Genomic DNA, 72,089 nt, shown 5'->3' with positions numbered 1-72,089 from the left:
AAAAATAACCGCTTTAGCAAATAAGTAAGTACCTAAAAAACAATTCGTGTCAACTGCCAGAATCCTTGGTTTACCAACTCATAAAAAGACAGGCAAATAAATAGAAGCGTCTTTTTCGCGCAGCCAAACAAAAGAACACCACAAGCGCATGCCAGAAATACTGTACCGCGGAGAGCGACTATCTTGTCGCCATCAAAGACGGGAAACACAAGTTCTTCACTAGTGACCTGGCCAGCATACTAAACCATAATCCGTGGCGTTTCTGGCAAGTGATAAACCCTGACGAACTGCGCATAATCATACTAGCAAGTGATACTGGAGAAGTTGCTTTCGATGCTGATTGTGTGAATCTTTTTACTCCGCTTTTTCTTCTGTCTTCACTTTGGAGAGCGATGTACCTTGTTTTTCCCTAGCTGAAATCACAGCTTCTTGTATGCCCCCTCTTAATTTTTTTTATAGGCGGCATTGTGTCACTAATCCGAAACAGCAAAGCAATAACACCTTCTGGTATAGATGACATTACATGAAACCGCTAAAAAACACTATGCATATTCCTGCCATGTATCTGTGTTTAATTTTCTCTCAGTCTCTTTCTACAGGCGATATACCATACGACTAAAAGGTGGGGAAGGTCTTTCTCATCTTCAAATCAGGTAATAGGAACTCACCACACAATTATCGTGCCATCTGTCGCACTAGCATTCCATGCAAACTCATGGAACACGTCATTTATTCCGAAATTATAAATGTCTTAGATTCCAACAGCTTCTGTCACCCTTCCCAGCCTGGTTTGCGTCGAGGGTTTTCCTGCGAAACCCAACTGGCCATCTTTCTTCATAACCTCCATTCTAGCCTTGATTCTAACCTGCAAACAGCTGTCATATTTCTCGACTTCGTTAAGGCCTTTGACAAGGCTCCCCAACAACGCCTGTTATTAAAACTTTCTCAGCTAAACTTAGAAACATTCTTAACTGGATAAGAGATTTCTAAGCAACCGCTCGCAATTTGTAACAGTAAACAACCACTCTTCAACTGCGCATCCAGTAACGTCCGGCGTCCCACAAAAGTCTGTTCTAGCCCCCCTCCTGTTTCTCATATACATCAATGACCTGCCATTGCACATTTCAAGTCATATTCGTCTGTACGCTGATGACTGCGTCATATACCGCCCCGTCACTAACAACTCCGATCAGCTAGCCCTACAACAAGACCTCCTTCATATTCAAGGATGGTGCGATATGTGGCTGATGACACTCAATCCTTCCAGATTTAAAGTTTTATCGTTTACCTGCCGGCATAACCCTTTAACTTTTCCGTACAGCATTTATAACGTTCCAGTAAACCTAGTACCTTCGTTCAAATACCTCGGTGTTATTCTGTCGCATGATCTTTCATGGAAGGATCACGTAACCAACATTATCGCCTCAGCCAATACAACGCTTGGTTTTCTCAAACGTCATCTGCGCCATGCTCCTCCACATGTCAAGCAACTCGCATACAAATCTCTTGTTCTTTCCAAACTTCAATACGCATGCCCCATCTGGAACCCACACCAAATATATCTCATCAACGCCGTTGAATCTGTTCGAAACCGTGCTACCAGGTTCATCCATTCCGTATTCTCCAACGATATCAGCATTTCATTTTTAAAATCACAATCGAGACTGGAGCCTCTTTCTTTTCGACGTCGCATCGCCACCCTTTCTCCGTTTCATAGATTCTTTTACTCTTCGCTCAACTGCGGACCTTACATCACCCCACCGACGTATATATCTAATCGCACCGGTCATACACTTCTCGTTTCAGGTCACCGTAGCCTCACTGCCACCTTTGCTGCCTCCTTTTTTACCCACGCGGCTAAGGACTGGAACGGCCTTCCCCATCATATCGCCACCATCACCAGCCCGTCTTCTTTCGGTGCCGAAGTAACGGCTGACGTGTACTGTTCAATTTTTTTGTGGCTACAAATCACTATTTCCTATGCTTACATTACCCCTTATGTAATATCCCCATTTGGGGGTCTTTAAGAGAAATAAAATGAAAATGAAATGAAATGAAAGCCTGTTTTCCGAAAGAGTTTATCTCTGGCCTGAGCCACTGCAGTAACCTTGTTTGCTGACACACTGCGGCCTCCTAGTTTGATAGGAAACTTCGCTCTCACCGCACGCACCCTGCTTGTAGTTCTACCTTGGTGGTGGAGTCTGCCTTTGGACACTTGTTTGAAAGCCAGTACTCAGTCATAAATGTTCCCAATGATTAAATAAATAAAAATCATCCATGAACATTCGCCAAGCTCCTTGTTCTGCTCACACCGATCGCCGCTGCTGTGACACAGAAATCGTACACGTGTCCAGCTTAAAATCTTTACCAACTGAAGTTTTATGATAGGCTTCGTCTAGGTGGTAGCTTTTGCGCCGAACAAAAAAGTGTGAGCAATAGTCTGAGCGCAGTTGTACCACCCAATGCAAGTGCGCATGGAAGCGCCGTGTTGCGCTTAGGATTTACTCATCTACCACTTCATCTTTTTCACATAGGCACAATTATCATGATGTCATACCTTATTAGCTTCTCGGGGCCATCCAGATCATCATTCCTGGTGCTGCAGTTCAGGGCAGCCGCTGAGAACAACGCGCTGTTCCGACAGACATTTGGGGCGTCCTTCCTCTGTGTCAACGGTCCTTGACGGGTCTCTTAATACATAAATACATTGTTTGAGTAACGTTTTCATACACATCGCTACAATGATCATTCTCCCCACTCGTAGCACCCAGAAATACTGTTATATTCCGCATCGTTGTTGTTGTTGTTCGTTTTTTTTTTGTGGCGCATACCCACTTGGGAGATTGGCCAGGATCTGGAGATATATTGGGGCTAATGTGCCCGATTTAGGAGACTAAATTTTGGAGAAAAAAGAAATTGTTGATCAGAAAAATCGCGCAACAAATACACTAATTTGTAGAAGAAAAATGCACTATGCAGGAATTTGTAAGAAAAGGTTAAGAGGGAATTTGCAAAAGTCTCTTCTTTCGTCTGTGTACAAGATGAGCGGCAAACAAGGTAGGCGCCTTGTCTTTGAGACGTAGGTGTGGACGGCTGTAACCAACTTCCTTTGGGGATTCCCAAGCGAAATGGCACCAAACGACAGTAAGACCGGCATTGAAAGGGTAAGTCTAAGGCGGTTAATTTGTTCCATGAGGTATTTTCTTCTCATGGAAGAGTAACCGCGGCAATGTAAAAAAAAATGCTCTAAGATTTCGGGTTCATCACAAACAGGACAATGACGAGAGGAGGTGAGCCTAGCGCGGTGCATGTAGAAGTCGAGCTGCGGAACTCTACAACGTAAGCTAGTTAAAGTAACCTCGCATTCGCGAGATTCGCAACATCGGGAGTCCCACGTATATGCCAAATGGGCTTAATCTTTAAAGAAGGTGATGGCACCCTCCTGCCTCCTCGCCAGATGTTGATGCCGACGGATCCGTGCCCCAGCCAGTATGGTGGGAAATGGACAGACGTCGATCGGAGGGCCGTCTAGTGACGACCTCGCTAAAAAGTCTGCTTCTTCATTCAGCCGCAAACCCTTATTCCCGGGCACCCATATAAGGCGCATTTCTCTTAAATGGGAAGGAACTAAAAAATCAAATGGGTGAAGAGCACAATTTTTGGGTAATATCAAAGCGGAGGAAACAGCTAATGAATCAGTCACAATTACGACATTTTGTATGTGGGGAGGTACGTTTTTTAATGCTATGACTATTGCCATAAACTCAGCATAGAAGATTGGGGTGAAGTCCGGTAGGCGAATCGAAAGCGACCAGTTGAGTTGTGGACTGAAAATCCCCACACCCGCTCTCTCCTCAAGTTGAGAAGCATCTGTCGCTACAACCACGTATGAATCCAATCTATCCAGATAGTCGTTCAACTAACCCGTTAGGAGACGTGTAGGCGACATTTTTGCATTGTTAGGAAAAATGTTATTAAAGGTTAGGGGAACAGGGAGAGCTTCCCAGGACATCTGCATAACGGACGGAATGTTAATATTAAGGGGTGATAGTAATGCGTGGGCATACACACATTGATGGCGGAATTGGTGGGGCCACCACGAGTTGAAAAATAAAGCCGGTCGATCCACCATCAGCGACAAATCTCTGTTAATGGGCGATTCGAAAATCCTAAGCATCGTCAGAGCAGTTAAAAGCTTAAACCGCGACTCTAATGTAGGCAGCCGGGACTCTAAATGGAGGATGTTATTAGCTACGTATTTCGGAAGGCCGAGACACAATCATCTTTATTCACGCGCTATCGGCGGTAACGCTCACATGGTGTGCCTCGTGCGGCTGTCATTGTCGAAGGATCTGGTGGTATCTCCATTCCAAAAGCTGGAATAAACCGTCCATGCTGCCTCGTGCCTTTGCATTTCAAGTGGTGGAGTTGCCTCTTGGTCCCGTCCTCGGCCGCTTCCAGTTTAACACCTGGATCTGCATATATCATCTCTATTCTTCGCATGAGACTATTAAATCCTCCTGCCAGTATTTTGAAAAAGCAGTGACCGTCCTGGATACTACCATCGTTCTAGACAACGGTAAACTTAAAACTACGCTTTTTAGAATACCAACAGACAGGCAGCAGTATCTAGAATATTAAAGCCATCACGCGAGACACTGCCAAAAAGGGGTCTTTATATGACAAGCCACCAGGCTTAGAAGAGTATGCAATGATGACAGGGAATACGTTAAACATCTACATGAAATGTAAACATCCACCTTATGAACAGGAAACACCGCAAAAGCCCGCTCGATCAGGCGTACCATTGTGCATTTGATCTCAAAAGGGATGACGTGCTCAACAAACAGCGACAAAACGAAAGCGCCAGGCCGCCAGCCCTTATACCTAAGTTTTTATGCGCCCTCCTAAACGTAAGCAATATACTGCGGAAATACTACCCCATTTTAGCCAGTACCAACCGACTTAAAAGGCGTTCCCGGAAGCACCAAGGGTTACCTACCGGAGAAACAGGAATCTAAAAGATATTTTAGTGCATGCCAAAACAGGGCCTCCAAAGCAACCACTCATAGCCAGCTCCTCCCGTCCCAGATGCAAGACTTGCAGGCACCTGCAGACAGACTGCATTGTAAAAAGCACAGCCAGTAATTATGTCCACAAGAATAGTTCAATTTTTACGTGTACTTTATCTGCGTGTACTTTTACGTGTACTTTATCTACGTGTAATTTACGTGTACTTTAACATTGTGTGTATGTGGGAATGCTCAATGTGACACAAACAGTATATACGCTAAACGAGTCAACCTATGAGAATACGTCATTGCGGTAATCCGGCGGATACTCTTAGCAAATCCTCCATAGCTGTAGCGCAGCATTTCAACCCACCAGGCCACATTTTGATGACCTTAAGTTGTAAGTACTTCAGTCAAACTTTGTCTCCTAGGAACATAAAATACCGAGAATCCCTATTATTCACAAAATACAATCATAGAACCTGCTTGAATAATACGTGTAGAAACAACTTGAAATCCTTGTGATATTCCCAGGGAATAAAGCATTAGGCATTGTTTGCATATAATTTATGCAAGGACTATGACTTCCCCCTCTGCTCCTTACTTGGTCAACTAATTCCTTTTGTTTTCATCCGTAGGCTTCCAGTTTAGTATGGGCCCGCATCCCTCCAACCTATTGTGTGGAATTTCGCTTTATTTATTTTTTGCTCCCCTTTGTCTTGTGCCCGTACATCATTCTAACTTTACCTTTCGTTTTCTTAGGTTTCAGGACGGGCCTGTTCCAGAAATGTTGCTTTTGGTCACACGTGCCATTTCAATTGTGGGGTTATTTCTTTTTCTTTCGTGTGTGTATTTCTGTGGTTTCCTCCCTGTGTTTCACTTCTTTTTTTCTTTTTCTTGTATTCTTCCCCACTATTTTCTTTTTTCCAGAAACTGGTTATTTCCTTCCTTCTCTACCCTTCCTTTTGACCTGAGGGTTCCAGATAGTTTCTGAGAAAGACTCCGCTCACCGCCTGTTCAGCTTCTGGCGTTTCTGAAAATCTTTCGGAATGCAGGGCGGCGTGGCAACAAGCACCCTCTCCTCGTTTCTCTCAGATAATTTCTCGGAATATCCACCCCGGCTGACTTCCTTCTGACCTACTTCGTGCTCAAACTATACAACTTTCTTTCCCCTCAAAATTTCCCCGACATACTCCCAACCCAATCCCCTTTCTCAATTCCACTTCCTTCTCTCCTCTCAACTGGGTACCTACCCCTATATAAAGCGGGCCAGACAGGCGAGAGGTTGCCCTGACGAAGGCAAATCTCTTTGCTGAAAGTTTGCCAACAATCCTGGCCTCTACCTTGGTCGAAGTTGTCGTTTCTTTTAATATGTATATAGATTTATGCATGTATGTATATGTATAAAACGTACCTTTACTTGGTGGGTATATAAACACACGCACACACACACACATATATATATATATATATATATATACATATATATATATATATATATATATAATATATATATATATATATATATATATATATATATATATATATATATATATATATATATATATATATATATATATAGATATATATATATATATATATATATATATATATATATATATATATGTATACATATATATATATGCGCAGATCTGGGTTCAACTCCCACCTCCGGAAAAAACGGCGGATTTTTTCTCGACCAATATTTTCGCTTATTTATCACTGTATCAAATAATCATGAGAAACACACTTGATTCGGCAGTATTAAATATTTCTGAAAAAGCCGAATAGCACTGTCAATGATGACTGGAACCTTGATTTGTGTCCTTACCGAGTCCCTCGTCCCGTATATTTCTGTTCTGCTACATACATTACGAGGGCTCTGGCTCCAGCAGTTCGGTTATGCCAATTGCTGACCCCGACCTCTGACCACGTCTTACGTGGCGGCCGCTGGGAAAAAAGACGTTCTACGTGTCCCGCGGTGGTCGAGGGGCGGCGCTAGTTGACCGTCCTCAGAGTACTTCTAAATATAAACTCCCCCCAGTAAAGTCGAGTGAGGAGCCGCTGCGGGGTATCTTAATTGGTTAAAGCACCGCACGCGTTATGCGGAGATGTGGGTTCAACTTCCGCTCCAGGAAAAAACGGCGGATTTTTTCTCGACCTATATTTTCGCCTATTTATCACTGTATCAGATAATCATGACAAACACACGTCATTCAGCACTATTAAATATTTCGGAAACAGTCGAATAGCACTGGCAATGATGACTGCAACCTTGATTTGTATATATATATATTATTTATATATTATATATATATCATCAAGGAATTTTTTCATGTGGTATATTTCTAAAAATCCTTCAGATTGCCAACGTCACCACAATCTTTAAAGACGGCGATAAAAATAAATTATCTAACTACAGCCCTACATCTATAATTCCAATTTTTCCCTAATGTACTGAAAAGCTATTGCATACCAGGATGACTAGTTTCTTGAACAAACATGGTTAATAAGACCTTTCCAGTTCTGTTTCAGGAAAGGAAAGTCTACATAATCGGCACTGTAAATCAAAAAGAGGTAATTTTAAACTCCTTTGATCAACATTGTTATACACTAGGAATATTTTTAGAATATTCAAAACCGTTTGACTGCATTTATCATGAAACTTTATGCCTAAAGCTGGAGCATTACAGATTTCGGGGATGCTTCCTGAAACTTCTTAAGTCATATTTATAGCACCGGCAACAACAGTTTGTAGTTAACAGCTACCATTCCGAAACAAAGCCACAGGTGTGTCACAGAGCAGTATACGTGGCCCATTGCTGTTCAACCTTTATATAAATGATGTTTTGCCCATTGATGAAAACGCCAAATTTGTTGTGTATGCCGATGATTTAACCCTACTTTTTTAAGCCAAATATTCCATATATAACAAAAAAGCCAACAGAACTCTTGCGCGATTATATCCCTGGAGCAGCAACTCTTCCTTAAAAATTATTCATAATAAAACAAAGGCCGTATTCTTCACACCCAGAAATAAAGCCTTGTGCTCACCCCCCCCCTTTTGCTTGATGCAGAAAGAATTGAAGTTGTTCAATAGGTAAATAGCCTAAGCATAATATTGCATGAAAACATGCTATGGGATTTGCATCTTGATGAAGTAAGAGGCACACTGTCCAGGGTAACACGCATGCTATCTGGGATTCGCTTTTTCGTACCATCATCAGTTAGCATGAATATTTACAACTGTTTATTTCTGTCCAAAATTTCCTACGCTCACCTGGTGTGGGGTACCATTACAGACTCAAACGCAACAAAACTGAAGCTATTACAAAAAAAGGTAGTCCGCATAGTGGCAGATGCCCCTTACGACGCGCTCATAGCCCCAATTTTCAGGTGTTTATCAATAACGGCTGTAAATGACCTATATAGGCCGTAACTACTCCGCCGGTACAGAACATGTCTGAAAAATAAAAACACGTACCTGAACAAAGTAGCCTATTCAGGTTTATAAAGGATAAAGTACCCTACGCGTAATACTGGTATTTGGAATGTCCCCCACAGCCAGACCAATTACGGCTTCCAGATGTTGCATTACCAGCTTCCTCAATTACTGTACATGTCAGGTGTTCAGTAGCAAATTTTAATATCTATTTTAAACAGTTCCAGGTTCCTGATCGTTTTTCTTTTTTCGTCTGTTCTTTCTTAGTTTCCGCAAACCTACCCGCGGATTGAGTGTTCCTAACCGCTTATTTTTTGTGAAAATTAAAGCGATTTCTTTTTGTTTTCGGCCATTGCCATCCATGAACTCGTCCATTTCCTATCATCCCCACCACTCGCGTTTATGCAGGATTTTCTGTATGATTGTGTTCCTCCTAGGCCCCTCTTTTTGTTTGTTTGTTTGGGTTTTTTTCTGGCCTTCAGCAGAATAAGCACTGTTTGGTGTGCGTTGTCGTTTGTTTGTTTGTTTCCCATGTGGCTTGTATTTTGGTGCACCACCCCTACCCTGAGTCCGTATCATTTTTTCACAAAGGTTTGATTCCTTAAGTAGTCCTGTCTCAGGTGGAAATGTTGAATTAGGTATCCGAAGAGCGTACATTTACTTCGTGCATATTCCTGCAAAACATAAAAACTACGTTTCACTACTATATGCATATATATATATGTATATTTATATAGGTAGCAGTAAAACTTTGAAGATGGTAGAGAACACAATAAAAGAAAATTTCGAACGAGGTAGAAGCACTATTGTTGCCAACGTTTCAGAAAATTGTCAAGTCTTTTTGCCGAATCGTGGTCAACAATTGTGCTTCTACATTGTTCGAAGTTGTCTTTGTCTTTATATATATATATATTGAAGCGTGGTTTATTGGACCACTAACGAGCAGTTAGAGCTGCGGAGAAGCCGAGGTTCTTCGTGCTCAGCAAGCTATGTCCGACGCGATACTCAATCGGCCCGTGCCCAAGCGATGCTTCTGCCTCCTCGTCGTCGGGCGTGCACCAAGCCGAATATCCCCCACGGGGAATTGTCCTTGCATGGTTGCCTGTGACAATTACATCAATCGCGTCCATAATCAACGCTACAATATTCGCCCCCGGTGGAAAAGGAGCCATCCTGGCGACTCAAGGTGCCGAGGAGACCACAGGATCGTAATACTCTTTCATCCGGTTGGCGTGAACTATCTCGCGTCCACGGTGTCGACGGTCGGGTGCGGGCGCAACCGGTTCGATGAGGTAATTCACTGCTGAAGTTTGCTTGACGACTCTGTAGGGTCCATGATATTGCTACGGTACGTGCATAGCCTATGCACCACATTGGGACATGTGCCAGATACTAGCCGAAAGAAGATGACGGTAGCGCGTGCACTCGAAAAACGAGCTAGATGTCGAAGTAGAAGAGGATCTTGCGCCTGGCCTGCGGGGTGCTCTCGCGATTGCAAATACACTGTGCGGAAACCTCTTGTACCGCTTGGCTACACGTCTTCCTTCACGTCACCGTAACATCTTGGTGGAGGTGCCCAGACATCCCCTCCCTCTCGTCTCGGCTATCCGAGCCTAAAGGCGTCGTGATCCTTCATCACGCATCTCCGAAGCGGCCGTCATATTCCTCCTGCCAGCATGGCTCCGCCGAGCGAGTCGTCGCCTCCACTGGTCGTCGTTTCGCAGCCCCGACAGCCCGGTTTCTTTACTGGCACGGACGATGTTGACGTCGAAGATTGGATAAAGCGCTACGAGCGGGTCAGCGCCCACAACCGTTGGGACCCTACGTTCATGGTTGCCAATCTTCTTTTCTGCTTGAGAGGTGCGGCACAAACGTGGTATTAAACCAATGAAGCCAAGTTAACCAGTTGGGACTACTGTAAATCCGAACTCTTGAGAATATTCGGCAATCCCACCCAACGTCAGCTACGCGCAAAAGCGGAACTTGCATCCCGTGCCCAGACATCGACCGAACCGTACATTTCTTACATTCACGACGTCCTGGCTCTCTGCCTTAAGGTCGACGAGAAGATGACTGAGCAGGACAAGGTTGCGCATGTGCTTAAGGAAATAGCTCACGACGCTTTTCACTTGCTCATGTGTAAGGGCTGCACTACAGTCGATGCTATCTTAAACGAATGCCGACTGTTCGAGCAAGCGAAGAGTCGCCGCATCACGCAGCAGTTCCAACGGTTGCCCAACACCGCTGCGACTTCTTCCTGCAAGCCACCATCCCCCCAGCCGTTTTCTTCCGCGACTTCTCACCCCGACTCACTCGACCACACAGTCCAAAGAATAGTGCGCCGCGAACTGGAAGCCACTGCTCCTGCCGTTACTCTGCCCCATTCGGTCGACAGCCCTGTTCCAGCCACTTCGCTGATTCAAGCTGTCGTTCGAGACGAGATTAGCAACATGGGTATGCAGCAAGTATTGTCCCTGAGTCCTCCTGCCACCCGCCACAGTTATGTTCCACCTGGACCTCGCTATGTGTCCGGCCCTCCACGCTACCGAAATCCCGCTGACTGGAGAACCGCCGATGATAAGCCCATCTGTTTCACCTGTCGCCGTGTTGGCCATATCGCTCGGTACTGTCAGAACCATTGGCTTCGAGTTTCCAGGAACAACTTCTCGGCAGATCGTTACTGGACTGACGTGCCCCGCCGTTTTTCCCCTCGCACGTCGCCAGAATCTGTCGCTAATGCCGGTAGCTCTGCCTCCCGATTTGGACGCTCGCCCCCGCCGCCGCGCCACCATTCACGTTCGCCGCAGCGCCGACACCTTTCACCGTCGGCGCCCCTTCGACGCTTCTCACCGGAAAACTGATGGATGCAGCGCCCAGAGGTGACGCTGCATTCCGACCCGAGCCCGAAAATCCTCTTTTGACGTTGCCGACTAGAGACAATTTAATCGACGTTGAAGTACACGGCGTTCCGATCACCGTTCTTATAGACACTGGCGCACATATCTCGATAATGAGTGCTCCCCTTCGTCGTCGCCTCCGTAAAGTTTTGACGCCAACCATGTCGCATGTTCGTGTCGCTGATGGAGGGACACCGCCCGTTACCGGAATGTGCACGGCCCGTGTAACCATTGGAGGCCACACAACGACTGTCTTGTTCTCTGTTTTAGAAACGTGCACGCATGATTTAATTCTGGGCCTTGACTTTTTGTCGGAACATTCTGCACTAATAGATTGCGCGACGGGTTTACTACGCCTCGAGGTACCGCTTTCGCCCGATGCTCCAGACGCCTCAGTTTCACCGTCGTTATGGTCAGCTGAGTTCATGCGTCTGCGCCCTCAAGCCGTCACCCATGTTCCCTTGTCCTCTCGCCACCCTCTCCCCGACGGTGCGTGCCTCGTGTCCCCTGCAACCAACGTTCTCCTAACGCACAATGTGATCCTGCCGAACTCTGTAACCATCAAAAACAACCACACCATCCTTCCAATTCTGAATTTTGGATTGCATCCCCAAGTACGTCCCCAAGGAATTTCCCTCGCCTCAGTTTCTCCACTGCACGACATTGACATTTCTGCGCTAACCGTCGACACTTCTCTACCGGCTTCCTCTCGTGACCTCATATATACCCCGAACTTAGCGGAGACATTTGGCGCAATGATCAGCTCCGAACTTTCAGGACCACAAGCCCAACAACTACGCCAGCTTCTTCTATCGTATTCTGACATTTTTGACTTCCAGAACCGCCCCTTGGGTCAAACACATGCAGTGAAGCACCGGATTGACACAGGCGATGCCAGGCCAATTTACAGGCGACCTTATCGAGTGTCTCATGCGGAACGCGATGTAATCCAAAAAGAAGTAGAAAAAATGCTCGATAAAGACATCATCGAGCCTTCCTGCAGTCCGTGGGCGTCCCCAGTGGTTCTGGTAAAAAAGAAAGACGGCAGCTGGCGCTTCTGTGTCGATTACCGCCACCTCAATAAAATAACCAAGAAGGACGTATACCCACTGCCAAGAATAGACGCCGCCCTCGACTGCCTTCATGGGGCTAAGTTCTTTTCTTCAATTGACCTCCGCTCGGGCTATTGGTAGATCTCTGTCGACGAGATGGACCGGGAAAAGACCGCCTTGGTCACACCCGATGGCCTTTACCAATTCAAGGTCATGCCATTTGGGTTGTGCAATGCGCCAGCGACCTTCGAAAGAATGATGGATTCTCTACTTCGTGGATTCAAATGGTCGACGTGCTTGTGTTACTTGGATGACGTCATTGTGTTTTCCCCATCATTCGAAACTCACGTATCTCACCTTGCGGACATCCTTTCCCTTTTCCGACATGCTGGCCTGCAACTAAACTCTTCTAAATGTCGGTTTGCTCGCCGCCGCATTACGATCCTCGGCCATCTCGTCGGCGCTGAAGGAGTTCAGCCTGACCCAGACAAAGTCAACGCCGTGAAGAACTTCCCGGTTCCGTGTTCTACAGACGCCGTGCGGAGCTTTGTCGGACTTTGTTCTTATTTTCGACGTTTCATCAAAAGCTTTGCTGATATCGCCCGTCCTCTCACTGACCTTCTCAAGAAAGACGTTAAGTTCTTCTGGGGTATCGACCAAGATGAGGCTTTTCACACCCTATCATCCCTCCTTACATCATCCCCAATTTTAGCCCACTTCAACGCAGCCGCTCCTACCGAAGTGCGAACCGATGCCAGCGGTCACGGGATCGGCGCCGTACTGGCTCAACGCCAGGACGGTCACGATCGCGTTATCGCGTACGCCAATCGCCTCCTCTCGCCTGCCGAACGCAACTATTCTATCACCGAACGGGAATGCCTTGCACTTGTGTGGGCCGTTGGAAAGTTTCGCCCCTACCTGTACGGACGGCCCTTCACTGTTGTCACAGATCATCATGCGTTATGTTGGCTCTCTTCATTGAAAGATCCCACCGGACGCTTGGGTCGCTGGGCACTACGCCTTCAAGACTATTCTTTCTCCGTCGTCTACAAGTCTGGTCGCCTTCATCGGGACGCCGACTGTCTATCTCGTTATCCGGTTTACCCTCCTGAGCCTCTGCCCCAATCCTGCTTGTTGTCCATTTCGGGATTATTCCACATCGGTGATGAGCAGCGTCGCGATCCCTCTTTGAAATCCATCATCGACAGTCTCACCATCGGCTCCCCTGCACCTACCACTCATCTGTTTCGACTCCAGGATGGCATCCTTTACCGCCAGAATCTCCGTCCAGATGGCCCTGAGCTCCTGCTTGTTGTCCCTAACCCCCTTCGTTTAGACATCCTCAAACAATTTCACGACCTACCTACGGCTGGTCACCTGGGTGTTTCCCGAACGTACGACCGTGTGCGTCGTCGATTTTTTTGGCCTGGCCTTCACCGTTCTGTCTAACGTTATGTGGCCACGTGTGACCTATGCCAACGCCGCAAGAAGCCCACCGCGTCACCGCCCGGTCTCCTACAACCGTTAGACATCCCCACTGAGCCCTTTTATCGTGTTGGTGTTGATCTTCTCGGTCCGTTTCCGGTGTCTACCTCGGGCAACAAGTGGGTAGCAGTCGCCACCGATTACGCGACACGCTATGCCATTACCCGTGCTCTCCCCACCAGCTGCGCATCCGACGTGGCCGACTTCCTTCTACGCGATGTAATTCTTCATCATGGAGCACCTCGCCAGCTTCTTACTGATCGAGGCCACTATTTCTTGTCCCGAGTTGTTGAGGACCTTCTTCGTGCGTGCGCAACACAACACAAGGTCACCACTGCTTACCATCCGCAAACCAACGGCCTCACGGAGAGGCTCAACAGGACGCTTACACACATGTTGTCGATGTACGTCTCCACCGACCATCGCGACTGGCACGTGGCGTTGCCTTACGTCACGTTCGCTTACAATTCGTCCCGTCACGACACTGCAGGCTCGTCCCCATTCTACTTGCTCTACGGCCGCGAACCATCTTTGCCGCTCGAAACCCTTTTACCGCCTTCTCAGCCCACAACTGAGTATGCCGAAGCCGCCATCGCCCGTGCCGACCACGCTCGCCAAGTTGCCCGCTCTAACCTTCTCTCAGCACAAGTCTCCCAAAAGGCGCGCTACGACTCGCGACACCGAAACCTTTACTTCCCGCCGGGATCACTTGTTCTGCTGTGGTCGCCGTCGCGCCGCGTGGGACTTTCTGAAAAACTCCTCTTTCCCTATTCTGGTCCTTACCGTGTCATCCGACAAGTCACCGATGTCACGTACGAAATAACACCGGCCATGCCATCGCCAACTTCCCACCGTTCAACAACGGACGTTGTTCACGTAGCCCGCCTCAAACCGTACCACGGTCCGCGACCCACGTCGCTATAATTAGCACCGAGACGGCGCTTTCCGCAGCGGGGGTTATGCTACGGTACGTGCATAGCCTATGCACCACATTGGGACATGTGCCAGATACTAGCCGAAAGAAGATGACGGTAGCGCACGCGGACTCGAAAAACGAGGTAGATGTCGAAGTAGAAGAGGATCTTGCGCCTGGCCTGCGGGGTGCTCTCGCGATTGCAAATACACTGTGCGGAAACCTCTTGTACCACTTGGCTACACGTCTTCCTTCACGTCACCGTAACAATATTTTGCAACAAGCTTCGGTTAGAGACCGGGTGTAGGGCATGGGACCCAAAGCCAGACAAGTGAATCAGGCTTATAGGTGGTAGCCGCGGTGGAAGCGTCGAGATTATGCTTCTGGTGTTGCTGGTGTTCAGATGTGAGCGAGCGGGCGAGCTGACGGCACTCTTCGGCATGCTTGACTATTTCCGAAAGGGGTGCGAACTCGGTCTGATCTGAGCAGGAAAAAAGGTGAAAATCCCGTCGTCGTCTGCGTGGCCGTGTTGTAGTCGTACGTGACAAAGGGAAGTATCACGTCCCAGTCCGAATGGTCCGACGCCACGTACATCGAAAGCATATCACTCAAGGTGCGGTTAAATCGTTCTGTGAGACCATTCGCCTGCGGGTGGTAAGACGATGTAGTTCGGTGAACAATTCGACATTCCCGCAGGAGGGCTTCGATGACTTCCGACAGGAAGACGCGACCTCGGTCACTGAGCACCTCTCGAGGGGCACCATGGCGAAGTATGAAGCGGCGTAACAGGAAGGACGCGACGTCACGTGCCATGGCAGTTGCTAGAGCAGCGGTTTCTGCATAGCGCGTAAGGTGATCCACTGCCACAATGACCCAACGGTTGCCAGCAGCTGTGCACGGAAGGGGACGGTAAAGGTCTATCCCAATGCGATCGAACGGTCTTTCTGGGCACGGCAATGGCTGCAGCGGGCCCGCCGCGGGAGTAGGAGGGCATTTGCGCCGCTGACAGTTGATGCATGACCGGATGTACTTGCGGACGAACGTGTACATTCCCCACCAGTAATACCGTAGGCGAAGCCGCTCATACGTTTTTAACACACCGGCGTGAGCGCAGCTGGGGTCAGCGTAGAAGGATGCGCATATGCCCGTGCGCAAATGGCGAGGTATTACCAGTAACCATTTGCGACCTCCTGATTGGTAGTTGCGCCTGAACAGCATTTCGTCGCGGACTGCAAAGTGGGCAGCTTGGCGGCGCAGCGCACGCAATTCTTGAGCAGAGGGTACGCCAGAGAGAAAGTCAATAAGCGAAGCAATCCAGGGGTCCTTGCGCTGCTCTGCTGGCATGTCCGTGATGTCGAGGGACGACAGGCCGGCATCAACAGAAACTGAACACGAGTCTTCCGCCGGTAGGGGGGAGCGGGACAGAGCGTCAGCGTCTGAATGCTTCCGGCCGGAACGCTACAGCACACGGATGTCATGCTCTTGAAGTCGCAGAGCCCAGCGACCAAGGCGGCCAGACGGGTCTTTGAGCGACGACAACCAACACAATGCGTGGTGGTCCGTCACAACGTCAAAAGGACGACCGTACAAATATGGTCGAAATTTTGCAAGCGCCCATACGATGGCGAAGCACTCCTTTTCCGTGACCGAATAATTTAACTCAGATTTTGTGAGCGTACGACTGGCATAAGCGACGACATAATCGTCAAAACCAGCTTTTCGTTGGGCAAGCACTGCACCGATTCCGACGCCGCTGGCATCCGTGTGGATTTCTGTTGGCGCGGTCGGGTCAAAGTGTCGCAGAATAGGCGGGGAGGTAAGGAGTCGCCGTAACTTTGTGAAGGCTTCATCACAATCCCCCGACCAAGCGCCAATACCACTTCCTTGCCGAGAAGCGCCGTCAAGGGCGCAATTATGGCGGCAAAGTTGCGAATGAAGCGGCGGAAATACGAACATAGTCCAATAAAGCTCCGTAGAGCCTTCATGGTGGTCAGTTTAGGGAACTCGGCGACCGCGCGAAGTTTGGTGGCGTCGGGAAGAATTCCCTCCTTCGACACAACGTGGCCCAGTATGGTCAACTTTCGCGCCGCAAAGTGGCATTTCTTCATGTTGAGCTGCAATTTGGCTTTGGCAAGGCAAGTCAAAACCTGCTCAAGGCGCCTCAAATGAGTGTCGAAGTCGGGAGAAAAAACGACTATGTCATCGAGATAACATAGACACGTTTTCCACTTCAGGCCGCGCAAAATGGTGTCCATCATCCTCTCGAACGTGGCAGGAGCGTTTCACAGGCCAAACGGCATGACGTTAAATTCATACAGGCCGTCAGCGGTGATGAACGCCGTTTTCGCGCGATCGGCCTCCGCCATGGGTACCTGCCAATATCCAGACCGCAGATCAAGGGAAGAAAAAAACTCGGCGCCTTGTAAACTGTCAAGGGCATCGACAATCCGTGGTAAAGGATAGACATCCTTCCGCGTTATGCTGTTCAGACGGCGATAATCTATGGAAAAGCGGATGGAACCGTCCTTTTTCGTTATAAGCACCACGGGAGACGCCCAGGGACTGTTGGAGGGCCGAATTACTCCCCGCTTGAGCATATCGTTAACTTCTTCGTCAATAGTGCTGCGCTCCTTCGGCGACACACGGTACGGTCGTTGGCGCAGTGGTGCATGCGATCCGGTGTCGATGGAGTGAGCAACTGCAGATGTTCGGCCCAGTGGTGCCTTTGCGCTGTCAAAAGAAGAGCGGAACCGATATAGCAGAGCGAGGAGCCTCACTCTTTGGTCTGATCTAAGGGTAGGATCGATCGAAGCGCCAATGTCCGGAGGCGACAGGTCTGGTGCTGACGGGGCAGGACTCAGTCCAGCCACTGGAACCCATGACGAAAAGTCGTCTGGTACGGCGGTGACAAGCTGTGGCTCAACAACTTCGACGCAGCCAAGGACTTCACCGTGCAGGAGACGAAGGAGCTCCAAGGACTCGTTGTTGACTACTATGGCACTCGTGCCAGCATGAACTGTAAGTAGGGCGAATGGCAGGGACAGCGATTTTCGGTGGACAAATAAGGGCGACGGCGTAAAAACAACAGGTGCGTCGGGAATGGAAGAGCAGCAGAGCGGTACGAGAGCAGTCGAGCGTGGAGGAATGTCCGTGTCGTGAGCCACGGTGAGCTTTGCAGGGGCAGTGGACTGAAGGTCGGCGTAAGGTGCGTCCAACGGAGAATCAAATTCTACTTGCGCACGCGCACAGTCGATTATTGCGCGATTGCGAGATAAAAAGTCCCAGCCTAAAATGACGTCATGGGAGCAGGATGGCAGCACGAGGAACTCGACGGGGTACACGACGTCCTGGATTGTGACACGCGCCGTGCACGCTGCCAAAGGTTTTGCACGTTGCGCAGTTGCGGTACATAACGAAAATTGCGGCAGTGGCGTCCTAACTTTTCTAAGCGAGCGGCAAATATCGGCGGTAATGACGGAAACGGCTGCGCCTGTGTCGACTAGTGCGACTGTACTTACACCCTCAACAGATACGTCGATTACATTTGTAGGCCTTTTACAGTTCGAAAGTCGCGCAGCTCTTGCCTCCGGAACTGCGGCGGCTAGTTTGCCTGTTCAGTTGGGCTTGAACGACGTCGCATAGGCGATAGTGAGCGGCGACGTGGGGAGCTTGAACGGCGGCTATCGGCGTCACGACGGCTGAAATCGTTGTAACCGGAGGCAGGTAACGGCGACCTGGGTGGCACGTCGGTCATTAGCTGCGAAGACCCGTGTGGAGAGCCAAAAGTGTGGCTAACGTCATCATTCATCGCGGACACGCGGCGGCGGCAGTAACGGGCCACATGGCCTGGAAGTCGGCAGGCAAAACAGATGGGGCGATTATCAGCCGTGCGCCACGGATTCCCCGGTGGCGGATTCCTGTGTACCGCAGAGCGTGGCGGGGTTGGCGGCAGGGCCCGAAAAGACGTCCCAGCTGGCTGTACCGGTCTCCCCATGGCTTCGGCATACGTGAGGGCGCATAATACAGAATGGGTGGCAGTGCCTCAGCCACCTGTTCCTTGATCATGTGGCGAAGCGCTGGAAACGTCGGCGAGACAACGGAAGGAGTCACTTCGGTAGGCTGCGGAGGCACTCCGTATCGAGGAGATGGGCCAGACACAGACGGTGGCATCGTTGATCCGGGCTCCAGGGTAAGAAGTGACACTTGCCGAGCGACTTCTTCGCGAACAAACTGTTGAAGCTGCCGCATCAAGGATGCGTCGGCCCCCGCCTCCGTCAAGCTCGACAGCGGCTCTCCCTGGTCAGAAGAGCTCCGGGTAAGCGCCCTCTGTCTGCGGAGTTCTTCGTAGCTTCGGCACTGGGTGATAATGTCAGCAACGGTTCGCAGATCTTTCGCTAACAGCATCTGTAAAGCATCATCATCGATTCTTTTCATCAGGTGCTTAATTTTCTCTGCTTCCGCCATAGCTGAATCGACACGGTTGCTAGGTCCACAACATCCTCGATATAACTGGTGAAGGTCTCTCCAGGACGCTGTGCTCGTGTGCAGAGACGCTGCTCAGCAAGAAGCTTCCGCACTGCGGTACGGCCGAAGACCTCGACAATGCGGTTTTTGAATTCAGCCCAGGTAGCCATGGTGGCTGCGTTGTTGTGCAACCACTTCTTTTCTAGGTGGTCCAAATGAAACTCAACGTCATTAAGCTTCATGCGATCGTCCCATCTGTTGTGCGTGCTCACTCGCTCGTACTGCGACAGCCACTCCTCCACGTCGTTGTCATCCGTTCCATCGAAGTTAGGGGGGTCTCGCTGCCGAAGCACACCCGAACACATGATGGGCTGCGGTGAGGAAGGTGCCATGTCCCGGTCGGTGTTCAGCTGCATCACGGGCTGTAGCCGTCTGCTCCGTAACTCCAGGATGGGGTATCGGAGTCTTGCGATGCGAAGGTAGAGTCACGCTGGGAACGAACCCGCACACTCCACCAAACTGAAGCGTGGTTTATTGGACCACTAACGAGCAGTTAGAGCTCGTTATATATATATATATATATATATATATATATATATATATATATATATATATATATATATATATATATATATATATATATATATATATATATATATATATATATATATATATATATATATATATATATATATATATATATATATATATATATATATATATATATATATGTTATATATATATATGTAGATATATATATATATATATATATATATATATATATATAACGAATCAGAAAATGGGAAATGAGGGGATCCGTGAAATAAGATAGAAAATAAGGGGGTTGGCAGTCAAGAAAACCTCCGAAAGCAAAGGGGAATTTGTGGTGGGTCATAGCAAGAGATGAAGAATTTTTTTTAAAAGAAAGCGGTGAAAAAATGCCCGCCCGGTGGGATCCGCACCCACGACCTCCAGAATACCAGTCTGGTGCGATAACCACTACGCTACGGGCGGGGCTGTTTCCCCAGCACTTTATCGGATATTTATAAAAAGGTATTTTTGTTTCCTGCACTTGGGGGTGGTAGCCAGCACCACTCGGACTACTCGGGGTGAAGGGGACCTTCTTTTTAGCCCCCAGGCCGTGACTCGAGTGTCTACGACATGTGGAGAGTGGTCGACCAGCGTTGAACCCTCTTAATCTCCCTTTGGCACCAAGACTGCCAGAACAGCGGCCCTCGCTAAGCATGTAGCGAATCAGAAAATGGGAAATGAGGGGCTCCATGAAATAAGATAGAAAATAAGGGTTGGCAGTCAAGAAAACCTCCGAAAGCAAAGGGGAAGCTGTGGTGGGTCACAGAAAGAGATGAAGAATTTTTTTGAGTAGAAAAGAAAGTGAAGAAAAAATGCCCGCCTGGGGGATCCGAACCCACGACCTCCAGAATACCACTTTCTGTTCGAATCAAAAAAATTATTCATCTCTTTCTATGACCCACCACAACCTCCCCTTTGCCTTAGGAGGTTTTCTTGACTGCCAACCCTTATTTTGTGTTTATATATATATATATATATATATATATATATATTGTGAGGCCGCGTGTTAAGCAGGCGGGTGTGAGGCTCGCGGAGGAGGATCAACGACAAGTGATGCCGTGGGCTCAGCACAAGTAAGAAACATATATTCTGGGAAGGACACACAAACACCCGAAGAAACAACACTAGGGATCTAACGGCAACAACAGAGAACAACACGCGGGCGACGCGGCGGAATGGCTAACACCAGTCCAAACCAAAGTTCGTGCGAAACGGAAAACGAGGGGACACGCTCACGTTCCCGTCTGCTCGACGCTGGGCGGGATTATGTCGATGGCATGTGTGGAACGTCGGGGTACCGTCGCCTGTTGAATCGCAGTGGTCGTCGGTCGGAACGCCGATGCTTGCGCTCGTGCCTGGCCTCTCTAGGCCTCGCCCCGAACCTCGGCCCGGATCACGCTTCGGAACCTCGCCAGCGGGAACAGGCAGCTCTCGTCGCGGCAGAGTAGTCCCGGAACAGCCCCCGAGACGGTTCTCCGAGCCCGGTGCACGAACGCTCCTGGCCTGCCTCGAACCGCCTCCCGAGAAGTACTGGCGCTGTCTCGCCCCTGGTTACCGCCGGCACACTCCCCTCTCGTGCTCTTCCCTCCGCGTGGACCCGCTAGTCGTCGTCTTCTTTTCGACGGCCCCCGTCGTTTCCTGGCGCACTCTCGTGGCCCGGGGATGGCAATCATCACACTCACCCCCCTTCCCGAGAGGTTTGTTTAGGAGAACAAAACTCGGCACAGAATGTCACAGAATGTCACTCGGCACAGAAAGTCTGAAACAGTCGCTAACACCAGAAAATGGAATCCAACGCGAGAAAGGAAAAAAAAAAAAAAAAAAAAAAAAACTCACTCCGCTCAGATACGGCTCAAGTAGTCTGCACCTACATTTTCACTGCCTTTCACGTACTCTACTATAAAGTCGTACTCCATCATTGTGAGGCTCCAGCGAAGTACGCGGCTGTTAATGTGCCTGGCGGAGTGTATGTAAGCTAAAGGCTGGTGGTCACTCTGTAGGATGAACTGCTTCCCATATAGGTATATGTGGAACTTCTTAATCGCCCAGACTAACGCCAATGCCTCTCTCTCCACAGTGGAGTAGGATGCTTCTCGAGGTAAGAGACGACGGCTCGCGTAGGCCACTGGATGAAGAACCTCTGCATGCTGTTGCATGAGGACTGCGCCAATGCTTGTGGACGACGCATCCGTGCGGAGTACGAAAAGCTTGGAGAAGTCCGGCGCTTTCAGAATAGGTTCGGTTGACAACAGTTCCTTAAGAGTTTCAAACGCTGTTTGTTCCTTGTCACCCCAAATGAGCCTGTTGGGTGCCCGCTTGCGAGTCAGCTCCGTCAAGGGGTGACATACTTGAGCGTAGTTTGGCACGAACTGCCGGTAATAGCCCGTGAGGCCGAGGAAAGACCGCACCTGTCGCTTGGTCGTCGGTCGTGTGGCGTCGTGAACCTTTTGGAGCGTTTCTGCTTGCGGCCGTAGGAGGCCATGGCCAACGATGTGTCCCAGGAATTTTACTGAGGAGAAGCCGACTTCGCTTTTCGTAGGTCGAATCGTAAGTCCCGCCTTCTGCACCATCCTGAGGAATGTCTCGAGCGCTTCTAGGTGTTCCTCCCAAGTCTCGGTAGCGATGAGAACGTCATCGAAGTAATGGTAGATATGTGGAAGACCACCAACCACCTTACGCATAAGGCGTGTAAAAACCGCTGGGGCGGTCTTGATGCCGAATGGCATAAACCGAAACTGGTATAGCCCCGATGCAGAGGCGAAGGCAGTGAATGGCTTCGATTCCTCATCCATAGGCACTTGCCAATAGCCCTTAGTCAAGTCAAATTTTGAAAAGAACCGACTCTTTCCCAACTTTGCAAACATCACGTCAACCCTAGGTATGGGCTCATTGTCGGCGACAAGGACAAGGTTGAGTTGTCTGAAGTCAATGCAGAGCCTTATCGTTCCATCTTTTTTGTCTACTGGCAAGATGGGAAACTGGTACGGCGACTCTGAAGGCTCGATAATACCCATTCGCAGCATTTCCTGCACCTCCTTTTCCACGGGCTCTTGCATGGCAAATGGAATCGGGTACTGCCGCACTTGAACAGGTTGGTCTGTTGTAAGGCGCAGCTTGCAGTGAACCAGGTCTGTCTTCCCAGGGAGGTCTGAGAAGATTTTCTGGTAAGATGATAGAAGCGTACATGCCTGCGCGTGTTGTTCAGGAGTCATAGCCGCCGAAACGTCCACATCTTTGTAGGTCTCTTTTTGTCTTAAAGGGACACACGGTACGTCACCTCCTTCATTTTCGTCGGATCTAAGGGCGACGGAAACATGTTGTGGATCTGGCTTAGACGGTTTTCGCTCTTCGTATCTCTTCAACATGTTGATGTGGAAAAGGCTCGTCCGGGTTCCAAGATCAATCACATAATCGACTTCGTTGCGCCTTTCCAAAACATTGAATGGACCTTTCCATGTGAGGATTAACTTATTATTGTCGGACGGGAGCAGAAGCAAAACTTTGTCACCAACGGCGAGGTAACGTGTCTTCGCTTTTCGGTTGTAATACTTTTTCTGCGCCAACTTGGCCTTCCGGAGCTCTTCGTGCGCCAGTCGGCAAGTGTCTTCCAGGCGCTGGCGAAGCTCGACGACGTATGCATACGACGTTTTGACCTCAGGATTTACATTCTCTCCTGTCCAAAGTTCCTTCAGTATAGCCATCGGTCCTCGGACATGTCTGCCGTACAGGAGATCGAACGGTGCAAAACCCAAGCTAGATTGGGGCACCTCGCGGTATGCAAACAGCAGTGGTGCCAAGTAGCGGTCCCAGTTTTTAGGAGTTTCTTGGCACATCCGCCTTATCATTTGCTTTAGCGTGCCGTTAAATCGTTCAACCAGCCCGTTAGCCATTGGGTGGTACGGTGTCGTGGGCAGCTGTGCAACTGAAAGCAGACGGCTGAGCTCCTTCATAAGTCCAGATGTGAAGGACTTGCCCCGATCGCTGACGATCTCTCGAGGAAATCCCACTCGAGCAAACATTTCTAGGAGAGCTTCAGCGATCCTCTCGGTATCAATGCATGGTAACGCCACGGCATCGGGGTAGCGGGTCGCGAAGTCCACCATCGTTAGCACATACCGGTTGCCGTTCTCTGTGGTGGGGGAGAGCGGCCCCACTATGTCGATGGCCACCCGCTGGAACGGTGTCTCGATCACAGGCATGTTTCCTAGTGGCACGCGGCCTACTAGATGTTTAGGTACAGTCCGCTGACAAATGTCGCAGGATTTCACAAATCTTGTTATGTCACCCTGCATGCCAGGCCAGTAGAATTCCTCACGCACGCGGTCCAGAGTTCGTTTAACTCCCTGGTGTCCAGCCAGGATTCCCTCGTGAGCCATTGTCAAAACAATGTCTCGAAGCTCGATTGGGACAACGAGCTGCTCTATTTCCTGTCTCGAGGGTAAACGGTACCGCCGGTATAGAACGCCATTTACCATTTCAAACTGGATAGCAGCCGAGTTCACCATTATCTTTTTCCCGACCTCACCGAAAAACTTTTGCAGCGTAGGATCATGTTGTTGCATTTGTCTTAATTCAGCAACGCTGATCGTAGAAGGGCTAACAGTAACCGCCGGTAGCCGCGGCGTTTTTCTCAACGCCTCGCGTCTTGCTGCACCCACGCGTGTTTCGGGCTTTGACTCCGCGTTCGTTGGTGGGCACGGCGGTTCGTTCCGGCTACACTGGACTTCTGGAACGACTGTTGGAACGCTTCCTGTTCCGTTCGCTGGGCCAATACTCGTCGGAAGAGATTCCGACTCCTGGGACTCCACCCATCTGTTTTCCGAGTAGCGGGTCGGCATGGATGCATCACGAGCGCCCTCGATGTTCCCTATGATAACGTCATAGAGAGGGTCCTCCATACAGGTGGCTAGTACTCGACCAGAGAAAAATGGAGACACGATCTCCACTTCCGCTTCCGGTAAAACGAGGCGGGTTCGGTCCAACAGATAGACAGTGCTGGTATTCCCCGTGAGCTTGGTATCGCGAACCAAGGACCGCTTCACGATTACGGAATTACAGCCCGTGTCGCGTAACAGTGTCACAGGTTGCCCTTCAAGTAATCCTTCGGCGGTCGGCATTTGCTCCCGGTTAACTCTCGGTTTCCTGTGTTTTGGATTCTGTTTCCCCTGCCTTGACAGTTCCGGCCAGGATGCGTGTCCAGTCAAGGAACTAGAAACTTGGCCCGTGTTTCCTGGTTGGTTGGGGCAAAGGTCAGATCGGTGTCCGTGTTTTCGGCACCGTCCGCAAAAGAGCGCCTTCTGGCTGGGCTGACTGGAACCCCGCGATTTACTCCAGCAGTCTGATGGCCGGTGCCCTAACTTATTGCATAAAAAGCAATGTGGCTTGGTCGTCTTGTGATCCTGATGATCAGGAGCGCGAGGGAGTCCAGGGGGCTTGCTGCCCTCTTTCGTTTCCTCTCGGCCTTTACCCAAGTTGATTAAGCCCTGGGCTTCGACGTATTGGTCAGCTGCTTCGACGAGCTGATCTAGGTTTTTGTAACCCCTCTCTTTGAGAAAAATGGCCAGCTTATTGTGGCACCTGTCGAGAAATTGCTCGGCCACCATTTTATCTCGGAGCGCGGCGTACGTCTGCTCCGTTTTGGCCAGCTCCTGCCAATTGTCAAAGTAGCCGCGTAGGCGGCCCACAAATTGACGGCCTGTCTCCGAGTTCTGCGGCTTGGACTCCCTAAATTTGCTCCTGTAGCCCTCCTCGGTGTACCTGAACCTCTGGAGCAGGGTCTTCTTTAATTTAGGGTAATCCATGGCATCGTCGGACGACATGCGACCAACAGCACTGAGAGCTTCGCCAGTCAAGCACAAGTGTAGGGATAGCGCCCACTTGTCTGAGGGCCACCCTTGACTGGTTGCCACCCTCTCGAAACGTTGGATGTAGGCGTCAAGCTCATCCCGGTCCTCGTTGAAGGCAGGAATGAACTTGTGCGGGCTGTGGACGCCTTGTGCTGCATTAGGCGCGGGGTCACCTCCTACCTCGTTAGAACTCTGCGACCCTTCCTGAAGCCGCAGCTTAAGTTCTACCAGGGCGCGTTCCGCCTCAATGCGAGCTCTGGTCTCGGACTCTCTGTTCTGGGCTAGTATTGCCGCTTCTTTAGCCGCCTCGCGTTCAGTTGCGCGCCGGTCCCTTTCTTTTGTGCGTTCCTCGTCAATAAACTCTTTTAGAGCTGGTCCGGACAGTCCTAGCTCCTTCCCAATGGACATCAGCTTTTCGAGTTCCATTCTCGCTTGCCGCACCCGCTTGCCTGCTTAGTCTCAAGATGGAATTAGAGCACGCGGTCCTGTCGCGGACGCCAGAACTTGTGAGGCCGCGTGTTAAGCAGGCGGGTGTGAGGCTCGCGGAGGAGGATCAACGACAAGTGATGCCGCGGGCTCAGCACAAGTAAGAAACATATATTCTGGGAAGGACACACAAACACCCGAAGAAACAACACTAGGGATCTAACGGCAACAACAGAGAACAACACGCGGGCGACGCGGCGGAATGGCTAACACCAGTCCAAACCAAAGTTCGTGCGAAACGGAAAACGAGGGGACACGCTCACGTTCCCGTCTGCTCGACGCTGGGCGGGATTATGTCGATGGCATGTGTGGAACGTCGGGGTACCGTCGCCTGTTGAATCGCAGTGGTCGTCGGTCGGAACGCCGATGCTTGCGCTCGTGCCTGGCCTCTCTAGGCCTCGCCCCGAACCTCGGCCCGGATCACGCTTCGGAACCTCGCCAGCGGGAACAGGCAGCTCTCGTCGCGGCAGAGTAGTCCCGGAACAGCCCCCGAGACGGTTCTCCGAGCCCGGTGCACGAACGCTCCTGGCCTGCCTCGAACCGCCTCCCGAGAAGTACTGGCGCTGTCTCGCCCCTGGTTACCGCCGGCACACTCCCCTCTCGTGCTCTTCCCTCCGCGTGGACCCGCTAGTCGTCGTCTTCTTTTCGACGGCCCCCGTCGTTTCCTGGCGCACTCTCGTGGCCCGGGGATGGCAATCATCACATATATATATATTTATATATGTAAAGGTTTATATATATGTATACATATATATATATATATATATATATATATATATATATATGGGTTGGCAGTCAAGAAAACCTTGGAAGCAAAACCTTTCTTGACTGCCAACCCTTATGTTCTGTCTTATTTAACGGAGCCCCTCATTTCCCATTTTCTGATTCGCTATATATATATATATATATATATATATATATATATATATATATATATATATATATATATATTTATATATACATATCAAGGTTGCAGTCGTCATTGCCAGTGCTATTCGGCTTTTTTCGAATTATATAATAGTGCCGAATGACGTGTGCTTGTCACGTTTCTTTGATTCATTGATAAATAAGCGAAAATATAAGTCGAGAAAAAATCCGCCGTTTTCCGGGAGCGAGACTCGAACCCACATCTCCGCATAACCGGTGCGGTGCGTTCGCCATTACGCTATCCCCACAGCGGCTTCTCTCTCGACTTTAAAGCGGGGGTTTATATTTACAAGAGCTCTGAGGCCGGTCAACTAGCGCCGCCCCTCGACTACCGCGGGAGACGTAGAACGTTTTCTTTCCCAGCGGCCGCCACGTAGAACGTGGTCGGAGGTCGGTGTTAGCAATTGGCATATCCGAACTGCTGGAGCCAGTGCCTTGTAATGCATGTAGCAGAACAGAGAGATACGGGACGAGGGACTCGGTAAAGATACATATCAAGGTTGCAGTCATCATTGCCAGTGCTATTCGGCTTGTTTCGAAATATATAATAGGGCCGAATGACGTGTGCTTGTCACGTTTTTTTTATTCATTGATAAATAAGCGAAAATATAAGTCGAGAAAAATATATCGAGTCGAGAAAAAAAGTCGAGAAATATATATCTATATATATATATATAGATATATATATATACAGAAAGAAACTCCGGCGCTTCTGTCTGTATTCCCTAACGAGCCCCTCATTTCCAAGCCCCTCATATATATATATATATATATATATATATATATATATATATATATATTGACTGGGCACGGTAGCACCGGCATGCCGCATTCTAATCCGTTCATCTTCCTCGTACAGGTGAGCAAAAACTACGGTAGATGCTCTCGGTCGAGTGACCGCTTTTTACTGGTGTTGCTATGCCCGCGGCTGTGTGGTGCGCCGTATGAATGTTTCGAGTTTCTCAAGATGTTGTTGATGTTATGTGGTGACGTAGAAACTAATCGAGGCCCTGACCCTAATGAAATTTCCAATCAACTTAAGGAAATTTTCGACGACATAAATATAATCAAAGAACAACGGCTGGTAGATATCGACAGAAAACTGGACACTCTTGCAAAATTAGACGGTGACCTTGCAAGTTGTCAGACCCAGGTAACGTCCATGCAAAGCCCAATAGAAACATTGAAAAAAAGAATCGACGAACTCGAGAACAGAAGCAGGAGAGAAAATCTAATCGTTTATGGTCTGCCGGAAGCAAAAGACGAAACGAGCGAATCACTAGAAAAAATTGTGAACGAAGACATCATGAGACACTCTCGAGTTAGACCCGATTGAGATTGATAGAATTCATCGTCTTGGTAGGCCAGCTCCTCATAAAACGCGACCAGTTATCTTTAAACTTTTCGATACGCGACAGCAGGCGGTAATTTTGAAGCAATGTAAGAAACTCAAGGACACAGACTACTCCATCGGAGAAGATTTCTCTTGTAGAATACGGGACATAAGGAAGAAACTTTGGGATAGTGCAAAAGAAAACCGAGACAAAAAAGATAAAGTGTCGCTAGCCTTCGACAAACCCTACATAAACAATTGTGCCTTTGTGTGGAGCGACGAAAAGGGAGAGAGGGTGCCTTTAGACAAAAAAACGGCGACACACGAACCCGACCAACAACCCGCAGCAGTGCGCAGACCAAAAAATAACGCTGCTTAACCTAAACGCACGAAGTATTCTGAACAAAATACAGTCACTCGAAAACACATTTCTGCTTTATGAACCAGATATTGTGGCTATTACTGAAACTTCGCTGTCGCCACCTGTGTACAATCATGAAATGGCCCCCCAAACTATGTGGTTGTTAGAAAAGATAGGCCATCCCGTGTTGGGGGCATGGTAGTGCTGATACGACGCTCTGTATCGTACACCCTTCTTCCACCAGTGCCAAACGCTAAGGCAACCTTCTGCAAAATCTTTTGCAACGGCGTTACATTAGTAGTCGGCTGTGTTTATCGTAGCCCATCTTCTGACAACGACTGTATAACAAACATTCACAATTTTCTTGGACATCATGTTCGTAGCTCCCGTATAATCCTCATGGGTGACTTTAACCTTCCCGATATAAATTGGACTAACATGTGCCACACATCTCCCGGTTTAAATGCTCTCATTGATTTAATGCTGCATTTTAACCTCCGCCAAGTTGCACAGCAACCGACGCGTGTTCAAGGCGCAGCATCAAGTATCCTAGACTTAATCTTTCTCGGCCATCAGTTAGAACAACAGAAGTACCAAGTCAACGTTGTAGATGGTATCTCAGACCATAATATGCCAATTTGTCGGCTTACACTCGACCGTCCCCTACGCATGCGTTCTACCGGAGCGCCGGTAGTTAATTTCAGTCAAGCGGATGACGGTTCCATATTTACCTACCTTGCGCATGAATTTCCCACGTTCTTAGAATTGGCTGGAAAGCCCAGCACACACGTCAATACGCTATGGCTTCAGTTTAAGAACATCGTGTCACATTGTATGAACCACTTCATTCCCCTGAGACTAACACGGCCCCGCAAAAAAATTTCGTGGATCACACGCGAAATTATACATGCCAAAAGAAAGATCAAGAGGTTGCGTAAATCTTCGAAGAAAAACAAAGTGAGCTCTCCTAATGAACCTAACCTGAGACGCGCAATCGCAACCTTCAAGTCCAAAATAAAAGAAGCAAAAGAGAACTGCTTTAAAAATACGCTCCCTTCATTCATAAAAGATAACCCATCTAGATTTTGGAAACACATCCGCCCTCCTAGAACAGACACCCCGGATTTTTCTCCAGAAGAAAAAAAAGCTAAAGCTAATTATTACAATAAGTTATTTCACTCTGTATTCACAAAAGATAACAGAAATACCCCAGATCTCCCTTTCGGCGATGGTATTTTAATTGAGTCCTTGATTATCACTGATGATGGAATTTTGAACCTCTTGCTGAACGTCGATCATAAAAAAGCGTGCGGGCCCGATTAAATCCCAAACAATTTTCTCAGACGTTATGCGGAATGGTGCAGCCGGTATCTAGGACTGGTCCTTCGTAAGTGTGTATCTTCTTCAAAGCTTCCGGATGATTGGAAAAAAACAAAGGTCGCACCGATACCTAAAACAGGCAATAGCGAAGACCCATCTGATTTCAGACCCATCTCACTCACTAGCACATCATGTAAATTACTTGAACACATCATTCTGAAGCACATAACACTATTCCTAGAGACAAAAGGTACTTTATCACCTTACCAACACGGATTTAGAAAAGGGCTATCCACAGCAACGCAACTAACTGAAGTTGTACATGACCTCGCGTTTTATATTAATAACCGCTCGCAGACAGACTTGATACTGCTAGATTTTTCAAAAGCATTTGATTCAGTATGCCATAAAAAATTAAACGCAAAACTCAAAAGTATACTCGGTACCGGAAACCTAACAAACTGGATAGAAGACTTTTTAATGGCCGCTCGGAATTTGTAATCTTTGAAAATGTACATTCAGATAGCATGCCCGTAACATCCGGAGTCCCCCAGGGCTTAGTTCTTGGCCCTCTGCTCTTTCTTATATTTATAAATGACATAACGACAAACATTTCTTGTAAAATCAAACTTTTTGCTGACGACTGCATAATGTACCAAGAAATCAACAGTTCCAAAGACCAGGTCGCTTTACAGGAATCTCTAAACCAACTTGATAACTGGTTTACTAATTGGCAAATGAAGATTAACCTCAGAAAAACAGTGTGCATAACCGTAAGGAGAAAGAAAGAACCCATGAATTACCCTTACAACATTAACGGCACGCAACTGGTGAAAGTACATCAACACAAATATTTAGGCGTAATTTTAACATCCAACCTTAAATGGGACTTACACATCACTCACATTAAATCCACTGCGTTGCGCAAATTATTTTATATTAGAAGGTGTCTACGGCTCGCACCAAAATCAACTAAGCTTTTAGCCTTCACCACTTATGTCAGACCAGTATTAGAATACGCCACCACCGTTTGGTTCCCTTATACGCTCACTAACATAAAAAGACTAGAAAAGCTACAGAGGCAAGCTGTAAGATTTATTTGCAATAAATTTAAACGTACTGACTCACCAACTAATATGCTATTGGACTGTGGACTTTATACACTTCAGGTTAGAGCTAAAAAAGCCTGTCTAAAATTTCTCTTTCAAGTATTGCACAATCATTATAAAATCAACGCATACAAGTTCATCCACCCTTCAGAATCCCGGCAAACAAGGCAAAAACACGCGCACACTTTGACTGAATATCCTTGCAATAATGACGCCTTCAAATATTCTTTCTTCCCGCTTGCTATCCAGGAATAGAATGCCTTGGACCCATCGGTTACTAACACAGATCCACTTACTGATTTTTGTCGAGAATCGCTAACATTACCAATTAACAGGAAAGTGAAACATGCAACCCTAATTTTTATGAAGTGTGGACTCGGATGTTATGTGTTCTGTACACTTACGGCGAGCACCGCTAAACTTGCGTCTACATTACGTACAGCATCATGTTCAGTCACTGCGAATTTTGACTGTACTAACTTATCTGCAATGTATTTTCTTGGAATACAATATGTATGACTTGCCTCAAAATGTTCCTTATCTTTTGTTTTCTTCCTTTCTAGTAAATACTATATACCCGCATGCGCAGACTTCCCGCAGTGTTTTTACTTGATTACTCATGATTTTGAGACATTTCCAACGGTTCCGCTCTGCGCGGTATTGTTCGTTATGGTTTGCGGAACGTATGGTTAGTCTGTATACCAATCTCTTTTCTTTACACAAGTTGCTTTTTTTGGCTTATTTGAGTGCACTTTCCTTGTTCGCATCCTCTATAAACTGAGGAACCTCAAATTATTATGCTTGTATTATGCATTACTCAACCCTTCTACAAGTTTCCCTTCCTTTGTATCCTTTAAAAATATGTGCAATCTAAAATATGACGCTTACACTACAGTTACTTAACCCTTGTTCTTGTTTTCACATTTTGTTCTTATTACTGTTGTAGTACCTACCGACTAAGTACTTTTGTATGTATATGAATACACCCTTGTGTGCCCGCCTGCCTTGGTCTCAAGAAGAGACTGGCAGTATTTCAAATAAATAAATATATATATATATATATATATATATATATATATATAGATACGGGACGAGGGACTCGGTAAAGATACATATGAAGGTTGCAGTCGTCATTGCCAGTGCTATTCGGCTTTTTTTTTTCGAAATATATAATAGGGCCGAATGACGTGTGCTTGTCACGTTTCTTTGATTCATTGATAAATAAGCGAAAATATAAGTCGAGAAAAAATCCGCCGTTTTCCGGCCTCAGAGCTCTTGTAAATATAAACCCCCGCTTTAAAGTCGAGAGAGAAGCCGCTGTGGGGATAGCGTAATGGTGAACGCACCGCACCGGTTATGCGGAGATGTGGGTTCGAGTCCCGCTCCCGGAAAACGGCGGATTTTTTCTCGACTTATATTTTCGCTTATTTATCAATGAATCAAAGAAACGTGACAAGCACACGTCATTCGGCCCTATTATATATTTCGAAAAAAAAAGCCGAATAGCACTGGCAATGACGACTGCAACCTTCATATATATATATATATATATATATTATTTCTGTGTTATATATATATATATATATATATATATATATATACTCGAGAAAATGGTAGACGCACTATTAAAAACAAAAACAGTGGTTTACTTACGTTTCGACTAGAGGACCAGTCTTCATCTTGAGTAACATACAACGTTTGAGCACGCACGCTTATATAGGTGCAGAGGGTGTGCTGCAGTGTACCTTTTTTTAACAACATTGGCGGGTTGGGGCGAGGGAACAGGGAAGAGAGGGCATTATACATGTGGCACTATACATGATGACAAACTCTTTTCTAAAAAGCCCATATTTTCACCCATAAAAAAAAGACAGGGTAGGGAGCTGTTCAAAAACACTTTTCATACAAATTACACGAATAAATGAATGGTGCAGGGAACGTCTCGACACAGGAAATGCAAAGTACACGAACAACAAATAAATACAGAACGGAAGCCGCCGGGGACACATCCATTCCTGAAAACACGAATTACCGGCGGCGTGGGTAATGTCAGGGCACTTTACAAGTTCACAGAAGTCACAGAAGAGCGCACGTGCTAGCAACGCAACGAATCATTTAGCCAGGGCGGAAGTAACTAGGTGTGTCCTGCGTGGAAGCAACTATTGAATCGGTCGCCAGTAAGGGTCAACAAGTTTCTGTGTATAAAATAAAAGCATGTCACAGCATGATGGAGGCATTCTAAGAAGTGAGTCATGATTGACAGTCTAAGAAGCGGAGGGGTGGGGGAACCGCGCAACATCGAAGAAAATGGTGAGTGACCGCGCGGACGGCGCGTTCGCGATAACAAATTTAACCCCCCAAAGGGGGCTGCCAACCGCGGGAGTGGAGGCGTACTGGGAATGCAGCTACTATTCCACGAAAAAAAAAGGGGAGACATACAAGGGTGGGGAGGGGAGAGGGAACGTGTGGTGGCTGACAGTGTTCGGTAGGGCGAATGAAACAAAAAAAAAGAGAGGAAAATGGTGAAAATGGCTTAGGTACCACCAAAGACGATAATTTCCCCAAACTCTCATTATTGCCTGAGGATGCGGATTTGAACTTTAAATGAGATACGATCCGCGGATTAGTCGATCATGGTGAGTGCAAAACCCAGATTTTAATATCGTGGCTCTGAGGTGGTCAAAAGAGTGCCCAGGAAGGTTAACGTGTTTTGACAACGGGAGAGATGGCAGAGTTTTGGAATGTGACTTGTGATTATTAAACCTAGTTCTGAACGACTTTCGTGTTTGCCCGATGTATTGTAGGTGGCACACCGTACACTCGAGCAAATATACCACATTGGAACTATCATAGTTCAGGTATCCTTTGATTTTTAGACGAAAGTCAGAGGCTGAACTGACCGCGGTATCCATTTTGGACATGTGTGTGCATTTGACATCGAGGCTTCCCGCAAGGACTGCATCCGCCGGTTGTTAGAGTCCTTATTTGGAAGAGATCAGGACATCCCTAATGTTTTTGTTTCCCCTGTACACAACCCGTGGGGGTTCGGGAAAAATATGTTTTAGGCGCTCACTTTGGGTATGAATGGTATAGTGCTTTTTTAGTATAGACGAGACTTTGGGAACGGAGGCGGAATGTGTTAGGACCAAGTTCGTTTGTGGAGTGTCGTGGGAGGTTTTGGTGCCTCTGAGAATGTCTGAGCGATCAGGTTTCATGCTCTGTCTATAGCGTTGTCAATTATTTCAACGGGATATTTTTGTTTCAAAAGTGCACTTCGTAGCTCCTTACAATTATCATTGAAGTCCTCTTCCTTTGAGCAAATTCGACGAAAACGATGAGCTTGGCTATCGAGAATTCCGGTTTTGCAATGTTTGACGTGACTGCTTTTAAAATGTAGGTACTGTTGCTTGTCGGTCGGTTTTCGGTACAGTTTAGTGATCAGTTTGCCCTCTGAGACGGTGACGTTTACGCCAAGAAAATTAACAGTAGACGGGGAATATTGGTAAGAAATAGAAATGGAGGGATGCGCAGAGTTGAACTCGTCTATGAAGGTTATCAGGTTCGTCTGCCCGTGGGTCCAAATCAGGAATACATCATCAATGAAACGCTTATAATAGAGTGGCTTTAGGCTCTGGCTATTCAGAAATTCACCCTATAGGACGCCCATAAGTATATTGGCTTCGTTTGGCCCTACGCGTGTTCCCATAGATATGCCACTTATTTGGACGTAGTGTTTTCTATCGAACTCAAAATTGTTAAGCTCTAGAATTAGTCGAAGGAGAGTGCTTAGTGTAGAGCCAGCAACAAGTTTGTCAGAGGTTGCTTCCCTGTAAGCGTGAGTTACTGCTCGGATTCCATCGTCGTGCGGTATATTTGTGTAGAGTGACGCAACATCCATTGTAACCAGGAGGGAATTGCTGGGAATATCCAAATCTAAAACGTCCGAAAGGAAGCGGTTAGTATCTTTAATGTAGGAAGGAAAACTAGGGGGTATGATGCTAATTATCGAGTCCACTTACCGCGAAAGGTGTTCCGTGACGGTGCCTATACCCGCGACGATTGGGCGGCCGGGATTATCTTTTTTGTGGATTTTTGGCAGCAAGTAAAACCTGCCTGCTACAGGAATAAGCGGAACAACTGAATGGCCGGTTCTTTCTGCCATTACTCCATCCTTCACCAATTGAGTGAGATGTTCTTTAACGGTTTCTTTTAAGTCGGCTGTAGGATCATTTTCGAGTGGTTTGTAGAATGACGACTCTGATAGCTGCCTTTCTGCTTCTTTAACATAGTCAAGCTGGTTAAGTATTACTATTGCACCACCTTGGTCAGCTGGTTTCATCATCATCATCATTTATCTACCCTTAAGGGCCCCTGACGCGGTGTTACATAAGAGGGGGAGGGGGGGTCGAACAATGATACACAAAGGCAATTTCAGACCAAGAACATAAAGTAGGATACAATTTAAGAATTGGAATCACAGGGCAATAATAATAACAGAACTCGTTATACAACTAATAGCACGATTTAAAGTGGCACAAAAATGTGAAAAAAACAACTGGCTACACACAGAAATTACGACGGTGCGGTTGTAAAATGAGTTTCGAGTAAGGTTTTAAACTTAAGAGTATTACGTTCATTGGCTATTGCATTTGGAAGCCGATTGCAATCCTGAATTGTTAATGGAAGAAAAGATTCGTTGAAAGCGTTAGTTGAACCTTTTAAATTTTGGACACTCACAGAATTAAAGAGACGGCGCGAAGTTCGAATTGATGGGACAAGCAGGGAGCCATGTAAGTAAGCAAAATTGAAATACAGTTTGTGAAATAAACAAAGGCGTGTTATTTTTCGTCTAAGATCCAGGGAGTTGAGAGACAGTGATAATTTTATAGCAGTAACACTTGTGCGGAAATTGTATTTGGAGGTTATGAATCGAGCCGCGCGATTCTGAATGGCTTCAAGGGAGTCTATTAAAAAAGATTGGTGTGGATTCCAAATTGGAGAAGCATATTCGAGTTTACTACGGACGTAGGTTTCGTAGGCCAGTCTACGAACTGAGGCCGGTGAGCAGGACAGGGACCTTCTGATGAAACCTAATGTTTTGGAGGCATCGGCCGTAAGCTGTGCGATATGCTCAGTCCATGTTAGTTTGCTGTTGATGAGTACACCCAGGTATCGGTACGATTCTGCTAGTGCGAAATGGTTGGACTGCAGGGAATAAGTATATTTATGTTGGAACGTTTACGGGAAACTTGCATGAATTTACATTTAGAAGTATTAAGTTGCATCATCCATAAAGAACACCAATTTTCAATTACGTTTAAATCATTTTGGAGGGCAAGCTGATCAGAGCTATCACATATACGGCGGTAAACGACACAATCGTCTGCAAAAAGACGTATCGAAGATGTAACACTTGAGGGAAGGTCATTAATAAAAATTAGATAGAGGAGAGGGCCGAGGACAGAACCTTGAGGTACGCCAGATATTACATTTGTAGTCGAGGACTGTGTATTGGGATCGATTAGTGAGAAAGGCTCGTATTCATGACAGTATGAGCGGGTCGAGATTAAGGGAGGAAAGCTTAAGCATAAGTCGTTGATGAGGAACGCGATCGAACGGCTTAGAAAAATCGAGGAAGATGACATCGGTTTGAAATGAAGAGTCGAGGTTTAAGTGGAGGTCCGTCATAAACTCAAAAAGTTGTGATTCACAGGAAAAACCCGGGTGAAAGCCATGCTGATTTTTAAAAAAGAAGGAGTTTTTTTCAAGATGGGTTGCCACGCTAGAGTAGAACATGTGCTCCAGCAGTTCACAAGGTATAGAAGTTAAAGAAATTGGACGATAATTTGAAGGATCGGACCGATTACCCGCTTTAAATATTGTAGATATGCTGGTTAGCTTCCAGTCATGCTGAATCGTACTGTCTTCTATCGTTTGCGTGAATATTATTTCTAATATTTCACTGGAAAGCGTTAGCGTACCTTTAAGTATTTTAGCTGTGATTTTATCTGGTCCCGGGGCACAAGATATTTTTTGTTTTTCTATAAGTTTAGCGATACCCGAGGCAGTGATGCTAATCGGAAGCATTAGGGAGAAATGTTGAATGGGTAAATCGGGGCTATCAAAGTCATTTTCACGGGTAAAAACGGGCAGGAAATATGTATTCATGACGTGAGAACTTTGGTCCTGCGGTACCTCTGAACCGTCGGAATTTCTCAAAGAAATTGTAGGTGTGTGGTTGTGTTTTGGAGTTAGGAGATTCCAGAATTTACGGGGTTAACGCGTAAAATGTTTAACATGTCATGGTGATAAAACTTTTCTTTAGAGCGTCGCAGAAGACGCGTGTACGTATTTAGACCACTTGGCTGCAGTAGTGCGGCGTTTTGCCCCTCGAAAGAGGCGTTTCTTCCTTTGCGAAAGTTTTTTTAAGGCATTAGAATACCATGGTTGATTGGAATCGCTGCGAATACGAATGATGGGAACATACTTTTCGATTAGCTCTCGAATTTTATGTTTGTAAAGTAGCCAGTTTTGTTCGACTGTCCTCTGAAGGGCGGAAACCTCAAAAAAGCTGCAGAAGTTTTCAAGATCGGTGTTGATGCAAGTGAAGTTTGCTTTCTTGTAATCCCGAATATATTTTATAGAGGGTAATCGACGAAGAATCGGAATGCGCATGTCGAACAGAACAGTTTTGTGGTCGCTTAGCCCAGTTATGCACGATAACGCTTGAATTAGATCAGGCTTCGAAGAAAGAACCAAATCAAAAGTGTTAGTGCCACGTGTCGGCATATTGACTGCTTGGCTGAAATTGAACATTAGTACGAAATCCAGAAAAACTTTTGAATGACGGGATGGTGGGGACAGGTTATTCCAGTCGATGTCAGGAAAATTGAAATCACCGCATAGGAAGTAATTGGCAGGAGGAAAGCGGCAGTAGATATCAAGCATGACGGAGTGAAGGTCGTAAATAAACTAGATATCGGAGTCGGGAGCTCGGTAACACGCTATAAGTATGTTTGTGCTAGAAGGAAAAGATATATTTACGCAAAGAATTTTATGATTAGTGTGAATTTTAACATGCAATTACAATATCACAATTACAATTACAATTACATTTAATTACAATATCAGTGCGGTGAGAGAGGGTTTCTAATGATTTTTTTTCACTGATGGATAGGTTATGGCGGAAGGTAGACTGCTTTTTGTTAGCTTCAATGATGTCTCGTTGCACAGCTTTGATATACATATTTAAGCACTCGTCCCGCTGGGGCGGTGGTGTCCAGTGTTCAGGGCTTTGAAGCAATTTACAGCGTCACTACATGTTTCGCGGTCATGAAAGTATTCCTTCAACCTCATGGTACGGGCAAAATTTTCCAGATCTTTAAAAAGCAGGAATTCGGAAAAACGCCCTGTTGTTGGGCAAAAACTCCAACCCCTAGAAAGTATGCTTAAATCGGAGTTGGACAAAACCGCATCTGATAAGTTGACTGTGTTACTACTCTCGACATCTTCTTGCTGTGTGACTGGTAAGGTGCTAACAGGGGACCCGTCTGGTTTAGGGATAACATTATCACGCGAGAATTTTTTGGCCTTGACATGAGACAGCTTATCTCGAACCTTTAATTCGTGCGCGGCCAATGACTCAATTTCATGCTTATTGAGATGGGGAAAGATAAGTTTTTCGTTCCCTACCAAAAGTTCAAAATTTGTCTGGTAGTGATCGATAAATCTGCGTATCAAGTCCAATGAAGCGGATTTGAGCACACTGTCCCACTTTTCCTTATTCGCAGGCGACAACTCAGATGTGGCTGGTTTTAATTCTATTGCAAGACCTTTGGGCACAATGTACTGTTTAAGAGTTTAGGCATGCATCTCATATTGGACACGTTTGTCGGTTATTTCCTAGAGACAGTTGCCTAGAATTTCCTAGAGACAGTATGGTTGGTTGCATTACCGGCATCAGTAGGGCATAGTCAATCCTAGGAAATGAGGGTTTGAAATGAGGGATTGAAACGGGAGGAAGTGGTAGGTCATTGAAACATATAAAGAATTCGGAAAGAAAGAAAGTAAAGAAAAAATGCCTGCCAGGTGGGATCCGAACCCGCGACTTACAGAATACCAGTCTGGTGCGATGACCACTACGCTTCCGGTGGGGCGATTTTCCACTTCACTTTCTGAGGTATGTATTCTAGGTATTTTTGTTTCCTGTGCTGGGGGGTGGTAGCCAGCGCCATTCGGACTACTCGGGGTGATGGGGACCGTCTTTTTAACCCCGGGTCGTCACTCGAGTGTCTAGGACATGTCCAGAGTGGTCGACCAGCTTTGAACCCTCTTAAGCTCCCTATGGCAACAAGGCACACCCCCCCACCCACACACACACACATATATATTTATATATATGTAAATATATATACATGCATACACATATATATATAACGGGACAGTGACAGAAAACATTTCAAGCTTCATTAATCACATAATTAATGACATCCCCCTTACGTTCCCGTCCTACATCAAAGATACCAGCCATTTCCTACAGGGAACTGCTGGTATCGTCATCTCCCCAGCGCGTTTTCTGGTGAATCTGGACGTGTGTTAATTGTACACAAATATTTCCCACTTGGATGGCATCGTCGCGACCATGGCAGCATTCACTGGCTGAAACAACCAATCAATAGACATAGACAGCGATACTCTCGCAACGCTTTTAACCATTGTGCTAAATTATAATTACTTCGAATTCAACGAAAACACATTCTTCAGATCAGTCGCTCTGTGATAAGAACCAAATGGCTCTAGATTACGCCAATATTTTTATGGCATCATTGGAAACTCCTTTCATTGAGAAGCAACAAGCGAAACCACTGTTTACAGGCGTTTCCTAGATGACATATTCATGATATGGAACCACGACAAAGCGAGGCTTCTCGACTTCATTTCAAAGTTTAAATGCCTCCACCATTCAATCAAGCTTACCCACGACATATCTCAAGATACCGTCGACTTTGTGGATACAACCACTGAGGTACATTGCAACTCTTTTGCGACCGCCGTCTACAAAAATCCGACGGATCGCAAGCAGTACCTGCATTTTGACAGCAACCACCCACGACATTGCAAAGTTGGAATACCGTACTCGCAGCCTACAGATACCACCGAATCTGTTCTGTTGTCCAAGAATTTGACAGAAACTCGCAAAACAAACGAACATCCTTACGAATTAACATTTCCCAGAAAATATAATTGATGGCGCAATCAACCGGGCCCGCTGAACAGACCGCCAGTCTGCATTGTCAAAAGCAAATTTACAAAAAATGGAAACACGGTAGACTAACCTGGTATTAACATACGGTGCCAACATGCCACGAGCGAACAACATATTGAGCAGGTATTTCAACATGATCAGACAAAGTGAGCACCTACCAGGTATATTTCCCGAACCACCCCGGGTGGTGTATTGTAAAGACAAGAACTTAAGAGATATGCTTCTTAAGGTTTAAAACGAAGTCACGAAACAACACTCAGGCTGCCGCCCATGCGGGAAAACGCGCTGCAAAACTTGTCTCCTCATCACCCCAACCGACACGGCAAAATCTAACTTTTCCAAATTTTCCTTCCGAATAAAAGAAAGCCTCGACTGTGATTCCAGTAACGCTGTATACAGACTGAACTGCGAAGTGTTTGGCAAAGGACTATACTGGCCAGACCGAGAATGCATTCCGGCTCAGGTTCAACAACCGCAAATCCCACGTCACCTCAAAGCCGGATCTGTCATTTTACAAACATATGCGCCTGCCGGACCATTCCATTGAGCATATAAGAATTACTCTCCTGCAGTCCGGCTTCTGCTCTTCCCTCGAACGCGAGCAGGAGTCCTACTTTACAGATAAATTCCAGGAATTCACCTATGGCATCAATGAGGATCCGGGCCGCCTCTCATTCTTGCGCGAAAAGCTGTGCCTTAGGCGGAAATATCGGGGCCTTGCAAGCGGTGGAGCGGGTGAGCGCGAAACCGGGATCGTGCATGCAACTTAAAAAACAAAAGCAAGAAGGAAAAAAAGGAAACACCGTTTTAGAGACTAAGTTTAAAGCAAAACAAACGAGATAGAACGCCCCTGCCTCACCATCCCCCGCTCGTTCGGCAACCATCAACCCTCTCATCAGTGACCTTGAATAGCTGTGAGCGCGCCCCGCTGACCCGCCGACGCAGAGTGTCCTGAATTATGACCGCCGCACCACTGATAGACAAACGGCCGAAGGATGCGCTGCGAACGAAACCAAATCCTAGTGTTGCTGTACCGCGGCTCGCTGGCCGCGCGGCAAAACTTCGCTACACCACTCACTTTCATCGAAGTGGGGTCAAGACGAGAGCTGCGGTACTCTCTACCAGGAGTAAAACAAAACAGAACATGGGACAGGAAATTCCGAGTATGGTGCGCGGAACATGCGTCGACTAGGCTGGCCGCGCATGCATGCGGCCTTGCAGTTTGACCGAACCGAAGATTTATGCCTGTGCCGCCATCTTCTGTGCCGCCTTCTGTGCCGCCTCACGCCCTTTTTTTTGCCACCTTTCCTTTCCCTGTGACTATTTTTACACCATTTATGGAACATGCAGGACTCACTCTTGTTTTTGAATTTGTGTTTACTTGTGTGCTTCTTGTACTGTGTTTTCTTGCTGCCTTTTCGTCCGTGTTCTTTCCCCTTCCCTCACCTTACACCTTTCTAGCCAATCAAAATGCCTCATTGGCTCAAAGTGTTTTAAACACACCTCACCCGGGACTCTGCTGAAGGGATGAGGGAAGTGGCCCTCCCTCACAGAAGTTTCTATATAAAGGCGAAATGTGAGCAATTAAAATACAGCCCTGAAGAAGGAAGGAGTTTCTAACACCGAAACTGCTGGCAACAAAAAACCGGAAGCGTGTCAGTCGACTTCTTTCACTATTTTTATACTGGCCCATCGAACCTCATGATCTATATATATATATATATATATATATATATATATATATATATATATATATATATATATATATATATATATATATATATATATATATATATATAAATTGAGAGAGGGAAGCAGGAAAGCAGGCCTAATGCCGGGCGGTGTTTATTTCGGCGGTCGTTACTCAGCAGCCAGCCGAACCAACGAACTCCGATGATGATTACGATCGCGTGAGCCCAGCGATACGATGATGACACCAAACGATGCGTGGGCGAGACGATGCTGATGATAGTGTGTTTGGACACAATAGGGAGAATGACCACTCAAGCAATCAATGTGAAGACAGCGCTCACAATATATATATTTTTTTATTTTATTTATTATTTTTTATTTTTTTAATACTGTACGCCTTTGTCAGGCTCATACAGGCTCACATATATATATATATATATATATATATATATATATATATACTTATATATAAAATATATATATATAATATATATATATATATATATATATATATATATATATATATATATATATATATATATAATATATATATATATATATATATATATATATATATATATAATATATATATATTGAGAGACGACGGTTTGCGTGGCCGTTTATTCCAACGCTCGGGCCAAGGAAGAAGATCAAGCGGTGATGATGATTATTTACAAGTGATGATGATGCCGAGCCCATCGGGGCTAGCACTGATGATAGTGGGTGATTACGAAGAAGCGTCCGTAACATAACGCAAAGTACTGGGAGCGTAGTCACTGGGTCTCACATAATTTCCCCTCCGCGAGCGGAAGCGGCCTCCTGGCCGCGAGTCAGTCGGTGGTACGGCGGTTGAATGGCTTCAGGCGGGATACATGAACGATTTCAGTGCCACGGCGACGGCGGTCTGTAGGCGGAGTTACCGGCGTGATGCGATAATTGACAGGAGAAGTCTCTTCTAAGATTTGGTATGGGCCAAGAAAACGGTGGAGGAACTTCTCGCACAGTCCGGGGACGCGAACGGGTGTCCATAGCAACACTTCATCCCCGGGACGGAACCGCACAGAGCGATGCTTCACGTCGTAGCGGGTTTTCCGTTCGTGCTGCCTAATTTCTGTTCGACGTCGCGCGAGGTCTCGACAGTGGGCGAGCCGCGAAACGTACTGCTCATGCGATGGTGCATCAGAGGCGACAGGAGCGTAGAAAAAACTGGATTCAAAAGTAATCGTTGGGGAGCGGCCAAAGACGAGAAAGAACGGTGAATAGCCGGTAGTCTTTTGCTTTGCGGAGTTGTAAGCGAAGGTTACAAAGGGTAAGATAACGTTCCAGTTGCGATGATCAGGACTAATATACATGGAGAGCATGTCCGACAGTGTTCGATGAAAGCGCTCAGTCAGACCATTCGTCTGGGGATGGTAGCTGGACGTTGTTTTGTGGGCCGTGTTCGAAGCACGCAGAAGCTCTTCAACAACGGTTGAGAGAAAAACCCTGCCGCGGTCGCTCAGAAGGACGCGTGGAGCTCCATGGCGCAAAATAATGTTGTGCAGGATGAAGTCTGCCACTTCTGCGGCGGTGCCAGAGCGAATAGGCGCAGTTTCGGCGTACCTAGTCAAATGATCTACAGCCGTAACTATCCATCGGTACCCAGATTGGGTCGCAGGTAGCGGCCCATACAAGTCAATGCCCACGGTCTCAAAGGGAGCCGAAGGACAAGGAAGAGGCTGCAGTAGTCCGGTCGGCGGAGTAGTCGAACGTTTGCGGTGCTGGCAAGAGGCGCACGAGCCGACGTACTTGGCCACAGCTGCAGAGAGGCCAGGCCAAAAGTAGCGGCTACGTATTCGCTCGCATGTTTTTGCGACGCCAAGGTGCCCGGCGGTTGCTGCATCGTGATATTCTTCGAGGATACGACGTCGAAGTGGACCAGGTACTACAGGGACCCATTTGTTGCCATTGGGATGGTAATTTTGGCGGTAAAGTACACCATGGAGGAGTTGAAACTTGGTGAGTTGACGACGTGCACGGCTGGTCGGAGGCGGCACACGGCCGTCGAGGTAGTCCATGATGGGGCGGCAGTATGCGTCTGCTCGCTGTAGCGAGGGCAAGTCACCGTGTCCAGCAGAGCTAGGGAAAGTGATGGGTGCCAAAGGGACATCGTGGTCGAGGCTTTCCTGGAGAGCAGTCGACGGAGAAGACAATGGGCAACGAGACAGAGCGTCTGCGTCCGTATGCTTCTTTCCGGACTTATACGTCACGGAAAAATCATATTGTTGGAGGCGGAGAACCCAGCGACCAAGGCGCCCAGACAAGTTTTTCATGGAAGATAACCAGCATAGTGCATGGTGATCTGTGACCACTGTAAAGTGACGGCCATGGAGGTAAGGCCGGAATTTTTGAACAGCCCAAACGATGGCAAGGCATTCCTGTTCTGTAATGGAGTAATTCTTCTCGGCGGGTGTCAACGAACGACTAGCATAGGAAACGACCCTCTCCCGGAGTTGAGCATCACTTTGAAGGAGAACAGCGCCGATTCCGTGGCCACTTGCGTCTGTGTGGAGGATAGCGGGCTTGCTTTCATCAAAGTGGCAGAGTACCGGGCTAGACGTTAAGGCGGCTTTCAATGCCTCAAAGGCTTGTTGGCACTCATTCGACCAAACGTAAGCTACGCCGGACTGTAGGAGCTGGTTGAGGGGGGCCGCAATGGTGGCAAAGTTCCGGACAAAGCGACGGAAATACGAGGCCAACCCGAGAAAACTGCGCAGATCTTTTTGTTGGCATGGACGCGGAAATCCGACAACAGCAGCGATTTTGTCGGGGTCGGGTCGTATCCCGTCCTTGCTAACGACATGTCCGAGTACCTTGATATTTTTGGTCGCAAAACGACATTTTTTTGAGTTGAGCTGTAGTCCAGCATTGGAGATGCACGTAAGCACTTCGTCCAAGCGTTGGAGATGCTCAGCAAATGTCGAGGAAAAGACAACCACGTCGTCAAGATAGCAGAAACAGGTCTTCCATTTTAGTCCTCTGAGGACTGAGTCCATCATCCGCTCAAAAGTTGCCGGGGCATTGCACAAGCCGAACGGCATGACATTAAATTCATATAGGCCGTCGGGAGTAGCAAACGCCGTCTTTTCCTTGTCGGACTCGTGCATCGGTATCTGCCAGTAACCAGAACGCAAGTCAAGGCTCGAAAAGTACTCGGCTCCTTGAAGGCAGTCCAGGGCGTCGTCGATCCGCGGCATAGGATACACATCCTTTTGGGTAATTTTGTTGAGGGCCCGATAATCTACACAAAAACGCACGGAACCATCCTTTTTCTCCACCAGGACGACTGGGGAAGACCAAGGACTGGATGAGGGCCGAATAACGTTACGCTGCAGCATATCGTTCACGTTCTCCTCAATTACTTGCCGTTCTGATGGGGAGACTCGGTACGGGCGGCGGTGAACAATAGTTGATCCATCAGTTTTGATGCGATGCGTAGCTGCAGGGGTGCGAGGAAGGAACTTTGAATGGGTGTCGAACGAGGCACGGTGCTTGTGTAAAAGTTCCAGTACTGAAGATTTCTGGGATGGGGTAAGGTCCGGACCGATGGATACCGCAAGAGACGGCGTAGAGGAAACGGTCGTGGAAGGCCCACTGCCTGTGGAAAGAGTACCAGACGGAAGGATGGACACGGCGTCGGCAGAAACAGAAGCAATCGCACAGCCTTGCGGGAGCAGAACCGCTTCGGAGGTCGTATTACGCACAGGGATAAAGGCGCGCCCTCGGGAAAATCGTACCAGACAAGCGGCTACTGCAAGACCTCGTGAAAGGAGGCGGCCGCACGGAATGGCCAGTACATCGCCGTCAACGATTTTGTCAGCGGAAACTGAAAGAATGTGCTCTTGGCGGGCGGGCACAACGTGATCGGTACGTAGCACCAGACGAGGCGTACTTGTTTCCGGGACAGCTGAGTGATGAACGTCTGTGATGCTAATAGCAGGAGTGCGGCAACAAATAACAGCGGAAGTCGACGAAAGAAAGTCCCACCCAAGAATAAGCTTATAGGGGCACTCCGAGATCACCGCACACTGAATGTGATGACACAGCCCATCGATAGAAACGCGTACCGTGCAGAATGCAGAAGGTTGGATGGACGTGTCGTTCGCACCACGTAATAAATGGCCACTGTATGGGGTTTTTACCTTTCGTAGTCTCTTACAAAAGTCAGCTCGAATAATAGAAATACTTGCTCCAGTGTCCACCAAAGCTCCGATATCGTTACCTTCAACTGATACTAACAACAAGTTCGATGGGTGTTCTGGAGGAGTTGCTAATTTACCGATAGATGCAGTTTCCCCTCCAAAAACTGCATGACTTAGTTTTCCGAGAGGTGGGTGGGGTCATGCACGACAGGGCGAAGCGGAGACACAGATCGTCGAAATGGGGATGGGGAACGACGTCGCGACGCACGAGAATTGGTCGGGGACTCGGAAGTGGCAGGAGGAGAGGACCGCCGTGGCGGAGATGGGTAACCCCTCTGGCGGTAGTCGTAACGAAGGTTTGGTCGGTCACGTTCGTACGTGTCGTAGCCACGTCGCTCATCAATTAAACGCCTCCTACAGAACCGCGAAATGTGCCCGCGAATTCCGCAGTAGAAACACACCGGCCGGTTGAAAGAGGGCTGAGGGCGCTGCGGTCGCCATGCTGGATAGTAAGGCTGCGGCCCAGGGACCGGGTTGACCGCTGCCACATAGCCAGGAACTGGTTGGGCGGGGACGCCTGCCACGGACAGAGGCGGCCTGCCAGCCACTTCGGAATAGGATGGCGTGACTGGAGGAGGGGTAAGATCTGCGGGAAGTCTTCCGTGAGTACACGCGGCAAGCTCCTCTCTAATGATCTCTCGCAGGTTAGGTGTAGACGAGTAGGGACTGGTAGAAGAGACGTGCACAGAGGTGCGGCCGTCAAGTTCTTCCCGGATGAGTTCGCGTATTAGAGCTCGGAGGTCCTCATCGCCGCTGTTGCGGGCCATGGTACCCTGCTGGAGACGGAGCGACTGAAGTTTGTCCAGGCGTTGGCACGTTGTCCTCACATCCGAAACGGTAGTCGGGTTCTGAAGGGCCAGGGCATTAAAGGCGAACTGGCCGATCCCTTTCAAGATGTGGCGTACGCGATCAGCCTCCGTCATGTCTTTGTTGACCTTTCGGCACAGGGCCACAACATCTTCAATGTACGACGTGTACGTCTCACAAGGATGTTGGAATCGTCCCTCCAGCTTCTTTTTCGCGATGTCTGAGCAGGCCGAGGAAGAACCAAAAATCTGGCGCAGCTGGGTGGTGAAATCGTTCCAGTCATCAATGCGGTGCACATTGTTCCGGAACCACGTTTTGGCCACTTCGTCCAGGGACCACGAGACGTTTTCAAGCTTCGCGCGGTCGTCCCACCTGTTAAAGGCGCTGACGCGTTCGAAGGTATCAAGCCACTCGTCAACGTCCTCATTACGAAGGCCAGCGAACATCGGTGGATCCCGCTGGCGGCTGGTGACGAAGTACGGTGGGACGGCGGCTGAGCCCGCCCCACCGGTTCCGCTGCCGGTTCCACTGCCGGTACCGCTGCCGGTTCCGGTGGCACGTTCCGCTGTCATAGGCATGGCGTCTCGCAGCAGGCGACGACCCGAACGGAGCTCCAGGGGTACACTCAGAGATGGAGGACGAGGGACCAAGACGCACGCTCCACCACTTGAGAGACGACGGTTTGCGTGGCCGTTTATTCCAACGCTCGGGCCAAGGAAGAAGATCAAGCGGTGATGATGATTATTTACAAGTGATGATGATGCCGAGCCCATCGGGGCTAGCACTGATGATAGTGGGTGATTACGAAGAAGCGTCCGTAACATAACGCAAAGTACTGGGAGCGTAGTCACTGGGTCTCACAATATATATATATATATAATATATATATATATATATATATATATATATATATATCATTATTAGCCTATATACGCTCACTGCAGGGCAAAGGCCTTTCCCATTATTCTCCAAGTACCTCGGTCCTGTGCCAACTGTGACCAATTTATCCCCGCAAACTTCATAATCTCATCTGCCCATCTAACTTTCTTCCGCCCCCTACAACGCTTGCCTTCTCTAGGGATCCACTCTGTTACCCGTAATGACCAGCGGTTATCTTGCCTTCGCATTACATGCCGTGCCCACGTCCATTTCTTCTTCCTAATCTCTACTAATATGTCCTTAACACGTGTATGTTCCGTGACCCACTCCACTCTCTTCTTGTCCCTTAATGTTACACCTATCATTTTACGCTCCATTGCCCGCTGAGGCGTTCTGAATTTCAGTTGAACCCTCTTAGTAAGCCTCCAAGTTTCTGCCCCGTAGGTGAGTACCGGTAAGATGCAGCTGTCATACACTTTTTTCTTCAGCGACAATGGTAGGCTGCTATTCATTATCTGAGAATACCTGCCGTATGCACCCCCCCCCTATTCTGATCCTTCTAATTATCTCTGCCTAGTGGTTGGGATCTGGGGTCACAACTTGGCCAAGTAGATATATTCGCTTACCACTTCCACTGCCTCGCCACCTGTCTCAAACCACTGTGCTGTCCCGAAATGATTGATCATTATTTTAGTTTTCTGCATAATAATTTTCAGGCCCACGGTTCTACTCTGTTCGTCCAGTGCGGAAAGCATTCTTTGCAATCCGTCCCCAGAGTTACTTAGCAAGGCAATGTCATCAGCAAATATGAGGTTACTGAAGTATTCTCCATTTACCCTTACTCCAACCTGTTCCCAATCCAACGTTCTTAATACTTCTTGTAAACATGCTGTGAGTAATATTGGAGAGATTTTGTCTCCTTGTCTGACACCCTTACTTATAGCTATTTTGCTGCTCTCTTTATGGAGGATGATGGTAGTTGTGGATCCATTGCAGATATCCTCTAGTATTCTTACATTATGCTCATCTACCCCCTGGTTCCGTAATGCCTGAACGACAGCTAGAGTTTCGACCGAGTCAAATGCTTTCTCATAATCTATGAAGGCTATATATAGGGGTTCAGTATACTCAGCGCACTTCTCTATCACCTGATTGATCGTGTGAATATGGTCCATTGTTGAATAACCTTTACGGAACCCTGCTTGTTCTTTAGGTTGACTGAAATCTAAGGTTGCAGAGATTCGGTTATTGATTACCTTGGTAAATACCTTGTAGACGACTGACAGTAAGCTGATAGGCCTGTAATTTTTCAAGTCCTTCATGTCGCCTTTTTTATGAATTAAGATGATGTTGGCGTTCTTCCAAGATTCCGGTACCATTGCGGTCATTAGGCATTGCGTATACAGGTTTGCCAGTTTTTCAAGTACAATTTCTCTGCCATTCTTCAAGAGGTCTGCTGTTATCTGATCCTCACCAGCTGCTTTGCCCCCTTTCATTTCTTTCAAAGCCTTCCTTACTTCTTCTGTCGTTACTGGTGGGATGTCTATCTCCTCTGAACTACTGTCTCGTTCGACATTATACTGGATGTCCCGGCTACTGTACAAATCCCTGTAGAACGCCTCGGCCACTGTGAATATTTTATCCCTATTTGGGATGACATTGCCTTCATATAAGCGGCTTGACTCCATTGAACGTGCGTTAAGCGGGAAATTAGATGAGGTGGCCGATCTTGTCTTGGAAAGGATCACAACTAAGCTGGAAACAAACCCTGGTCTCGCTGTAGAAGGCGTAAACAAGGAAATTGCAGAGTTCAAGACTAGCCTATCGTTCTTCAACGAAACGGTCGAAAGATTGAAGGAAGAGCAAGTCAGGCTCAAAGCGGAGAACAAGGCCTTGGCAGCACGCAATGAATCTCTGGAAAAAAGGGCTGCGGAACTTGAGCAATAGTCAAGAAAAAACAACGTTGAAATCAAAGGAGTTCCGTGCACCAAAGGCGAAGTTGCATCAGCCTAATGGAAGCAATCGGAGAAAAAATTGAGTGTCCTGTGACAAAGGACGACCTTGATGTTGTCCATCGAGTGCCGTCCAAATCCGCCTCAAAACACATCATAGCTCGATTCACTTCTCGCGCAAAGAAAGCGGAATTCATCGCTAAAGCGCGAAAGGCCCGCCTGCAAACAAACTACATCGGCTTTCAAGGAACTGACACCCAGGCCGTATATGTGAACGATCACCTCACTCAGGGAAACAAGCAACTGTTTGCCAAAGCTCTTGCTTTGAAGAAAGAAAATGCATGGCAGTTTCTCTGGACAGATGATTGCGTCATCAAGGCCCGTCAGACAACAGAAAGCCGAGTGTTCGGAATTAGGGACGAAGATGATCTTGAAATTTTCCGCCGCTCGACACCCGCCGTGAGTCAGATGCCAAATGAACAGGTACCTTCGTAGTACGATGACGGGTGATCAGTTGTGACTTCACAACAACCATAATGGCATACATCGACACTAAACTGCTTCCGTCCTTATCAACTAAAAACTCCCACTCTATAATCCAATTTAATACCCGCCGCCTCAGGAAACACCACGACGAATTTCAAGCACTCTTATCTTCCGTACCCTATCCTTTTTCGGTTGTCTGTGTATCAGAAACGTGGCTCACCGACTCCGATAAGAATATTTACGGTTTTCAATCGTATACTCCCGAATTTTGTCACCGTCAAACATCAACTTATGGTGGTTCTGCTATTTTTGCGTTATCAAGCATTAGATATAAGCGTAGACATGACCTTCATCTCGAAGTACAAGACTGCGAATCGGTGTGGGTAGAAGTAGAGAATTCGTGTTTCGGCGTTGATAGTAAAAACATAATATTCGGCAGCATATATAGGTCACCTAGCTCCTCCCTCCCAGATTTTTGCACAGCATTAGACAAACCTTTTCATACACTCTCACATCAAAACAAAAATGCCGTTATATATGGTGACATTAATATTAATCTACTAGACAACTCCTCTCACGAAGATTACACCAACTGCTTTCAAGGTAATGGCTTTCAATCATTAGTCAATATACCAACCCGCTGTCCACCCAACTATCCAGGAACTGTCATTGACCATGCTTTGACGAACTTATTTTGTACTCCTGAAGCTTATATCATACGTACAAGCATCACTGATCACTATCCAGTTTTACTTCGTTTTAACTCTCCCAATTACATAAGAACTAATGAATTTTCGAAATCTATATTCGACAACAAACTATTTCTCGAAGAAATCCAAAACGCTGACTGGACACCAGTAACATGTCTTAAAAACGCACAAAGTTGCTATACTGAATTTAGTTCAATGATTACCACTTGCATAGAACGCTGCACATCAACTGTACTTTGTCGAAAAAATTATTCATGCCCGCAAAACCCGTGGATTACACCGTCCTTGTCAAAGCGCTTGCGCAAAAAAGACAACCTTTATCGCAAAGTTAAGAAACGGCCGTTCAGTATCCACCTAAAAGAGCGCTACAAAAAATATTGCAACGAACTAAACTGTTTGTTGAAACAAACCAAAAAGGACTACTATAAATATAAGATACTAGAGACGGGTAATAATGCTTCCAAGCAGTGGCGTTTATTAAACAATTTCCTTAACAGCACCCCTGCAAAAAGTGCCCCCACCGAAATACAGCTTGGCGAAGAAGTACTTACAACGCCCAAAGATATTGCGACTGCTTTTAGCACTTACTTTAGCTATTCACCCAGCGCACCAGCCACGAGTTATGACGATAGTTTGCATCATGCATCACAGTCATTCTTTCTTTATCCTACGACACCGAGTGAAGTGCGTACGACGATAGCTAATCTCAAAATTACCAGACCAGGCCTCGATAACATTCACGCGACTTGTATCAAAGGAATTGCCGATTTTTTTCACATACTTTTGCTTACATCATCAACCTTATGTTCACAAACGCCGCATTTCCTCACGAATTAAAGCAAAGTAATATAACGCCGGTATTTAGGAAAGGAAATAAGGCAATTATTAGTAATTATCGACCAATTTCGATTCTTCCATTCCTAAGCAAAGTGGTAGAAAAGCTAATCGAACAGCGGCTTTCGAACTACCTCCAGAAATTTCGCCTCTTGACACCAAGACAATTCGGATTCCGCCGTGGTCTGTCGACTAACCTTGCCCTAACAGCATTAAGAGATAAATTTAAAACCGAAATAGATAAAGGAAAATATGTTGGGTCCGTTTTTATTGACTTTACTAAGGCCTTTGACAGTATTAACCACGACATACTTTATTGTAAACTGGCATCATTAGGTATAAATGGTCCCGCACTACAGCTTCTCCGCAATTACTTACATAATCGTATGCAAACAGTTAACATATCAGGGGTTCTCTCCGACGCGAAAACTGTAAACAAAGGTATGCCCCAAGGATCCATTCTTGGCCCCTTATTATTTCTGATTTATATTAACGACCTGCCGAATTGTCTGACATCCGAAACCGACTGCATTTTGTACGCCGACGACACCACCATTTTCACATCCCAAGAAAAACTTTCCAGTGTTATTTCACAGCTGAACCATGACCTCGCCAGCATTTCTTACTGGTGTCACAATAATCAGTTGTTGATTAATCCATTTAAGACAAAATGTATGGTTTTTAGCACGCCCACTAAGCCTCGTGACGATCTCAACCCTGTGTACATCAATAATCACGCCATCATACCGACTGATGAATGCACATTCTTAGGAATTGAACTTGACCGTTTTCTGAAATTTGATGCACACATTAATCTAATCAGGAAGAAAGTTGCATGTGGTGTTCGGGTACTAATAAAACCGCGCCATTACTTTGAGAAACGGATTCTAATCACCTTATACTATGCTTTTTTTCCACAGTCACATAAACTATTGTATTGGGTCATGGGGTCTGACTTACAACTCCCACATAGCACCATTACAGCAAATTCAAAACCGGGTACTGCGTATAATCACCTGTAGTCGTTTTAATGCTCCCATTTCCCCCCTTTTTCTTGATCTTAAACTTCTTCCGATTACTGACACCATAGCACTTAACGTTGCCACAACTGCCTTTCGCCTTTTCAATGAACGCGATCTTCTCTATATTATTGGCAGAACTAAACTAGAAAACACTAACCAAACTCGTTTTTCATTGCAAAATAACTTTTTACTTCCAAAGGTACGCACGAAATACGGTAAACAGACATTCGTTTTTACTTCGATCAAAATATGGAACGAGCTACCTCATACGGTTAAAACACAAGTACGTCCATCAACATTTAAACATTTTCTCCGATCATTTTTGACGAACCATCACATAGACTTTTGACGTGCGCATTCACATTTCGCCTAGTGCAGTGGTTTTTTTTGCACACCTAAGCATTGCATTTATACAACTGCTATGTATGTATTTAAATATTCCTGGGTTAGTTCTTTGAATGCTATGTGCTTTATTTGTTCAATATGTTCCTTGTTTATTCCTAAAATATCCAATGTTAACACATTCACTCTTTACGCGTACTCTCGTTATAAAAATTAGGTATCATTCCTGCTGGCAGCTGCAATTAAGCTGTTTTTGTGTATGCTATCAATAACAAAGGGTCCCACTACAGTTCATTACTCTGGGACCCCTTTCTGTATTGACTCTATTCTGGTGATGTACCATTGTGTAACGACAATAAAGTTCTAAAGTTCATATCTTTAAGTGCATACATCTGATTTTTCCCTACGCCAAGACGCCTCTTCACAGCTTTCAGGCTACCTCCGTTCTTTACAGCGTATTCGGTCCTCTCCATATTATACTTCCGTATGTCAGCTGTCTTACGCTTACTGATTAACTTCGAAAGCTCCGCTAGTTCTTTCTGTCAGCTGCGTTAGAGATTGTCATGGTTTGCGATTTCCTAAATAGATCTTTCGTCTCCTGTGAAAGTTTGCCAGTATCCTGTCTAGCCATAGTGCCCCCGACTTCTACTGCACACTCCGTGATAATACGTGTAAGGTTGTCGCTGGCTTCCTGTGTCGTAAGCTCGGCTTCCTCGTTTAGAGCTGAATATCGGTTCTGCAGCGATATCCTGAATTCCACTTTACGTCTTACTGTTAGCTCATTTGTCGGCTTCTTTCGTACTAGCTTGTTGCGGTCCCTCCTCAGGTCTAGCCTACTTCGAGATCTTACCATACGGTGGTCACTACACCTTACCCTTCCGAGTACTTCCACATCCTGAACGACGCCAGGGTTATCGCATAATATGAGGTCTATTTCATTTTTATGCTCCCCATTCGGACTCCTCCAGGTCCACTTCCGACTCTCCCGTTTACAGAAGAAGGTATTCATTATTAGTAGGTTATTACGTTCTGCAAACTCAACTAGTAGGTCCCCCCTGCTATTTCTACAGCCCAGACTATAGTTCCCAACTGCCTTGTCTCCAGCCTGATTCTTGCCTACTTTAGCATTGAAGTCCCCCATAACTACGGTATACTGTGTTTTTACTTTAGCCATTGCCGATTCCACATCTTCATAGAAGCGTTCCACTGCTTGGTCGTCGTGGCTGGATGTGGCCGCGTAGCCCTGCACTACCTTGAGCTTAAGCAACAGCGCAAAATGCAAGGACTAGGAAAGAAGCACAGACAAGCGCTGTCTGTGCTTTTTTTTGCGCTGTTGTGTAAGGTCAGAATGAACCAACCGGCCCCAGTCGAGACGCTAATTCAGTTAACTACCTTGAGCTTGTACCTCTTATTGAGCCTAATTACAAGACCTGCTGCCCTTTCGTTAATGCTATAGTATTCCTCTATGTTGCCAGCTATGCTTTTATTGACTAGAAATCCCACTCCCAGTTCTCTTCTGTCCTCTAGACCCCGGTCATAAGACGTGTCCATTTTTCAGCACCGTGAAGACTTCGCCTGCTCTCCTAACCTCGCTAAGCCTTATTGCATCCCATTTTATGCCCTCTGATTCCCTGAAGAACACCTCGAGACTCGCTTCGCTAGATAAGGTTCGCGCGTTAAACGTTGCCAGGTTCAGATTCCATTGGCGGCCTGTCCGGATCCAGGGTCTTAGCACCCTCTGCTGCGTCACAGATCTGACCGCCGCCTTGGTCAGTTGCTTCGCAGCCGCTGGGGACTGAGGGCCGTGGGTTAATTGGCGTATTCATGAGAGGTTGTGGCCGTTACTACCAGGGTGGCCAATCCTGCTCTGGTGAGGGAGTGCATTACCGGCAATGGTCGCCGGGGTCAGGCCGCACCCCAAGCCCCTTTGTGCAATTCCATCAATACCCTGATTTTTTTAAAAAAATCCGGTGGGCATTGTCCGGCACCGGGATTCGTACCACGGCCCTTCTAAAAACACGAGGCGGATGCTTTACCTCTACGCCATCGCTGCACCCTATGCACGCTATGCGCTGCACCGTATGACCATGCGTATAGCGAGTCAGAAATGGAAAGAAGAGGCTCGTTGAATGAAGACAGAAACAAGAGTAGGCAGTCGAGAAAGCCGAGGAAAGCACAGGGGAAGATGTGGTAGGTGACCTTGTTCTTCTTAAAACAGATATATTTTTTTTTGAAACCGTGGGGTCGAGGTCGTTTTGAGGTCGTGGGCTCGGATCCTACCCGGTGGGCATGTTTTTCTCCACTTTCTTTCTTTCTTTCAAAAAATATACCTATTTCAAGAAGAACAAAATAACCCACCAGCCCCGCCCCCTATGCTCTCTCTGGTCTTTTCGACCGCCCGCCCCCACTTCTGTCTTCATTCAACAAGCCCCTATATCTTTGACGTGCCACGAAATCTAGACGACACACAGGCTCCGAAGCACGTAATATATATATATATATATATATATATATATATATATATATATATATATATATATATATATATATATATATATATATATATATATATATATATAGGGTTTGGAAATGAGGGGCTCGTTAGGAAATACAGAAAGAAATGCCGGCAGTCTACAACGCCAAAGAAGGCATAGGGGAAGGTTAGACAATTTTTTTTACCGTTAGTGACGTTACATTATTATCAATTTTTATTAATTACATGAGAACGAAAGAAAGAAAAACACGCGCCCAGAGTGGGGACCGAACCCACGCCTTTCGATTAGATCTCGAATGCCTTACCAATTCGGCTATCTGGGCGACTGTGTTCTGCTTCACTTTCTGGGGTATTTATATTCACTGCAACTGTATCTGACGCTTGAGGGTGGTAGCCAGAGCCACTCAGACTACACGGGGAGAAGGGGACCTTCTTTTTCAACCCCCGGGGCGTGACGCGAACGTCTACCGCCTGTCATGAGCGGTCAACTGGCGGGAAACCCTCTTATGCTACCTTGGCATCAAGGCTGCCAGAACCGATGCCCTCGCTAAGCTTTCGCGCTATAATAGGGTTTGGAAATGAGGGGCTCGTTAGGAAATACAGAAAGAAATGCCGGCAGTCTACAACGCCAAAGAAGGCATAGGGGAACGTTAGACAATTTTTTTTTACCGTTAGTGACGTTACATTATTATCAATTTTTATTAATTACATGAGAAAGAAAGAAAGAAAAACACGCGCACAGAGTGGGGACCGAACCCACGCCTTTCGATTAGATCTCGAATGCCTTACCAATTCGGCTATCTGGGCGACTGTGTTCTGCTTCACTTTCTGGGGTATTTATATTTACTGCAACTGTATCTGACGCTTGAGGCTAGCATAAGAGGGTTTCCCGCCAGTTGACCGCTCATGACAGGCTGTAGACGTTCGCGTGACGCCCCGGGGGTTGAAAAAGAAGGTCCCCTTCTCCCCGTGTAGTCTGAGTGGCTCTGGCTACCACCCTCAAGCGTCAGATACAGTTGTAGTAAATATAAATACCCCAGAAAGTGAAGCAGAACACAGTCGCCCAGATAGCCGAATTGGTAAGGCATTCGAGATCTAATCGAAAGGCGTGGGTTCGGTCCCCACTCTGGGCGCGTGTTTTTCTTTCTTTCTTTCTCATGTAATTAATAAAAATTGATAATAATGTAACATCACTACCGGTAAAAAAAAATTGTCTAACCTTCCCCTATGGCTTCTTTGGCATTGTAGACTGCCGGCATGTCTCTCTGTATTTCCTAACGAGCCCCTCATTTCCAAACCCTATTATCGCGCGAAAGCTTAGCGAGGGCATCGGTTCTGGCAGCCTTGATGCCAAGGTAGCATAAGAGGGTTTCCCGCCAGTTGACCGCTCATGACAGGCTGTAGACGTTCGCGTCACGCCCCGGGGGTTGAAAAAGAAGGTCCCCTTCTCCCCGTGTAGTCTGAGTGGCTCTGGCTACCACCCTCAAGCGTCAGATACAGTTGTAGTAAATATAAATACCCCAGATAGTGAAGCAGAACACAGTCGCCCAGATAGCCGAATTGGTAAGGCATTCGAGATCTAATCGAAAGGCGTGGGTTCGGTCCCCACTCTGGGCGCGTGTTTTTCTTTCTTTCTTTCTCATGTAATTAATAAAAATTGATAATAATGTAACGTCACTAACGGTAAAAAAAAAATTGTCTAACCTTCCCCTATGCCTTCTTTGGCGTTGTAGACTGCCGGCATTTCTTTCTGTATATATATATATATATATATATATATATATATATATATAAGAAGACCGGATCCCTGGAATAATGAATCATCATGATGAGTACGTAAAGCAGTGATGATGATAAACCACCATGCACAAACTAGTGTTGATAATTATTTACTGCTTAATCTTAATCATCAGCTCACGCTTATCAGCAGTTGTTTGATAGTAAAAAAATGATCCAACTAATTTCACCTCCTCGCACGTGGGGAAGATTTGTCTGTGTAATGACGATTGTATGCAAATTTGTCTTCGTAATGACGACTGAAGAGCTCAATCATGACACTTGGACAATGTCGATGCCACGTGTACAGCGGTCAGTGGGACTATCGAAGGGGCTGGCGCGTAGGTTTACCGGGGAGCTTTCGTTGATTCGTAGTGTGCACCCATAAAACGATGGAGAAATCGTTCACACAAACGAAGCCTACGAGCAGGAGTTAAAAAAAGCACGTTGTCTCTAGGACGAAAAAAAAATGAGCGATGCATCGAGTCTCGTTCCAGTCTCGTTCCCGAATTTCCATCCAGAAACGCGAATCTGGCGCCCGCGTTTGACGCGCTAAGTGTAGTGTTCGTATGTGGGAAACCGGTGTGGACAGAAGCATAGAAAAAAGTTTAATCGACAATGCTGGATGTGGATTAAGAAAGTTTAATCGACAAATCATCCAGAGATGAGGAAGACCGGCGAGCACCTAGTTTTGTGCTGTACAGAAGTATTTTATGCGAAGGTAACAAAGAGCAGCATTACGTACGTATTGTCCCTGAACATCGAGTCATGTAACTGCCCCACAATTTTAGGATGTTGTCCAATTGAAGGCATAAACAAATCGATGCGACGGGACTCCCAGGGCAGAGACGGACAAGGAACAGGCTACAGAAAGCCGGCAGGTATGGTATAGCGCTGACGGTGCTGGTATCAAGAGCCGCAGCTGGCGTGATTCTCAAGACCCGCAGAAAGGCCAGACCAAGAGTAGCGGCTTCTGATCCGGTCATGGGTAATGTCTTAGGAGAGATGTGAAGCTGCTGCGGCATCATCATACGCTATATGAATCCAGCGTTGGAGGGAACGAGACACGATAGGGACCCACTTGCGGCCACTGGGCCGTAATTGCGCCAGTAGAGTGCGCCTTCCAGAACCTTGAAACTTTGTTGGTGAGAAAGAGATGTTTTGAAGCGACAGAGGACACCTGACATGGGGAACTATGGGGCTACCAACAGTCCACAGCTATTTCCAGTGACGGCCAATATTGTAGTGGGACGATTTGGGTATAGCTGATGGTGGTCCGGTGAAATTGTGGTGGTTGAGAGGTTCCGAATAGGTGGTGCTGAAGGAGGGGTCAATGGGCATCGCGACATGAAATCTGCATCTGTGCATTTCTAGCCTAATGTATAAATATTTGTTAAGCTATACAAATGGATGTAGAAAATCAAATGACCCATGCTTCCCGTCAGCAATCAATGGACACCAAAATGGTCCAGGCGTCTGGACAGCCATGAAAAATTATGGTGATCGGTTACTACCACAATATGACGGCTCTGCATGAAAAGACGAAACTTTTGCGGACGAAGAGCAATGGCACAAACCTCCTCTTCAGTTATCCTGAAAATTTTAAGCCCGTGTCTTTTATTTATTTATTTATTTTATTTATTTCAAAATACTGCAACCCAGGGAGGGTTATAGCAGGAGTGGGTACAAAAGTTTTTGTACAATGCAGATGTGGGATCAGTGTAATGTATCTACACCGGGTTAGGAAAACTAAAACAAGAAAACCAAATAATACATATTAATTACATCGAAAGCAACACACATACAGTAGCAAAATTTAAACAGTTATATTTTACAGAGGCGCCATACACTATAATACAATGGGAAGACAGTGATGACGTGAACACTATTGCGATTATTGCGATTAGACCACTGTCAAAAATTGCTGCTGCGGCTGTGCACGAACAGAGCCAGGCAGGGCATTCCACCACTCTATGGTGCGGGGAAAGAAACTGTATTTGAAAATATCGGTTCGGGCAAATATTGATATCAGGTTAAGATAGTGATGGCTTCGCGTTGATAATGGTCTCGAAAATGTGAAGTGAGTATCGCTATAAGGCGAGTGCACGGCAGAATGTAACAATTTTAACGACTCGATGCGCCTGCGTTCGGCAAGTAGGGTTAGATTAAGAGACAGCAAAGCAGAGGTGGGCGAAAAATGTCTGTCATAACAGCGGCATATAAATCGAATGGCTTTTCTTTGAACTGATTCGATTTTATTAATTTCGAGCTGCTTGTGCGGGTTCCACACGGGTGAGGCGTATTCGATTATTGGGCGGATTAATGACTTGTACATAATGAGTTTAGTATCTTTAGGAGCTTTAGCTAAAACACGACGTAAATATCCAAGTTTTTTAAGGCTTTAGCAGTTATGTAGTCTATGTGTTTCGCCCATGATAATTTATTGTCAAAGATAACGCCAAGATACTTGTAATTATTTACCCTAGACAGCGTGCAGTTGTTAAACGAGTAGCAGAACTGGGAAGAGGATATGCTGGTAGTGAAGGTTAGTATAACAGTCTTATTAAAATTAATTTTCATCTGCCATTTACTGCACCAGGAACAGAAGTTAGCAAATGATTCGTTGAGAACTTGGTGATCGTTTTGCGAGTTGATTACTTGATATAACACGCAATCATCTGCATAAAGTCGTATACTGGAATTTATGTTACTCGGAAGATCATTAATATACAAGAGAAATAACAGTGGTCCAAGGACTGAGCCTTGTGGAACTCCTGAAGAGACATCCATAGTAGAAGATTCAGCAGAATTAAAACAAACAGATTGTGTGCGCTCGGAAAGAAAGTTAGAAATCCATTGAACAAGAGAAGGGTTTTTAGTATTGCGTTTAATTTACACAGTAATTTAGAATGAATGACGGTGTCAAAAGCTTTTGAAAGGTCTATGAATATGGCATCTATTTGGCTTCCGGAGTCCATGCTGCGAGATATGTCGTGTGTAAATTCTACCAGTTGCGTTACAGTACTGAAACCACGACGAAAACCGTGCTGAACTTTTGAAAGTATGGAATTTGACTCAAGGTACTCCATTATATGTTTAAAAATTATATGTTCGATAAGCTTACATGAGTGATAGGTTATAGAGATGGGCCTGTAGTTCGAGAACAGTTGTCGATCGCCCGCTTTAAAGAACGGAAGTACCTTCGCATGTTTCCATGCTAAAGGGACAGTGGCGGTGGACAGCGATTTCTGAAAAATGATGGTGAGGTAACGGGATGTCCAAAGTGAGTAGCGAACGAGAAATGCTTTCGGGATATTATCCGGTCCCGCGCCTTTTTTAGTATCTAAGTTCAAAATGAGGTTCAGAATCCCTTGCTCACTCACTGAAACATCGGTAATGGGAGAATAGCAAGGAGCATTCGAAAACGGAGGAATTACACTGTTATCGTCCGTAAAGACTGAGTTAAAATACGTGTTGAAAGCGTGTGATATCTCTTTAGTATCTGAGAATATTTGGCCTCCGGAAACAAATGAGGTCGGTGTGGTGTAGTAGGTGAAACTGTTTGCCAAAACTTACGTGGATTAGTTTTCAATAAACCCTGCAGCTGGAAACGAAAATAAAAGTCTTTAGCGCTATTAATTTTGGCATGAAGAAGCTCTTTGGCCTTGAGAAAGCGGTCAATGCTCTGACCATTGGTGGATGATTTCTTACGCCGTAGGCGGTTGACTTTACGCGATGCATGTAAAATGTCGCGATTCATCCAAGGAATGTTCGGGTTTATTTCCTTTGTTTTAAGAGGAACGAAGCGATTAATGCAATCTTGAATGACACTTTCAAAGTTTTTTACAAGAATGTTTACATCACCATCGAGATTAAGATTAGAAAATGTATTAAAATTGCCAGCTAAAGTATCGATAATAGAGGTATCGTCAGCCCGGTTGAAATCATGAAACGTTGTATAGACGGTACGAGGTTTAGGTACTGAACAGGGAATTGAAACAAGAACACCTTTGTGGTCCGAGATACCATCAATTATATCATAGGTGACATTTTGCATCAATCTAGAGTTCACAAAAACTAGGTCAAGGATAGCAGTCAGTCTTGTAGGGGAGTGTACTATCTGGGTAAGGTCAAGACTCAAAGATTGGGTGATCAACTCGCGCCCAATTGCAGTGTCGCTACCAGAGTAATTTAACGAGGACCAATCAATGCCTGGGACATTAAAATCCCCCATTAACAATAAGTTACCGTGTTGAAGGTTATGACTCAGCATAAAATGGCTTAAGTTGTGCAATGTATCAATTGGAGAGCCGGGTGGGCGATAGAAAAGACCTATTACTACAGATTGCTTGTGGAGATGAAGTTTACACCAGGCGGATTCTATGTCAGAGGGAGAGGGCAGGATTGAGAATTTAAGGCTTTGACGAAGGAGTAAAGCAACACACCCTCCTTTCCCTATTTGACGATCAGTTCTAACTGCGATATATCCGGGACGGGTGAATTCGGAATCGTAGATGCCGTCATGCAACCAAGTTTCAGTAATCCCAACAATGTCAGGTGAATATACGGACAGAAGAGCAAGCAAGTCTGGAAATTTATTGACAATACTTCTAGCGTTAAGATTTAAAACCACTAGCTTACTATCACAGTCATTGTTTGTCCGTCACCGGGAAGAGGAAGAAGCAACTGCAGATGCTCCAGTCATATTGACAGAACTGCTTCTGTCTTCCCTAATCGACTTCAAATGCTCATCCCACACGTAGCGTTTGCCATCGATATAGACATGGTCATATCGTATTTTGACTGTCGAACCATTTTTGCGGAAAGGCAACGTAGCGCTGAACAGATTCTTTCGTATATTACGTACCCTAAGCGAAAAATCTTCAGTTATGTGATAATTCGATCCTTTAAGTTTTGATGCATTTTTCATGACAAGAACTTTTTCAGTAAAATCCAGAATCTTCATTATGACTGGACGAGGACGTCCATCGCGTGGCTTACCAATACGATGGCAGCGCTCGATGTGCGGACCGGGAATTTCAAGTGATTCCGTTAGCAGCTTGGAAATTTCTGACAGAAGTGTGTCGCTCTTCTCATTGGGATCTTCTGGTAAACCGTGTATTAAAATGTTATTCCTACGAGAATGGCTTTCTAAGTCTTCGTTCTTGGTTTCAAGCCTTGCTAAGGACTGCTTCAGTGAAGCTACCTCGGAACTCAGTTTTTCGCACAAAGGTTTGGAGCCGTTGGTACTGATGGATAATTCCAAGGATGTTACGCGGGTTTCAAGTTCTTCAAAACGAGAATTAAAAGACTGCTTGATGTCGGCAATATCCTTCGCAATCTGGTTCTGGCCAGCCAGCAGCCTTTCAAGCATGACTGTCGTCTCCGGAGCGGGGGAAGTATCAGTTTTGGAACGAGTTAAGGGGCCAGTTACTGCGGGTGATCCATGCTTTGATTGGTTTAAGGAAGGGGCAGGTTTAGGGGGTCCAGGGTTCAACTCAACGTCCCCGCTCAAGAGAATGCAGATAAAACTGTACAGAACATTCAAACAAGAAAAACGTTTGGGGCAGTAGAGCAGCAGCATAAAGCGATCATCACAGCGAATACCGTAGGCGTTCTTAAGGTAACATACCTGCAGATAGAACAAGCGCCGTTTGAGCAACATGCCGAAGCTGCTGCTGTTCTGCCCACTGAAGAGTGTTGAAGGTTTCCGGTCCTTTATACTGGGACACGAAGATGACGTAATCTTGGGGCAGTCCATCATTGGATGATCAGCGGTGACGTTGGCCCAGAACAGAGCACGCGGCGCGCCATCAGCTGCGCCAACGGACGCACCAAGGCTATCACCTCCAAGGGTGATAGGGCAGTCGGCAGGCACCCGCTTGGCACCCACGTGTCGAGGACTGGACACCGAAGTAGTTGACCGTGATGGAGCAGTACCCGAGAGCGCAGGCCCGGTGAAAGCGAAGAAAATCTGCAGATAGAACAAGCGCCGTTTGAGCAACATGCCGAAGCTGCTGCTGTTCTGCCCACTGAAGAGTGTTGAAGGTTTCCGGTCCACTAGCCGCTTCCCAAAGCAAGAGCCCTCTTTTTGCCCACTGACCTGGTATAACTAGAGCGGTTTTAATGCCATGCCCACAAGCGTCCGCATCGAGAATGATACGCTTCCTCTCCTCAAAATGGGCGACCACTGCCCCTAATCTGAGAGCCGAATTCAGAGCTTCAAAAACATGTACAGTCACCGCATCAGACATAAGGTGTGCCAGCCTCCATTGACTGGTTAAGACAGAAACCAATCCCATCCAAATTAGGAATGAAACTATAAAATTACGACGGAGAGAAAAAAAACTGCGCGTTTTCTATACTTAAAGTAGCGATGCAACGTTTGCTGGGGCCGATTTTTTGTCGGGGTGGTGTCGCATACCTTATTTGCTAACAATGTGGCCAAGTACTTTGATTGGTGTGCTTGCAAAAGAGCATTTTTTCAGTGAGAATTTCCTGCAAGCACTTGAGATCTTCATGCAACATCAGCTCCGAGATCACGACGTCCTCTAGATAAAAGAAATAGGTCTTCTATTTGTCACATGGGAGCACCGTATTGATTATCTGCTAGAAATTGGTGGGATCGTCGCAGACACCCCACGGCATCACTTTATATTCTTATAGGTCATCTCTAGTCGCCAACACTGTTTCTTTTCTGGGCAAACGTGTGCATGGGGATATACCAGAAGCCGGAACGGTGGTCCATGCTGGAGAATCGTATGGCTTCCTGTTGGCAGTCAAGTGCGTCATTGATCTGCGAATTTCGATATACATCCGTGCAAGTTATGTTGTGAAGGGGCTGATAATCATCACAAAAGCGCACATAGCATTCTTTTTTGAACCAATACCATTTGGGAAAAGCAAGGAGTCGACGGCCGGCGAATAACGTTAAGTTTTAACATTTAGGTTAAATTGTAAGCAAAGCGTTTACACTTGCACTACTGATGTCCGTAATCAAAAACGCCCCACGTGAAAGCGAAATTTTTTCTGATGATGATGATGATAGTGGGCAAAGTGTAGTACCGTTACCAATGATTCTTTCAAGGAAACCTGGAGACGAGGCCTACTCACTGGAAAGAAGCCCTTTTAATTTCCCAATAATCCATAAACAAAAAGGGGATTGCTGCCTATTTTTAGGAGAGTGACGTTTGTAAGTGATGGAAATAAAAATCTGGTGCCGCCCCTTTCAGGGACCGGTAATGTTGGCAGGGGGTGTCTTAAAATACCATACTACCTAGAAACACAGCAGGGGACGGGGTTTCTTTTTCGCCCAGTTTACCCTGATTGCAAGAGATTTTCAGGACCTGCCTGACTGGTAAACTGACAGGGAGCCTATCGGCCGGAGCTTGAGCAAGGCTTCGACTGTTAGCGTTCGTGCTGTCTTACCCTTCACCTATAAACAGCTCTTAATGTTGGTCAGAGCTTAGGGTTGGCTTAGGGTCCGCGGTGTCGCTGACACCGTCACCATGAATACTGTAGTTGCGTTGTTCGGGGTAGTTTAAGGAAGCTATAAAACAGCGACAGGAAGCGTTAGAAACCCGAGCCACCCAAACTATAGCGAATGCGAAAAGGAAACTTTATTTCAATTGGAATTTTTGCCGTTTCTTTTTTTGGAAATGCAAAATATTAGCTGCAAAACAGCGTATAAAAATCCATAGCAGGTTGTCAAACGTACATTGAACTCATAAAAGAAGCCAATGAATGGTGGCCAGGTAAAAAGTGGGGATTATAGAAACCTGCTGCAGGAAATACACATGTAGTGGCGATGGGCAGATGAACTGCTTCTTTTTTGTCTATATTTTCTGCTTTACTGTGCTAATACAACATGTGCACTATGTAACTCCCCTATGTAATACCCCCCACGGGGGCTTTTGCGGGTATTTTGAAAAAATATATAAATATAATAAAAAAACTGGGGTGTTCTGTGTGAAAAATTCAGTGGTTAAAAATAGAGGTTTACACCGTAGTAGCTTTTCTACACATATGTTAATGCTGTGCATTTAAAAATATGCAGAAAGCAGGAGCACAGAAGGTCTGTGACAAAATATACAAATGCATAAAACATTATGAAAATAATAGGCACATTCCGAAATATAGCAAAAATTCACATGTTGCCACTGACAAAAGAAGGAGCAAAATTTCTGACAGACTGAAAGATTTTTAAAACTCTAAAGGTGCGCTTTACATTTCGTAACCCACAGTGATGCTTTCGAACAGAAAGTCTTATCCACTAGCAGGTACAAGAATTATGCACAGGTTCTAGGAGGTGACCGAATATTTTGGGACATATTTTAACAAAGTGCTAAGACAATTAATCACTCTTTATATAGGGGGACATCTATCCCCTGGAAGCCCTGGGCATTACCTTTAGCGCAAAGTGATATAAAAAATACAGCTAAGTTCATTCCAGCAATTGAAGACATTCAAAGCAACCTTCACCGTTTAAGAAATTGTAGTTCTGAAGTTCATTCCAGCAATTGAAGACATTCAAAGCACCCGCCGTGGTGGCTCAGTGGCTAAGGCGTTTCGCTGCTGAGCACGAGGTCGCGGGTTCGATTCCCGTCCGCGGCGGCCGCTTTTCTGATGGAGGCGAAAAGCAAAAACGCCCGTGTGTGCGAGATTTCGGCGCACGTTAAAGATCCCCAGGTGGTCAAAATTAATCCGGAGCCCTCCACTATGGCGCGCCTCATCACCTGCGTTGCGTCGGCGAGTTCAACCCTACAATCAAAAGACATTCAAAGCAACCTTCACCTTACAAGAAATTATAGTTTTGAAGTATTTAGTTTTGAAATAATTAGGTTTTTGTGTGTTTATCATTTGTTCTGTAAATATTTTTATTTAAACTATACTGAAACATATTTCATATTCTGCTGTGTATACAATAAAGACCATCCGCGTTTAGGATTGCAGTTCTTTCTTTTTCTTACCGCATGGTTCCGCTATTTGTGTAGACTACGTGTATGTAAAATCTGCAAGCCCAGCAGCTATGGTCTCGGGAAGAGACTGGCAGTATTGTAAATAAATAAATATTCAAATGAAGGCAGCCTGGAAGACCACTGTAATATTACAGAAAACACAAACGGAATTGAAACAAATCATATACCACGAAGGCCAGCTGACTGTGCAGCGGTGTTACTACAAAATGTACTGTGAAGAACCACCACGTTTCAACGAAAACTGCACTAAACATAAAAACAATCAACGTTTTCTTGCATTTTTAAAAATGTTTTTCATGTGGCTGAGCGTTCTTTTCGTAATCAGCAATCGAACTTTATTGGCGTCCGAAATACTGGAGTGCTCGACCAGCTGAAGTGTCTCTTGCAGAGGCCGCATACTCTTCGCCATTTCAAATTATATTCTGCACTTAAGATTAACAGACTGGAAAAAATATTGTTCCGGCACCGGTATGTAAGAATTTCGGGAATATGTGTTCGCTTGTTTACCTTGGACCGCCTATTTATTTATAGTACCGAAGCACACATTTCAATTACCTAAAAGACTGTTTATAAATTGCCACTGATGGGGCAAAGGTAAAGGTCTGAGCTTTAAAATAGAGGCCCTGAGGGTGGCGGTGATACGCTTATGTTGCCGTCTCCAGAAGAAAGAGTTTATAAAGAAAAGCAGCCACTTCATTTCTGTTTTGATTCCGATACAATGGTACTGACATCTAATGCACCACATCAATTATTTGTCTCATCAGAATGTTTTGTAACCTGGTGCGTGATCGAGTTTAATATCATAGTTTTCTAAAAACCTGGTGCAACAATATTTTACTGCTTATATGGAAGATTTTGTGCATTCTCAAATACGGGCACAGCCTCGTACACTACACCTATACTTGGGGCACCTGCGGTGGATGTGTTCTATTCGAAAAACTTTGTTACCAATAGATTCTACTAATATTTTATTTACAATTTATTATCCTTTTTTAAGGTAAACTTAAGGATACCGCTAGCGTCAGCCTTCTGATGTGCACTCAGCTACCAAAAAAATCATTTAAAATTCGCACATATATCTAACTAACAAATGATGATTGCCCCTAACAAGAACCTAAAGTGTTGGTAGGGCTAAAGGAAGGTTTAAATGCTGTCTAAATGTAGTTATATTCTCAAAAAAACCTCAAGAACCATTTTAAGTGTGCCCAAATATAACTACGCTCTACAAAAAAGAAAACTCTAGATCAAGAACGCATTTCTCACCAACTCATCCTGAAAGAAATTGAACTTACTGTAACATCCCAACAGAAATATAACCTGGAAGTGTGTTTTCAGGCTTTCCAAAATGGGAGACTGCTAAACGACTAAATCTAACTCCGGACCATGCCGGGGTACTCCACAGCCATATGATAGCTGTACTACTGTCTTTTCCTTAAATCATGAATTTTTAAATATACTCTGCTACAGATATTTCGAGTACTTAGCCATTTTATTGTAATTTGACCGTAAGAGTTTGCAAAATATTGTGAACTTTATTATTTTATATATCTTTCGTGTCTTTCCTTAGAGAACCTAAGTTTACCCAAGACGCACGTGCATTCTCCATGGCCACGCCCTACTGTATGGCAACGACATTGGGTAGTAGTTATTCCTAAGCAAATGATTTGTACTGCCGGGTCTCATCTATGTGAAAACATTTTAACGTTCCTTCGCATTGTCTTTTCTAAAAAAATACAGCGCCACCAATCAAAGCTCTGGAGAAAATCAACATAATAGGACACAATATACGTTTAGCGCTATTCACATGTGCCATAACTCTGCGGACATAGTTTGTGAGTATACAATAATTGTCCAGAAATTTTCAATACAAAAAATGGGCAGTGCAAAATGAATACCGACTAGGTTGTGTTTTGTGGGAAAAGGGAATGACAAGATGTTCGATAAAAAGGACTGTATTGATCAAGACACGAAAACAAATGCGAGAAAGGATGTGAGTGACATCTCTATTCATTTGAAGGGCTTAAATTCATGTCAGTGTATTGGTCCTAACACTTGGGGATACAAGCACACTTGTGTCTTCCAGCTGATTACCTACCATTTAAAAACGTTTAGAGGAATCTTCCTATTTCAGGTCAAACTAAAGAAAGCCTGAATCCATCCGGCGCCAATAGGACCTTCTCGCACAGCTTGGGACGCTCTATGGCGTCACGCACTTGAGAAATAAAATGTTTAATTGCGTCTTCATTGCGAGGGTAGGCAGATGAGGAAGGAGTAAGAGCCAGATCAGTAGAATTCCAACGCGCGCACCATATGGTACTGCAGCGCAAGCAGGTAACCTTACGTTCGTTTTAGCGGAGCGTAACGAAGCGAAAGTGGAGGAGTGAAATGGCGGGTGTTTTTGCAAGCGTTTCCCGCGGTCTGCGGGCTCTCGCACCGAATCTTTGCTGTGGCTTGAGTAAGTTCGCCTTCGCCATGCACTCTGCACCTTGACAGTGTTCTCACCCAAATACCAAATTTTCGCTGGTCGAACTTCCGTTACTCTTTTAGCCAAGCGCCAACTGTATGGCTCCGTTGAATTATGTTGTGATAAAACCTTTTTCTAAGCAATGGCCGGTAAGCACACTCGTGATAAAGGGGTCTTCTCACCTGTTTGTGTACGGGTTTCTGTTCGTCGATATTCACAGCTGGAAATGGTTTCAAAAATTTTAAAACTAGATCGAATTCTATATAACAAGTTTAGCTTTAAGCTCAATTGTGTCCGTTGAAATAGTAATGGTTGCGACGGCGAGACAAAAATGCATATTCACCGTTTTTGATAACACGCCAAATGTTTCATTTCAACTTGTGGACCAAAGAAAGCCTGTGTTCGCATGTACCGGTCTTGTATCTTTTTTTACGCATGCAACTAAGATTTTTGCCTAATGCGGGAGTTTTTTTGGTTGGCCGCGGAATGAAACAAATGTTTAGGCTGTTTTGCTTGCCTTAGGTTGACCTTTTGAAGCAATGCTAAACTGCGCATTGTCATCTAACTAACGCATTTGTGAGCCTAACAGAACACCGACCAGTATCTCTTCCATAAAAACACGAAGACAAATATTCAAAGACTCCATGTTTTATATTACGGTGGCTGGTGACAGACATTCGTTATGGTAGTGACAGAACTTATGGGGCAGCAACAAAGTTTGGGTTTTGTGGGCCGTGTGTGCCCAGCATATTATTTGATTGTAAAATGTATTTCTGCAATATCGCCTTTTAATCCGTGTTCTACGTTTTGCTATGTTCAATAAATTTTTACTTCCTGTCTTGCAACACTTGTGTTTGCTTATAAATTTTCGTAAAATTCTCAGACCTTAAACGATTTGGAAAACTTGTATGAACTTGTGTGTTTGAACTTGCATGTTTGAACTTGTATGTTTGAAATTGTATGGCAGCAACTCCGCCTTAGAAATGGTTTCATACGCTCGCGGTCTTTACTACATTATTCAGTGGTTGCGCACGAGGTGGCGTCGCCACGTTGAAGCCTTACCATCCACTGAAGCTATTCAACAACGCTTATCGTTCTCACTTTACACTATCTTTTATTGCGCCACCCTCGCATATTATTTTATACTCTCCCAATTCACAGCCGCCTGTATTACCACTCGAAACTCACTCATGTAGAGGTGACGGCCAGGCAGTAGTTCATTCACAACCGTCATTATTGGACTCGCCTTCTCACCCTGATATACACGATAGACAGTCAGACGGCACCCTCCTTATTCACAGCAGATCTTGTTGACTGGGGTCTATGTTTGTGTATCGGTGTGCGCTGGCAATAACGCCCCCTAATCGCATTCACAACCGTCATTATTGGACTCACCTTCTGTCCCTAATACACACTATCTATCTATCTATCTATCTATCTATCTATCTATCTATCTATCTATCTATCTATCTATCTATCTATCTATCTATCTATCTATCTATCTATCTATCTATCTATCTATCGATCTATCTATCTATCTATCTATCTATCTATCTATCTATCTATCTATCTATCTATCTATCTATCTATCTATCTATCTATCTATCTATCTATCTATCTATCTATCTATCTATCTATCTATCTATCTATCTATCTATCTATCTGTCTGTCTGTCTGTCTGTCTGTCTGTCTGTCTATCTATCTATCTATCTATCTATCTATCTATCTATCTATCTATCTATCTATCTATCTATCTATCTATCTGTCTGTCTGTCTGTCTGTCTGTCTGTCCATCTGTCCGTCTGTCCGTCCGTCCGTCCGTCCGTCTATCCACCCATCCATACAACCATCCATCTGTGGCGACATCATCGCCATCGTCATCAACAGCGCCCACTATCATCATCAGTGTACTGGAGAGGCACGTGGGCGGTGGCCCGGGAAGAGATCGAACGTAGACAGCAGCAGGGTGGCCTCTGCTTCTTACCGAGCCTACGCGATCTCAATAAATGTGGGAAGCCGCATCCGCTTCCCGCCTGTTTCCTAGAAAGTGGTGACCCGGATTTTCCGCGCCTGTCACCCGGCCAACGGCCCACCGACATGGCCACGTGGGGGGACATGCGCATACCAGAGTTCGAGCCACGTAACCTCCCAGGTTGCTTTATGAAGCTTGAGGCTACGTTATCGCTACGTTACAATACAGCCGCTCAAGCACTCTATCCTTTGGGAAACCCTTGCGCTCGAGCTCCGCGGTGTCATCGCCCTACCACCGCCCAACGAAACTCCCTATGACGACCTTCGCGCTGCCGTGATCGCGCAGTATGGGCTCACAGACGACCTGTTTCGGCATGCTGTAGAAGTGGCACACGCACGAACTGCGGACGCTCCGCAGCCGCCCATTCTACCCACTGCGCCATCGCCTTCATCCGCGGCCGCAGGTGTCGGCCTTCTAAACGCCATCTCGAGCACGGCAGCCGATCCTACACAGACGACACGAGCAGCGGACGACGTCACTGAAACCCACCAGTCATACCCCGCTTCGACCACTTCTACTACCCCAGGCGAGGGCTCCGGTGAGCGCTTTTGCTCCGTGACCATGCAGTCTTGACATACCTTGTCGCCAGCTACGCCAGAGTTGCACGTGAAGTCCACCACGACGTTGACGCAATGCCCTGCTCTACTGCAATCGAAGCCTGACCCGGGTGAAACGTACATCGTGCCAACCTTTGCGGAGACCAACAACGCAGCCACGACTTCTGCTCCGCGTCAAACACCCCCATAGCGGCCTGTCACCTATGCCATGCAGGATGACGAGAGAAAGGCCGAGCAACCGGCGGCAGCCGTACAGCATTACCACTCAACTATGTCGCCGCCACTGTACCCGCTTCTGAAACTAGGCATCGACGTCGTAC

Source organism: Haemaphysalis longicornis, unplaced genomic scaffold (genome assembly GCF_048455015.1).
Source record: "Haemaphysalis longicornis isolate Haplotype H1 unplaced genomic scaffold, Haemaphysalis longicornis Haplotype H1 scaffold_4, whole genome shotgun sequence".
Lineage (NCBI taxonomy): Eukaryota > Metazoa > Arthropoda > Arachnida > Ixodida > Ixodidae > Haemaphysalis > Haemaphysalis longicornis.
The sequence above is the reverse complement of the archived record's forward strand: the minus strand, read 5'-3'. Positions refer to the sequence as shown.